Raw genomic sequence first — 71,658 nt, 5'->3', positions numbered from 1 at the left:
CTGGGGAATCAGAGGCGGGGAATCAGAGTTGGGGAATCAGAGGAGGGGAATCAGATATGGGGAAACAGAGGCCGGGAATCAGAGGCAGGGAAACAGAGGCGGGGAATCAGATATGGGAAATCAGAGGTGGGGAATTAGAGGTTGCGAATCAGAGGCGGGATATCAGAGGCGGGGAATCAGAGGCAGGGAATCGGATGTGCGGAATCAGAGATGGGGAATCAGAGGTGGGGATTCAGAGGTGGTGAATCAGAGAAGGGGAATCAGAGGCTGGAAATCAGAGGCAGGGAATCAGACGCAGGGAATCAGAGGCGGGGAATCATAGCTGGCGAATTAGAGGAGGGGAATCAGAGTTGGGGAATCAGAGGCGGGGAATCAGATATGGGGAAACAGAGGCGGGGAATCAGAGGCGGGGAAACAGAGGCGGGGAATCAGATATGGGGAATCAGAGGTGGGGAATCAGAGGCAGGGAATCAGATGTGCGGAATCAGAGATGGGGAATCAGAGGCAGGGAATCAGAATCAGAAGCAGGGAATCAGAGGCCGGGAATCAGAGGCCGGAATCAGATGCTGGGAATCAGAGGCCTGGAATCAGAGGCGGGGAATCAGAGGCAGGGAATCAGATGCGGGGAATCAGAGGCGGGGAACCAGAGCTGGGGAATCAGAGGCAGGGTATTAGAGTTGGGGAATCAGAGGCGGGGAATCAGAAATGGGGAAACAGAGGTGGGGAATCAGAGGCGGGGAAACAGAGGCAGGGAATCAGATATGGGGAATCAGAGGCGGGGAATCAGAGGTGGGGAATCATAGGCAGGGAATCGGATGTGCGGAATCAGAGATGGGGAATCAGAGGCCGGGAATCAGAGGTGGTGAATCAGATATGGGGAATCAGAGGCGGGGAATCAGAGGCAGGGAATCAGACGCGGGGAATCAGAGGTGGGCAATCAGAGGCGGGGAATCAGATATGGGGAAACAGAGGCGGGGAATCAGAGGCGGGAAAACAGAGGCGGGGAATTAGATATGGGGAATCAGAGGTGGGGAATCAGAGGTGGTGAATCAGTGATGGGGAATCACAGGCGGGGAATCAGAGGCAGGGAATAGAACGCGGGGAATCAGAGGCAGGGAATCAGAGCTGGGGAATCAGAGGCGGGGAATCATAGTTGGGAATCAGAGGCGGGGAATCAGATATGGGGAAACAGAGGCGGGGAATCAGAGGCGGGGAAACAGAGGCGGGGAATCAGATATGGGGAATCGGATGCAGGGAATCAGAGGCGGGGAATCAGAGCTGGGGAATCAGAGGCGGGGAATCAGAGTTGGGGCATCAGAGGTGGGGAATTAGATATAGGGAAACAGAGGCGGGGAATCAGATATGGGGAAACAGAGGCGGGGAATCAGAGGCGGGGAAACAGAGGCGGGGAATCAGATATGGGGAAATAGAGGCGGGGAATCAGATATGGGGAATCAGAGGTGTGGAATCAGAGGTTGGGAATCAGAGGCAGGGAATCAGAGGCGGGGAAACAGAGGCGGGGAATCAGATATGGGGAATCAGAGGTGGCGAATCAAAGGCGGTGAAACAGAGATGGGGAATCAGGGCAGGGAATCAGAGGCAGGGAATCAGAGCTGGGGAAATAGAGGCGGGGAATCAGATATGGGGAATCAGAGGTGGGGAATCAGGGGCGGGGAATCAGTGGCAGGGAATCAGAGCTGGGGAATCAGAGGTGGGGAATCAGAGCTGGGGAAACAGAGGCGGGGAATCAGATATGGGGAATCAGAGGCAGGGAATCAGACACAAGGAATCAGAGGTGGGGAATCAGAGATGGCGAATCAGAGGCGGGGAATCAGAGGCAGGGAATCGGACGCCGGGAATCAGAGGCGGGGAATCAGAGTTGGGGAATCAGAGGCGGGGAATCAGAGTTGGGGAATCAGAGGCGGGGAATCAGATATGGGGACATAGAGGCGGGGAATCAGATATGGGGAATCAGAGGTGTGGAATCAGAGTTTGGGAATCAGAGGCAGGGAATCAGAGGCGGGGAAACAGAGGCGGGGAATCAGATATGGGGAATCAGAGGTGGCGAATCAAAGGCGGTGAAACAGAGATGGGGAATCAGGGCAGGGAATCAGAGGCAGGGAATCAGAGCTGGGGAAACAGAGGCGGTGAATCAGATATGGGGAATCAGAGGTGGGGAATCAGGGGCGGGGAATCAGTGGCAGGGAATCAGAGCTGGGGGATCAGAGGTGGGGAATCAGAGCTGGGGAAACAGAGACGGGGAATCAGATATGGGGAATCAGAGGTGGGGAATCAGGGGCGGGGAATCAGTGGCAGGGAATCAGAGGCCGGGAATAAAAGGCGGGGAATCATAGCTGGGGAATCAGAGGCGGGGAATCAGAGTTGGGGAATCAGAGGAGGGGAATCAGATATGGGGAAACAGAGGCCGGGAATCAGAGGCAGGGAAACAGAGGCGGGGAATCAGATATGGGGAATCAGAGGTGGGGAATTAGTGGTTGCGAATCAGAGGCGGGGAATCAGAGGCTGGGAATCAGAGGCAGGGAATCGGATGTGCGGAATCAGAGATGGGGAATCAGAGGTGGGGATTCAGAGGTGGTGAATCAGAGAAGGGGAATAAGAGGCTGGGAATCAGAGGCAGGGAATCAGACGCAGGGAATCAGAGGCGGGGAATCATAGCTGGCGAATTAGAGGAGGGGAATCAGAGTTGGGGAATCAGAGGCGGGGAATCAGATATCGGGAAACAGAGGCGGGGAATCAGAGGCGGGGAAACAGAGGCGGGGAATCAGATATGGGGAATCAGAGGTGGGGAATCAGAGGCAGGGAATCAGATGTGCGGAATCAGAGATGGGGAATCAGAGGCAGGGAATCAGAATCAGAAGCAGGGAATCAGTGGCAGGGAATCAGAGGCCGGGAATAAAAGGCGGGGAATCAGAGGCAGGGAATCGGATGTGCGGAATCAGAGATGGGGAATCAGAGGTGGGGATTCAGAGGTGGTGAATCAGAGAAGGGGAATCAGAGGCTGGGAATCAGAGGCAGGGAATCAGATGCAGGGAATCAGAGGCGGGGAATCAAAGCTGGGGAATCAGAGGCGGGGAATCAGAGTTGGGGAATCAGAGGAGGGGAATCAGATATGGGGAAACAGAGGCCGGGAATCAGAGGCAGGGAAACAGAGGCGGGGAATCAGATATGGGAAATCAGAGGTGGGGAATTAGAGGTTGCGAATCAGAGGCGGGATATCAGAGGCGGGGAATCAGAGGCAGGGAATCGGATGTGCGGAATCAGATATGGGGAATCAGAGGTGGGGATTCAGAGGCAGGGAATCAGATGTGCGGAATCAGAGATGGGGAATCAGAGGCAGGGAATCTGAATCAGAAGCGGGGAATCAGAGGCCGGGAATCAGAGGCCGGGAATCAGATTCTGGGAATAAGAGGCCGGGAATCAGAGGTGGGGAATCAGAGTCCGGGAATCAGAGATGGGGATTCAGAGGCGGGGAATGAGATATGGAGAATCAGAGGCGGGGAATCAGAGGCGGGGAAACAGAGGTGGGGAATCAGATATGGAGAATCAGAGGTGGGGAATCAAAGGCGGTGAATCAGAGATGGGGAATCAGAGGCGGGGAATCAGAGGCAGGGAATCAGATGCGGGGATTCAGAGGCGGGGAATCAGAGCTTGCGAATCAGAGGCGAGGAATCAGAGGTGGGCAATCAGAGCCGGGGAATCAGATATGGGGAATCAGAGGCGGGGAATCAGAGGCGGGGAAACAGAGGCGGGGAATCAGATATGGGGAATCAGAGGTGGGGAATCAGAGGTTGTGAATCAGAGATGGGGAATCAAGGCGGGGAATCAGAGGGAGGGAATCAGACGCGGGGAATCAGAGGCGGGGTTTCAGAGCTGGGGAATCAGAGGCGGGGAATCAGAGTTGTGGAATCAGAGGCAGGGAATCAGATATGGGGAATCAGAGGCGGGGAATCAGAGGCGGGGAAACAGAGGCGGGGAATCAGATATGGGGAATCAGAGGTGGGGAATCAGGGGCAGGGAATCAGTGGCAGGGAATCAGAGGCGAGGAATCTGAGGCGGGGAATCAGAGGCAGGGAATCAGACACGGGGAATCAGAGGCGGGGAATCAGAGATGGCGAATCAGAGGCGGGGAATCAGAGGCAGGGAATCGGACGCCGGGAATCAGAGGCGGGGAATCAGAGTTGGGGAATCAGAGGCGGGGAATCAGAGTTGGTGAATCAGAGGCGGGGAATCAGATATGGGGAAATAGAGGCGGGGAATCAGATATGGGGAATCAGAGGTGTGGAATCAGAGGTTGGGAATCAGAGGCAGGGAATCAGAGGCGGGGAAACAGAGGCGGGGAATCAGATATGGGGAATCAGAGGTGGCGAATCAAAGGCGGTGAAACAGAGATGGGGAATCAGGGCAGGGAATCAGAGGCAGGGAATCAGAGCTGGGGAAACAGAGGCGGGGAATCAGATATGGGGAATCAAAGGTGGGGAATCAGGGGCGGGGAATCAGTGGCAGGGAATCAGAGCTGGGGAATCAGAGGTGGGGAATCAGAGCTGGGGAAACAGAGGCGGGGAATCAGATATGGGGAATCAGAGGCAGGGAATCCGACACGGGGAATCAGAGGCGGGGAATCAGAGTTGGGGAATCAGAGGCGGGGAATCAGAGTTGGGGAATCAGAGGCGGGGAATCAGATATGGGGACATAGAGGCGGGGAATCAGATATGGGGAATCAGATGTGTGGAATCAGAGGTTGGGAATCAGAGGCAGGGAATCAGAGGCGGGGAAACAGAGGCGGGGAATCAGATATGGGGAATCAGAGGTGGCGAATCAAAGGCGGTTAAACAGAGATGGGGAATCAGGGCAGGGAATCAGAGGCAGGGAATCAGAGCTGGGGAAACAGAGGCGGGGAATCAGATATGGGGAATCAGAGGTGGGGAATCAGGGGCGGGGAATCAGTGGCAGGGAATCAGAGCTGGGGGATCAGAGGTGGGGAATCAGAGCTGGGGAAACAGAGGCGGGGAATCAGATATCGGGAAACAGAGGCGGGGAATCAGAGGCGGGGAAACAGAGGCGGGGAATCAGATATGGGGAATCAGAGGTGGGGAATCAGAGGCAGGGAATCAGATGTGCGGAATCAGAGATGGGGAATCAGAGGCAGGGAATCAGAATCAGAAGCAGGGAATCAGTGGCAGGGAATCAGAGGCCGGGAATAAAAGGCGGGGAATCAGAGGCAGGGAATCGGATGTGCGGAATCAGAGATGGGGAATCAGAGGTGGGGATTCAGAGGTGGTGAATCAGAGAAGGGGAATCAGAGGTTGGGAATCAGAGGCAGGGAATCAGATGCAGGGAATCAGAGGCGGGGAATCATAGCTGGCGAATTAGAGGAGGGGAATCAGAGTTGGGGAATCAGAGGCGGGGAATCAGATATGGGGAAACAGAGGCGGGGAATCAGAGGTGGGGAAACAGAGGCGGGGAATCAGATATGGGGAATCAGAGGTGGGGAATCAGGGGCAGGGAATCAGTGGCAGGGAATCAGACGCGGGGAATCAGAGGCGGGGAATCAGAGGCAGGGAATCAGAGGCGGGGAATCAGAGGCAGGGAATCGGATGTGCGGAATCAGAGATGGGGAATCAGAGGTGGGGATTCAGAGGTGGTGAATCAGAGAAGGGGAATCAGAGGCTGGGAATCAGAGGCAGGGAATCGGACGCAGGGAATCAGAAGCGGGGAATCATAGCTGGCGAATTAGAGGAGGGGAATCAGAGTTGGGGAATCAGAGGCGGGGAATCATATATGGGGAATCAGAGGTGGGGAATCAGGGTAGGGAATCAGTGGCAGGGAATCAGAGGCGGGGAATCATAGCTGGCGAATTAGAGGAAGGGAATCAGAGTTGGGGAAACAGAGGCGGGGAATCAGATATGGGGAATCAGAGGTGGGGAATCAGGGGCAGGGAATCAGTGGCAGGGAATCAGACGCGGGGAATCAGAGACGGGGAATCAGATGCAGGGAATCAGACACGGGGAATCAGAGGCGGGGAATCAGAGATGGGGAATCAGAGGCGGGGAATCAGAGGCAGGGAATCAGAGGCCGGGAATCAGATGCTGGGAATAAGAGGCCGGGAATCAGAGGTGGGGAAACAGAGGCGGGGAATCAGATATGGGGAATCAGAGGTGGGGAATCAGAGGCGGGGAATCAGTGGCAGGGAATCAGAGGCCGGGAATAAAAGGCGGGGAATCAAAGCTGGGGAATCAGAGGCGGGGAATCAGAGTTGGGGAATCAGAGGAGGGGAATCAGATATGGGGAAACAGAGGCCGGGAATCAGAGGCAGGGAAACAGAGGCGGGGAATCAGATATGGGAAATCAGAGGTGGGGAATTAGAGGTTGCAAATCAGAGGCGGGATATCAGAGGCGGGGATTCAGAGGCAGGGAATCGGATGTGCGGAATCAGAGATGGGGAATCAGAGGTGTGGATTCAGAGGTGGTGAATCAGAGAAGGGGAATCAGAGGCTGGGAATCAGAGGCAGGGAATCAGACGCAGGGAATCAGAGGCGGGGAATCATAGCTTGCGAATTAGAGGAGGGGAATCAGAGTTGGGGAATCAGAGGCGGGGAATCAGATATGGGGAAACAGAGGCGGGGAATCAGAGGCGGGGAAACAGAGGCGGGGAATCAGATATGGGGAATCAGAGGTGGGGAATCAGAGGCAGGGAATCAGATGTGCGGAATCAGAGATGGGGAATCAGAGGCAGGGAATCAGAATCAGAAGCAGGGAATCAGAGGCCGGGAATCAGAGGCCGGAATCAGATGCTGGGAATCAGAGGCCTGGAATCAGAGGCGGGGAATCAGAGGCAGGGAATCAGATGCGGGGAATCAGAGGCGGGGAACCAGAGCTGGGGAATCAGAGGCAGGGTATTAGAGTTGGGGAATCAGAGGCGGGGAATCAGATATGGGGAAACAGAGGTGGGGAATCAGAGGCGGGGAAACAGAGGCAGGGAATCAGATATGGGGAATCAGAGGCGGGGAATCAGAGGTGGGGAATCATAGGCAGGGAATCGGATGTGCGGAATCAGAGATGGGGAATCAGAGGCCGGGAATCAGAGGTGGTGAATCAGATATGGGGAATCAGAGGCGGGGAATCAGAGGCAGGGAATCAGACGCGGGGAATCAGAGGTGGGCAATCAGAGGCGGGGAATCAGATATGGGGAAACAGAGGCGGGGAATCAGAGGCGGGAAAACAGAGGCGGGGAATTAGATATGGGGAATCAGAGGTGGGGAATCAGAGGTGGTGAATCAGTGATGGGGAATCACAGGCGGGGAATCAGAGGCAGGGAATAGAACGCGGGGAATCAGAGGCAGGGAATCAGAGCTGGGGAATCAGAGGCGGGGAATCATAGTTGGGAATCAGAGGCGGGGAATCAGATATGGGGAAACAGAGGCGGGGAATCAGAGGCGGGGAAACAGAGGCGGGGAATCAGATATGGGGAATCGGATGCAGGGAATCAGAGGCGGGGAATCAGAGCTGGGGAATCAGAGGCGGGGAATCAGAGTTGGGGCATCAGAGGTGGGGAATTAGATATAGGGAAACAGAGGCGGGGAATCAGATATGCGGAAACAGAGGCGGGGAATCAGAGGCGGGGAAACAGAGGCGGGGAATCAGATATGGGGAAATAGAGGCGGGGAATCAGATATGGGGAATCAGAGGTGTGGAATCAGAGGTTGGGAATCAGAGGCAGGGAATCAGAGGCGGGGAAACAGAGGCGGGGAATCAGATATGGGGAATCAGAGGTGGCGAATCAAAGGCGGTGAAACAGAGATGGGGAATCAGGGCAGGGAATCAGAGGCAGGGAATCAGAGCTGGGGAAACAGAGGCGGGTAATCAGATATGGGGAATAAGAGGTGGGGAATCAGGGCCGGGGAATCAGTGGCAGGGAATCAGAGCTGGGGAATCAGAGGTGGGGAATCAGAGCTGGGGAAACAGAGGCGGGGAATCAGATATGGGGAATCAGAGGCAGGGAATCAGACACGGGGAATCAGAGGCGGGGAATCAGAGATGGCGAATCAGAGGCGGGGAATCAGAGGCAGGGAATCGGACGCCGGGAATCAGAGGCGGGGAATCAGAGTTGGGGAATCAGAAGCGGGGAATCAGAGTTGGGGAATCAGAGGCGGGGAATCAGATATGGGGAAATAGAGGCGGGGAATCAGATATGGGGAATCAGAGGTGTGGAATCAGAGGTTGGGAATCAGAGGCAGGGAATCAGAGGCGGGGAAACAGAGGCGGGGAATCAGATATGGGGAATCAGAGGTGGCGAATCAAAGGCGGTGAAACAGAGATGGGGAATCAGGGCAGGGAATCAGAGGGAGGGAATCAGAGCTGGGGAAACAGAGGCGGGGAATCAGATATGGGGAATCAGAGGTGGGGAATCAGGGGCGGGGAATCAGTGGCAGGGAATCAGAGCTGGGGAATCAGAGGTGGGGAATCAGAGCTGGGGAAACAGAGGCGGGGAATCAGAGCTGGGGAAACAGAGGCGGGGAATCAGACACGGGGAATCAGAGGCGGGGAATCAGAGATGGCGAATCAGAGGCGGGGAATCAGAGGCAGGGAATCGGACGCCGGGAATCAGACGCGGGGAATCAGAGTTGGGGAATCAGAGGCGGGGAATCAGAGTTGGGGAATCAGAGGCGGGGAATCAGATATGGGGAATCAGAGGCTGGGAATCAGAGGGGGGAAACAGAGGCGGGGAATAAGATATGGGGAATTAGAGGTGGGGAATCAGGGGCGGGGAATCAGTTGCAGGGAATCAGAGGCGGGGAATCAGAGGCGGGGAATCAGAGGCAGGGAATCAGACGGGGAATCAGAGGTGGGGAATCAGAGATGGGGAATCAGAGGCGGGGAATCAGAGGCAGGGAATCAGACGCGGGGAATCAGAGGCGGGGAATAAGAGCTGGGGAATCAGAGGTGGGGAATCAGAGTCGGGGAATCAGAGGCAGGGAATCGGATGTGCGGAATCAGAAATGGGGAGTCAGATGTGGGGAATCAGAGGCGGTGAATCAGAGATGGGGAATCAGAGGCGGGGAATCAGAGGCAGGAAATCAGACACGGGGATTCAGAGGCTGGGAATCAGACGGGGGGAATCAAAGGCTGGGAATCAGAGCTGGTGAATCAGAGGCGGGGAATCAGAGTTGGGGATTCAGAGGCGGGGAATCAGATATGTGGAAACAGAGGAGGGGAATCAGAGGCGGGCAAACAGAGGCGGGGAATTAGATATGGGGAATCAGAGGTGGGGAATCAGAGGTGGTGAATAAGAGATGGGGAATCACAGGCGGGGAATCAGAGGCAGGGAATGGAACGCGGGGAATCAGAGGCAGGGAATCAGAGCTGGGGAATCAGAGGCGGGGAATCAGATATGGGGAAACAGAGGCGGGGAATCAGAGGCGGGGAAACAGAGGCGGGGAATCAGACATGGGGAATCGGATGCAGGGAATCAGAGGTGGGGAATCAGAGCTGGGGAATCAGAGGCGGGGAATCAGAGTTGGGGCATCAGAGGTGGGGAATTAGATATGGGGAAACAGAGGCGGGGAATCAGAGGCGGGGAAACAGAGGCGGGGAATCAGATATGGGGAATCAGAGGTGGGGAATCAGAGGCAGGGAATCAGATGTGCGGAATCAGAGATGGGGAATCAGAGGCAGGGAATCAGAATCAGAAGCGGGGAATCAGAGGCCGGGAATCAGAGGCCGGGAATCAAATGCTGGGAATAAGAGGCCGGGAATCAGAGGTGGGGAATCAGAGTCCGGGAATCAGAGATGGGGATTCAGAGGCGGGGAATGAGATATGGAGAATCAGAGGCGGGGAATCAGAGGCGGGGAAACAGTGGTGGGGAATCAGATATGGGGAATCAGAGGTGGTGAATCAAAGGCGGTGAATCAGAGATGGGGAATCAGAGGCGGGGAATCAGAGGCAGGGAATCAGATGCGGGGAATCAGACGCGGGGAATCAGAGGCGGGGATTCAGAGCTGGGGAATCAGAGGCGGGGAATCAGAGTTGGGGAATCAGAGGCAGGGAATCAGATATGGGGAATCAGAGGCGGGGAATCAGAGGCGGGGAAACAGAGGCGGGGAATCAGATATGGGGAATCAGAAGTGGGGAATCAGGGGCAGGGAATCAGTGGCAGGGAATCAGAGGCGGGGAATCAGAGGCGGGGAATCAGAGGCGGGGAATCAGAGGCAGGGAATCAGACGGGGAATCAGAGGTGGGGAATCAGAGATGGGGAATCAGAGGCGGGGAATCAGAGGCAGGGAATCAGACGCGGGGAATCAGAGGCGGGGAATAAGAGCTGGGGAATCAGAGGTGGGGAATCAGAGTCGGGGAATCAGAGGCAGGGAATCGGATGTGCGGAATCAGAAATGGGGAGTCAGATGTGGGGAATCAGAGGCGGTGAATCAGAGATGGGGAATCAGAGGCGGGGAATCAGAGGCGCGGAAACAGAGGCGGGGAATCAGATATGGGGAATCAGAGGTGGCGAATCAAAGGCGGTGAAACAGAGATGGGGAATCAGGGCAGGGAATCAGAGGCAGGGAATCAGAGCTGGGGAAACAGAGGCGGGGAATCAGATATGGGGAATCAGAGGTGGGGAATCCGGGGCGGGGAATCAGTGGCAGGGAATCAGAGCTGGGGAATCAGAGGTGGGGAATCAGAGCTGTGGAAACAGAGGCGGGGAATCAGATATGGGGAATCAGAGGTGGGGAATCAGCGGCGGGGAATCAGTGGAAGGGAATCAGAGGCCGGGAATAAAAGGCGGGGAATCAGAGCTGGGGAATCAGAGGCCGGGAATCAGAGGCAGGGAAACAGAGGCGGGGAATCAGATATGGGGAATCAGAGGTGGGGAATTAGAGGTTGCGAATCAGAGGCAGGGAATCAGAGGCGGGGAATCAGAGGCGGGGAATCAGAGGCAGGGAATCGGATGTGCGGAATCAGAGATGGGGAATCAGAGGCGGGGAATCAGAGGCAGGGAATCAGATGCGGGGAATCAGACGCGGGGAATCAGAGGCGGGGATTCAGAGCTGGGGAATCAGAGGCGGGGAATCAGAGTTGGGGAATCAGAGGCAGGGAATCAGATATGGGGAATCAGAGGCGGGGAATCAGAGGCGGGGAAACAGAGGCGGGGAATCAGATATGGGGAATCAGAAGTGGGGAATCAGGGGCAGGGAATCAGTGACAGGGAATCAGAGGCGGGGAATCAGAGGCGGGGAATCAGAGGCGGGGAATCAGAGGCAGGGAATCAGACGGGGAATCAGAGGTGGGGAATCAGAGATGGGGAATCAGAGGCGGGGAATCAGAGGCAGGGAATCAGACGCGGGGAATCAGAGGCGGGGAATAAGAGCTGGGGAATCAGAGGTGGGGAATCAGAGTCGGGGAATCAGAGGCAGGGAATCGGATGTGCGGAATCAGAAATGGGGAGTCAGATGTGGGGAATCAGAGGCGGTGAATCAGAGATGGGGAATCAGAGGCGGGGAATCAGAGGCGCGGAAACAGAGGCGGGGAATCAGATATGGGGAATCAGAGGTGGCGAATCAAAGGCGGTGAAACAGAGATGGGGAATCAGGGCAGGGAATCAGAGGCAGGGAATCAGAGCTGGGGAAACAGAGGCGGGGAATCAGATATGGGGAATCAGAGGTGGGGAATCAGGGGCGGGGAATCAGTGGCAGGGAATCAGAGCTGGGGAATCAGAGGTGGGGAATCAGAGCTGTGGAAACAGAGGCGGGGAATCAGATATGGGGAATCAGAGGTGGGGAATCAGCGGCGGGGAATCAGTGGAAGGGAATCAGAGGCCGGGAATAAAAGGCGGGGAATCAGAGCTGGGGAATCAGAGGCCGGGAATCAGAGGCAGGGAAACAGAGGCGGGGAATCAGATATGGGGAATCAGAGGTGGGGAATTAGAGGTTGCGAATCAGAGGCAGGGAATCAGAGGCGGGGAATCAGAGGCGGGGAATCAGAGGCAGGGAATCGGATGTGCGGAATCAGAGATGGGGAATCAGAGGTGGGGATTCAGAGGTGGTGAATCAGAGAAGGGGAATCAGAGGCAGGGAATCAGACGCAGGGAATCAGAGGCGGGGAATCATAGCTGGCGAATTAGAGGAGGGGAATCAAAGTTGGGGATTCAGAGGCGGGGAATAAGATATGGGGAAACAGAGGCGGGGAATCAGAGGCGGTGAAACAGAGGCGGGGAATCATAGGCGGGGAAACAGAGGCGGGGAATCATAGGCGGGGAATCAGAGATGGGGAATCAGAGGCGGGGAATCAGAGGCAGGGAATCGGATGCCGGAAATCAGAGGCGGGAAATCAGAGCTGGGGAATCAGATGCGGGGAATCAGAGTTGGGGAATCAGAGGCGGCGAAGCAGATATGGGGAAAATGAGGCGGGGAATCAGATATGGGGAATCAGAGGCGGGGAATCAGATATGGGGAATCAGAGGCTGGGAATCAGAGCGGGGGAAACAGAGGAGGGGAATAAGATATGGGGAATCAGAGGTGGGGAATCAGTGGTGGGGAATCAGTGGCAGGGAATCAGAGGCGGGGAATCAGAGGCGGGGATTCAGAGGCAGGGAATCAGACACGGGGAATCAGAGGTGGGGAATCAGAGATGGGGAATCAGAGGCGGGGAATCAGAGGCAGGGAATCAGACGTGGGGAATCAGAGGCGGGGAATCAGAGCTGGGGAATCAGAGGTGGGGAATCAGAGGCGGGGAATCAGAGGCAGGGAATCAGACATGGGGAATCAGAGGTGGGGAATCAGAGATGGGGAATCAGAGGCGGGGAATCAGAGGCAGGGAATCAGACGCGGGGAATCAGAGGCGGGGAATAAGAGCTGGGGAATCAGAGGTGGGGAATCAGAGTCGGGGAATCAGAGGCAGGATATCGGATGTGCGGAATCAGAAATGGGGAGTCAGAGGTGGGGAATCAGAGGCGGTGAATCAGAGATGGGGAATCAGAGGCGGGGAATCAGAGGCAGGGAATCGGATGTGCGGAATCAGAGATGGGGAATCAGACCTGGGGAATCAGAGGCGGGGAATCAGAGTTGGGGAATCAGAGGCGGCGAAGCAGATATGGGGAAATAGAGGCGGGGAATCAGATATGGGGAATCAGAGGCTGGGAATCAGAGGGGGGAAACAGAGGCGGGGAATAAGATATGGGGAATTAGAGGTGGGGAATCAGGGGCGGGGAATCAGTTGCAGGGAATCAGAGGCGGGGAATCAGAGGCGGGGAATCAGAGGCAGGGAATCAGACGGGGAATCAGAGGTGGGGAATCAGATGCTGGGAATAAGAGGCCGGGAATCAGAGGTGGGGAAACAGAGGCGGGGAATCAGATATGGGGAATCAGAGGTGGGGAATCAGAGGCGGGGAATCAGTGGCAGGGAATCAGAGGCCGGGAATAAAAGGCGGGGAATCAAAGCTGGGGAATCAGAGGCGGGGAATCAGAGTTGGGGAATCAGAGGAGGGGAATCAGATATGGGGAAACAGAGGCCGGGAATCAGAGGCAGGGAAACAGAGGCGGGGAATCAGATATGGGAAATCAGAGGTGGGGAATTAGAGGTTGCAAATCAGAGGCGGGATATCAGAGGCGGGGATTCAGAGGCAGGGAATCGGATGTGCGGAATCAGAGATGGGGAATCAGAGGTGTGGATTCAGAGGTGGTGAATCAGAGAAGGGGAATCAGAGGCTGGGAATCAGAGGCAGGGAATCAGACGCAGGGAATCAGAGGCGGGGAATCATAGCTTGCGAATTAGAGGAGGGGAATCAGAGTTGGGGAATCAGAGGCGGGGAATCAGATATGGGGAAACAGAGGCGGGGAATCAGAGGCGGGGAAACAGAGGCGGGGAATCAGATATGGGGAATCAGAGGTGGGGAATCAGAGGCAGGGAATCAGATGTGCGGAATCAGAGATGGGGAATCAGAGGCAGGGAATCAGAATCAGAAGCAGGGAATCAGAGGCCGGGAATCAGAGGCCGGAATCAGATGCTGGGAATCAGAGGCCTGGAATCAGAGGCGGGGAATCAGAGGCAGGGAATCAGATGCGGGGAATCAGAGGCGGGGAACCAGAGCTGGGGAATCAGAGGCAGGGTATTAGAGTTGGGGAATCAGAGGCGGGGAATCAGATATGGGGAAACAGAGGTGGGGAATCAGAGGCGGGGAAACAGAGGCAGGGAATCAGATATGGGGAATCAGAGGCGGGGAATCAGAGGTGGGGAATCATAGGCAGGGAATCGGATGTGCGGAATCAGAGATGGGGAATCAGAGGCCGGGAATCAGAGGTGGTGAATCAGATATGGGGAATCAGAGGCGGGGAATCAGAGGCAGGGAATCAGACGCGGGGAATCAGAGGTGGGCAATCAGAGGCGGGGAATCAGATATGGGGAAACAGAGGCGGGGAATCAGAGGCGGGAAAACAGAGGCGGGGAATTAGATATGGGGAATCAGAGGTGGGGAATCAGAGGTGGTGAATCAGTGATGGGGAATCACAGGCGGGGAATCAGAGGCAGGGAATAGAACGCGGGGAATCAGAGGCAGGGAATCAGAGCTGGGGAATCAGAGGCGGGGAATCATAGTTGGGAATCAGAGGCGGGGAATCAGATATGGGGAAACAGAGGCGGGGAATCAGAGGCGGGGAAACAGAGGCGGGGAATCAGATATGGGGAATCGGATGCAGGGAATCAGAGGCGGGGAATCAGAGCTGGGGAATCAGAGGCGGGGAATCAGAGTTGGGGCATCAGAGGTGGGGAATTAGATATAGGGAAACAGAGGCGGGGAATCAGATATGCGGAAACAGAGGCGGGGAATCAGAGGCGGGGAAACAGAGGCGGGGAATCAGATATGGGGAAATAGAGGCGGGGAATCAGATATGGGGAATCAGAGGTGTGGAATCAGAGGTTGGGAATCAGAGGCAGGGAATCAGAGGCGGGGAAACAGAGGCGGGGAATCAGATATGGGGAATCAGAGGTGGCGAATCAAAGGCGGTGAAACAGAGATGGGGAATCAGGGCAGGGAATCAGAGGCAGGGAATCAGAGCTGGGGAAACAGAGGCGGGTAATCAGATATGGGGAATAAGAGGTGGGGAATCAGGGCCGGGGAATCAGTGGCAGGGAATCAGAGCTGGGGAATCAGAGGTGGGGAATCAGAGCTGGGGAAACAGAGGCGGGGAATCAGATATGGGGAATCAGAGGCAGGGAATCAGACACGGGGAATCAGAGGCGGGGAATCAGAGATGGCGAATCAGAGGCGGGGAATCAGAGGCAGGGAATCGGACGCCGGGAATCAGAGGCGGGGAATCAGAGTTGGGGAATCAGAAGCGGGGAATCAGAGTTGGGGAATCAGAGGCGGGGAATCAGATATGGGGAAATAGAGGCGGGGAATCAGATATGGGGAATCAGAGGTGTGGAATCAGAGGTTGGGAATCAGAGGCAGGGAATCAGAGGCGGGGAAACAGAGGCGGGGAATCAGATATGGGGAATCAGAGGTGGCGAATCAAAGGCGGTGAAACAGAGATGGGGAATCAGGGCAGGGAATCAGAGGGAGGGAATCAGAGCTGGGGAAACAGAGGCGGGGAATCAGATATGGGGAATCAGAGGTGGGGAATCAGGGGCGGGGAATCAGTGGCAGGGAATCAGAGCTGGGGAATCAGAGGTGGGGAATCAGAGCTGGGGAAACAGAGGCGGGGAATCAGAGCTGGGGAAACAGAGGCGGGGAATCAGACACGGGGAATCAGAGGCGGGGAATCAGAGATGGCGAATCAGAGGCGGGGAATCAGAGGCAGGGAATCGGACGCCGGGAATCAGACGCGGGGAATCAGAGTTGGGGAATCAGAGGCGGGGAATCAGAGTTGGGGAATCAGAGGCGGGGAATCAGATATGGGGAATCAGAGGCTGGGAATCAGAGGGGGGAAACAGAGGCGGGGAATAAGATATGGGGAATTAGAGGTGGGGAATCAGGGGCGGGGAATCAGTTGCAGGGAATCAGAGGCGGGGAATCAGAGGCGGGGAATCAGAGGCAGGGAATCAGACGGGGAATCAGAGGTGGGGAATCAGAGATGGGGAATCAGAGGCGGGGAATCAGAGGCAGGGAATCAGACGCGGGGAATCAGAGGCGGGGAATAAGAGCTGGGGAATCAGAGGTGGGGAATCAGAGTCGGGGAATCAGAGGCAGGGAATCGGATGTGCGGAATCAGAAATGGGGAGTCAGATGTGGGGAATCAGAGGCGGTGAATCAGAGATGGGGAATCAGAGGCGGGGAATCAGAGGCAGGAAATCAGACACGGGGATTCAGAGGCTGGGAATCAGACGGGGGGAATCAAAGGCTGGGAATCAGAGCTGGTGAATCAGAGGCGGGGAATCAGAGTTGGGGATTCAGAGGCGGGGAATCAGATATGTGGAAACAGAGGAGGGGAATCAGAGGCGGGCAAACAGAGGCGGGGAATTAGATATGGGGAATCAGAGGTGGGGAATCAGAGGTGGTGAATAAGAGATGGGGAATCACAGGCGGGGAATCAGAGGCAGGGAATGGAACGCGGGGAATCAGAGGCAGGGAATCAGAGCTGGGGAATCAGAGGCGGGGAATCAGATATGGGGAAACAGAGGCGGGGAATCAGAGGCGGGGAAACAGAGGCGGGGAATCAGACATGGGGAATCGGATGCAGGGAATCAGAGGTGGGGAATCAGAGCTGGGGAATCAGAGGCGGGGAATCAGAGTTGGGGCATCAGAGGTGGGGAATTAGATATGGGGAAACAGAGGCGGGGAATCAGAGGCGGGGAAACAGAGGCGGGGAATCAGATATGGGGAATCAGAGGTGGGGAATCAGAGGCAGGGAATCAGATGTGCGGAATCAGAGATGGGGAATCAGAGGCAGGGAATCAGAATCAGAAGCGGGGAATCAGAGGCCGGGAATCAGAGGCCGGGAATCAAATGCTGGGAATAAGAGGCCGGGAATCAGAGGTGGGGAATCAGAGTCCGGGAATCAGAGATGGGGATTCAGAGGCGGGGAATGAGATATGGAGAATCAGAGGCGGGGAATCAGAGGCGGGGAAACAGTGGTGGGGAATCAGATATGGGGAATCAGAGGTGGTGAATCAAAGGCGGTGAATCAGAGATGGGGAATCAGAGGCGGGGAATCAGAGGCAGGGAATCAGATGCGGGGAATCAGACGCGGGGAATCAGAGGCGGGGATTCAGAGCTGGGGAATCAGAGGCGGGGAATCAGAGTTGGGGAATCAGAGGCAGGGAATCAGATATGGGGAATCAGAGGCGGGGAATCAGAGGCGGGGAAACAGAGGCGGGGAATCAGATATGGGGAATCAGAAGTGGGGAATCAGGGGCAGGGAATCAGTGGCAGGGAATCAGAGGCGGGGAATCAGAGGCGGGGAATCAGAGGCGGGGAATCAGAGGCAGGGAATCAGACGGGGAATCAGAGGTGGGGAATCAGAGATGGGGAATCAGAGGCGGGGAATCAGAGGCAGGGAATCAGACGCGGGGAATCAGAGGCGGGGAATAAGAGCTGGGGAATCAGAGGTGGGGAATCAGAGTCGGGGAATCAGAGGCAGGGAATCGGATGTGCGGAATCAGAAATGGGGAGTCAGATGTGGGGAATCAGAGGCGGTGAATCAGAGATGGGGAATCAGAGGCGGGGAATCAGAGGCGCGGAAACAGAGGCGGGGAATCAGATATGGGGAATCAGAGGTGGCGAATCAAAGGCGGTGAAACAGAGATGGGGAATCAGGGCAGGGAATCAGAGGCAGGGAATCAGAGCTGGGGAAACAGAGGCGGGGAATCAGATATGGGGAATCAGAGGTGGGGAATCCGGGGCGGGGAATCAGTGGCAGGGAATCAGAGCTGGGGAATCAGAGGTGGGGAATCAGAGCTGTGGAAACAGAGGCGGGGAATCAGATATGGGGAATCAGAGGTGGGGAATCAGCGGCGGGGAATCAGTGGAAGGGAATCAGAGGCCGGGAATAAAAGGCGGGGAATCAGAGCTGGGGAATCAGAGGCCGGGAATCAGAGGCAGGGAAACAGAGGCGGGGAATCAGATATGGGGAATCAGAGGTGGGGAATTAGAGGTTGCGAATCAGAGGCAGGGAATCAGAGGCGGGGAATCAGAGGCGGGGAATCAGAGGCAGGGAATCGGATGTGCGGAATCAGAGATGGGGAATCAGAGGCGGGGAATCAGAGGCAGGGAATCAGATGCGGGGAATCAGACGCGGGGAATCAGAGGCGGGGATTCAGAGCTGGGGAATCAGAGGCGGGGAATCAGAGTTGGGGAATCAGAGGCAGGGAATCAGATATGGGGAATCAGAGGCGGGGAATCAGAGGCGGGGAAACAGAGGCGGGGAATCAGATATGGGGAATCAGAAGTGGGGAATCAGGGGCAGGGAATCAGTGACAGGGAATCAGAGGCGGGGAATCAGAGGCGGGGAATCAGAGGCGGGGAATCAGAGGCAGGGAATCAGACGGGGAATCAGAGGTGGGGAATCAGAGATGGGGAATCAGAGGCGGGGAATCAGAGGCAGGGAATCAGACGCGGGGAATCAGAGGCGGGGAATAAGAGCTGGGGAATCAGAGGTGGGGAATCAGAGTCGGGGAATCAGAGGCAGGGAATCGGATGTGCGGAATCAGAAATGGGGAGTCAGATGTGGGGAATCAGAGGCGGTGAATCAGAGATGGGGAATCAGAGGCGGGGAATCAGAGGCGCGGAAACAGAGGCGGGGAATCAGATATGGGGAATCAGAGGTGGCGAATCAAAGGCGGTGAAACAGAGATGGGGAATCAGGGCAGGGAATCAGAGGCAGGGAATCAGAGCTGGGGAAACAGAGGCGGGGAATCAGATATGGGGAATCAGAGGTGGGGAATCAGGGGCGGGGAATCAGTGGCAGGGAATCAGAGCTGGGGAATCAGAGGTGGGGAATCAGAGCTGTGGAAACAGAGGCGGGGAATCAGATATGGGGAATCAGAGGTGGGGAATCAGCGGCGGGGAATCAGTGGAAGGGAATCAGAGGCCGGGAATAAAAGGCGGGGAATCAGAGCTGGGGAATCAGAGGCCGGGAATCAGAGGCAGGGAAACAGAGGCGGGGAATCAGATATGGGGAATCAGAGGTGGGGAATTAGAGGTTGCGAATCAGAGGCAGGGAATCAGAGGCGGGGAATCAGAGGCGGGGAATCAGAGGCAGGGAATCGGATGTGCGGAATCAGAGATGGGGAATCAGAGGTGGGGATTCAGAGGTGGTGAATCAGAGAAGGGGAATCAGAGGCAGGGAATCAGACGCAGGGAATCAGAGGCGGGGAATCATAGCTGGCGAATTAGAGGAGGGGAATCAAAGTTGGGGATTCAGAGGCGGGGAATAAGATATGGGGAAACAGAGGCGGGGAATCAGAGGCGGTGAAACAGAGGCGGGGAATCATAGGCGGGGAAACAGAGGCGGGGAATCATAGGCGGGGAATCAGAGATGGGGAATCAGAGGCGGGGAATCAGAGGCAGGGAATCGGATGCCGGAAATCAGAGGCGGGAAATCAGAGCTGGGGAATCAGATGCGGGGAATCAGAGTTGGGGAATCAGAGGCGGCGAAGCAGATATGGGGAAAATGAGGCGGGGAATCAGATATGGGGAATCAGAGGCGGGGAATCAGATATGGGGAATCAGAGGCTGGGAATCAGAGCGGGGGAAACAGAGGAGGGGAATAAGATATGGGGAATCAGAGGTGGGGAATCAGTGGTGGGGAATCAGTGGCAGGGAATCAGAGGCGGGGAATCAGAGGCGGGGATTCAGAGGCAGGGAATCAGACACGGGGAATCAGAGGTGGGGAATCAGAGATGGGGAATCAGAGGCGGGGAATCAGAGGCAGGGAATCAGACGTGGGGAATCAGAGGCGGGGAATCAGAGCTGGGGAATCAGAGGTGGGGAATCAGAGGCGGGGAATCAGAGGCAGGGAATCAGACATGGGGAATCAGAGGTGGGGAATCAGAGATGGGGAATCAGAGGCGGGGAATCAGAGGCAGGGAATCAGACGCGGGGAATCAGAGGCGGGGAATAAGAGCTGGGGAATCAGAGGTGGGGAATCAGAGTCGGGGAATCAGAGGCAGGATATCGGATGTGCGGAATCAGAAATGGGGAGTCAGAGGTGGGGAATCAGAGGCGGTGAATCAGAGATGGGGAATCAGAGGCGGGGAATCAGAGGCAGGGAATCGGATGTGCGGAATCAGAGATGGGGAATCAGACCTGGGGAATCAGAGGCGGGGAATCAGAGTTGGGGAATCAGAGGCGGCGAAGCAGATATGGGGAAATAGAGGCGGGGAATCAGATATGGGGAATCAGAGGCTGGGAATCAGAGGGGGGAAACAGAGGCGGGGAATAAGATATGGGGAATTAGAGGTGGGGAATCAGGGGCGGGGAATCAGTTGCAGGGAATCAGAGGCGGGGAATCAGAGGCGGGGAATCAGAGGCAGGGAATCAGACGGGGAATCAGAGGTGGGGAATCAGAGATGGGGAATCAGAGGCGGGGAATCAGAGGCAGGGAATCAGACGCGGGGAATCAGAGGCGGGGAATAAGAGCTGGGGAATCAGAGGTGGGGAATCAGAGTCGGGGAATCAGAGGCAGGGAATCGGATGTGCGGAATCAGAAATGGGGAGTCAGATGTGGGGAATCAGAGGCGGTGAATCAGAGATGGGGAATCAGAGGCGGGGAATCAGAGGCAGGAAATCAGACACGGGGATTCAGAGGCTGGGAATCAGACGGGGGGAATCAAAGGCGGGGAATCAGAGCTGGTGAATCAGAGGCGGGGAATCAGAGTTGGGGATTCAGAGGCGGGGAATCAGATATGTGGAAACAGAGGAGGGGAATCAGAGGCGGGCAAACAGAGGCGGGGAATTAGATATGGGGAATCAGAGGTGGGGAATCAGAGGTGGTGAATAAGAGATGGGGAATCACAGGCGGGGAATCAGAGGCAGGGAATGGAACGCGGGGAATCAGAGGCAGGGAATCAGAGCTGGGGAATCAGAGGCGGGGAATCAGATATGGGGAAACAGAGGCGGGGAATCAGAGGCAGGGAATCGGATGTGCGGAATCAGAGATGGGGAATCAGAGGTGGGGATTCAGAGGTGGTGAATCAGAGAAGGGGAATCAGAGGCAGGGAATCAGACGCAGGGAATCAGAGGCGGGGAATCATAGCTGGCGAATTAGAGGAGGGGAATCAAAGTTGGGGATTCAGAGGCGGGGAATAAGATATGGGGAAACAGAGGCGGGGAATCAGAGGCGGTGAAACAGAGGCGGGGAATCATAGGCGGGGAAACAGAGGCGGGGAATCATAGGCGGGGAATCAGAGATGGGGAATCAGAGGCGGGGAATCAGAGGCAGGGAATCGGATGCCGGAAATCAGAGGCGGGAAATCAGAGCTGGGGAATCAGATGCGGGGAATCAGAGTTGGGGATTCAGAGGCGGGGAATGAGATATGGAGAATCAGAGGCGGGGAATCAGAGGCGGGGAAACAGTGGTGGGGAATCAGATATGGGGAATCAGAGGTGGTGAATCAAAGGCGGTGAATCAGAGATGGGGAATCAGAGGCGGGGAATCAGAGGCAGGGAATCAGATGCGGGGAATCAGACGCGGGGAATCAGAGGCGGGGATTCAGAGCTGGGGAATCAGAGGTGGGGAATCAGAGTTGGGGAATCAGAGGCAGGGAATCAGATATGGGGAATCAGAGGCGGGGAATCAGAGGCGGGGAAACAGAGGCGGGGAATCAGATATGGGGAATCAGAAGTGGGGAATCAGGGGCAGGGAATCAGTGGCAGGGAATCAGACGCGGGGAATCAGAGTCGGGGAATCAGAGGCAGGGAATCAGACACGGGGAATCAGAGGCGGGGAATCAGAGGCGGGGAATCAGAGGCAGGGAATCAGACGGGGAATCAGAGGTGGGGAATCAGAGATGGGGAATCAGAGGCGGGGAATCAGAGGCAGGGAATCAGACGCGGGGAATCAGAGGCGGGGAATAAGAGCTGGGGAATCAGAGGTGGGGAATCAGAGTCGGGGAATCAGAGGCAGGGAATCGGATGTGCGGAATCAGAAATGGGGAGTCAGATGTGGGGAATCAGAGGCGGTGAATCAGAGATGGGGAATCAGAGGCGGGGAATCAGAGGCGGCGAAACAGAGGCGGGGAATCAGATATGGGGAATCAGAGGTGGCGAATCAAAGGTGGTGAAACAGAGATGGGGAATCAGGGCAGGGAATCAGAGGCAGGGAATCAGAGCTGGGGAAACAGAGGCGGGGAATCAGATATGGGGAATCAGAGGTGGGGAATCAGGGGCGGGGAATCAGTGGCAGGGAATCAGAGCTGGGGAATCAGAGGTGGGGAATCAGAGCTGTGGAAACAGAGGCGGGGAATCAGATATGGGGAATCAGAGGTGGGGAATCAGCGGCGGGGAATCAGTGGAAGGGAATCAGAGGCCGGGAATAAAAGGCGGGGAATCAGAGCTGGGGAATCAGAGGCCGGGAATCAGAGGCAGGGAAACAGAGGCGGGGAATCAGATATGGGGAATCAGAGGTGGGGAATTAGAGGTTGCGAATCAGAGGCAGGGAATCAGAGGCGGGGAATCAGAGGCGGGGAATCAGAGGCAGGGAATCGGATGTGCGGAATCAGAGATGGGGAATCAGAGGTGGGGATTCAGAGGTGGTGAATCAGAGAAGGGGAATCAGAGGCAGGGAATCAGACGCAGGGAATCAGAGGCGGGGAATCATAGCTGGCGAATTAGAGGAGGGGAATCAAAGTTGGGGATTCAGAGGTGGGGAATAAGATATGGGGAAACAGAGGCGGGGAATCAGAGGCGGTGAAACAGAGGCGGGGAATCATAGGCGGGGAATCAGAGATGGGGAATCAGAGGCGGGGAATCAGAGGCAGGGAATCGGATGCCGGAAATCAGAGGCGGGAAATCAGAGCTGGGGAATCAGAGGCGGGGAATCAGAGTTGGGGAATCAGAGGCGGCGAAGCAGATATGGGGAAAATGAGGCTGGGAATCAGATATGGGGAATCAGAGGCGGGGAATCAGATATGGGGAATCAGAGGCTGGGAATCAGAGCGGGGGAGACAGAGGCGGGGAATAAGATATGGGGAATCAGAGGTGGGGAATCAGTGGTGGGGAATCAGTGGCAGGGAATCAGAGGCGGGGAATCAGAGGCGGGGATTCAGAGGCAGGGAATCAGACAAGGGGAATCAGAGGTGGGGAATCAGAGATGGGGAATCAGAGGCGGGGAATCAGAGGCAGGGAATCAGACGCGGGGTATCAGAGGCGGGGAATCAGAGCTGGGGAATCAGAGGTGGGGAATCAGAGTCGGGGAATCAGAGGCAGGGAATCGGATGTGCGGAATCAGAGATGGGGAATCAGAGGTGGGGAATCAGAGGCGGTGAATCAGAGATGGGGAATCAGAGGCGGGGAATCAGAGGCAGGAAATCAGACACGGGGATTCAGAGGCTGGGAATAAGACGGGGGGAATCAAAGGCGGGGAATCAGAGCTGGTGAATCAGAGGCAGTGAATCAGAGTTGGGGATTCAGAGGCGGGGAATCAGATATGGGGAAACAGAGGCGGGGAATCAGAGGCGGGCAAACAGAGGCGGGGAATTAGATATGGGGAATCAGAGGTGGGGAATCAGAGGTGGTGAATCGGAGATGGGGAATCACAGGCGGGGAATCAGAGGCAGGGAATAGAACGCGGGGAATCAGAGGCAGGGAATCAGAGCTGGGGAATCAGAGGCGGGGAATCAGATATGGGGAAACAGAGGCGGGGAATCAGAGGCGGGGAAACAGAGGCAGGGAATCAGACATGGGGAATCGGATGCGGGGAATCAGAGGTGGGGAATCAGAGCTGGGGAATCAGAGGCGGGGAATCAGAGTTGGGGCATCAGAGGTGGGGAATTAGATATGGGGAAACAGAGGCGGGGAATCAGAGGCGGGGAAACAGAGGCGGGGAATCAGATATGGGGAATCAGAGGTGGGGAATCAGAGGCAGGGAATCAGATGTGCGGAATCAGAGATGGGGATTCAGAGGCAGGGAATCAGAATCAGAAGCGGGGAATTAGAGGCCGGGAATCAGAGGCCGGGAATCAGATGCTGGGAATAAGAGGCCGGGAATCAGAGGTGGGGAATCAGAGTTCGGGAATCAGAGATGGGGATTCAGAGGCGGGGAATGAGATATGGAGAATCAGAGGCGGGGAATCAGAGGCGGGGAAACAGAGGTGGGGAATCAGATATGGGGAATCAGAGGTGGCGAATCAATGGCGGTGAATCAGAGATGGGGAAACAGAGGCGGGGAATCAGAGGCGTGGAAACAGAGGTGGGGAATCACATATGGGGAATCAGAGGCGGGGAAACAGAGACAGGGAATCAGATATGGGGAATCAGAGGTGGGGAATCAGAGGTGGGGAATCATAGGCAGGGAATCGGATGTGCGGATTCAGAGATGGGGAATCAGAGGCCGGGAATCAGAGGTGGTGAACCAGAGATGGGGAATCAGAGGCGGTGAATCAGAGGCAGGGAATCAGACGCGGGGAATCAGAGGTGGGCAATCAGAGGCGGGGAATCAGATATGGGGAATCAGAGGCGGGGAATCAGAGGCGGGGAAACAGAGGCGGGGAATCAGATATGGGGAATCAGAGGTGGGGCATCAGAGGTTGTGAATCACAGATGGGGAATCAGAGGCGGGGAATCAGAGGCAGGGAATCAGACGCGAGGAGTCAGAGGCGGGGATTCAGAGCTGGGGAATCAGAGGCGGGGAATCAGAGTTGGGGAATCAGAGGCGGGGAATCAGATATGGGGAATCAGAGACAGGGAATCAGAGGCAGGAAAACAGAGGCGGGGAATCAGATATGGGGAATCAGAGGTGGGGAATCAGGGGCAGGGAATCAGTGGCAGGGAATCAGACGCGGGGAATCAGAGTCGGGGAATCAGAGGCAGGGAATCAGACACGGGGAATCAGAGGCGGGGAATCAGAGATGGGGAATCAGAGGTGGGGAATCAGAGGCAGGGAATCGGATGCCGGGAATCAGAGGCGGGAAATCAGAGCTGGGGAATCAGAGGCGGGGAATCAGAGTTGGGGAATCAGAGGCGGCGAAGCAGATATGGGGAAATAGAGGCGGGGAATCAGATATGGGGAATCAGAGGTGGGGAATCAGGGGCGGGGAATCAGTGGCAGGGAATCAGAGGCGGGGAATCAGAGGCGGGGAATCAGAGGCAGGGAATCAGACACGGGGAATCAGAGGTGGGGAATCAGAGATGGGGAATCAGAGGCGGGGAATCAGAGGCAGGGAATCAGACGCGGGGAATCAGAGGCGGGGAATCAGAGCTGGGGAATCAGAGGCGGGGAATCAGAGGCAGGGAATCAGACGCGGGGAATCAGAGGCGGGGAATCAGAGCTGGGGAATCAGAGGTGGGGAATCAGAGTCGGGGAATCAGAGGCAGGGAATCGGATGTGCGGAATCAGAAATGGGGAATCAGAGGTGGGGAATCAGAGGCGGTGAATCAGAGATGGGGAATCAGAGGCGGGGAATCTGAGGCAGGAAATCAGACACGGGGTTCAGAGGCTGGGAATCAGACGGGGGGAATCAAAGGCGGGGAATCAGAGCTGGTGAATCAGAGGCAGGGAATCAGAGTTGGGGATTCAGAGGCGGGGAATAAGATATGGGGAAACAGAGGCGGGGAATCAGACGCGGGCAAAAAGAGGCGGGGAATTAGATATGGGGAATCAGAGGTGGGGAATCAGAGGTGGTGAATCAGAGATGGGGAATCACAGGCGAGGAATCAGAGGCAGGGAATAGAACGCGGGGAATCAGAGGCAGGGAATCAGAGCTGGGGAATCAGAGGCGGGGAATCAGATATGGGGAAACAGAGGTGGGGAATCAGAGGCGGGTAAACAGAGGCGGGGAATCTGATATGGGGAATCGGATGCGGGGAATCAGAGGCGGGGAATCAGAGCTGGGGAATCAGAGGCGGTGAATCAGTGTTGGGGAATCAGAGGTGGGGAATTAGATATGGGGAAACAGAGGCGGGGAATCAGAGGCGGGGAAACAGAGGCGTGGAATCAGATGTGCGGAATCAGAGATGGGGAATCAGAGGCAGGGAATCAGATGTGCGGAATCAGAGATGGGGAATCAGAGGTGGGGAATGAGATGGGGAATAAGAGGCCGGGAATCAGAGGTGGGGAATCAGAGGTGGGGAATCAGAGCTGTGGAAACAGAGGCGGGGAATCAGATATGGGGAATCAGAGGTGGGGAATCAGCGGCGGTGAATCAGTGGAAGGGAATCAGAGGCCGGGAATAAAAGGCGGGGAATCAGAGCTGGGGAATCAGAGGCCGGGAATCAGAGGCAGGGAAACAGAGGGGGGGAATCAGATATGGGGAATCAGAGGTGGGGAATTAGAGGTTGCGAATCAGAGGCAGGGAATCAGAGGCGGGGAATCAGAGGCGGGGAATCAGAGGCAGGGAATCGGATGTGCGGAATCAGAGATGGGGAATCAGAGGTGGGGATTCAGAGGTGGTGAATCAGAGAAGGGGAATCAGAGGCAGGGAATCAGACGCAGGGAATCAGAGGCGGGGAATCATAGCTGGCGAATTAGAGGAGGGGAATCAAAGTTGGGGATTCAGAGGCGGGGAATAAGATATGGGGAAACAGAGGCGGGGAATCAGAGGCGGTGAAACAGAGGCGGGGAATCATAGGCGGGGAATCAGAGATGGGGAATCAGAGGCGGGGAATCAGAGGCAGGGAATCGGATGCCTGAAATCAGAGGCGGGAAATCAGAGCTGGGGAATCAGAGGCGGGGAATCAGAGTTGGGGAATCAGAGGCGGCGAAGCAGATATGGGGAAAATGAGGCGGGGAATCAGATATGGGGAATCAGAGGCGGGGAATCAGATATGGGGAATCAGAGGCTGGGAATCAGAGCGGGGGAGACAGAGGCGGGGAATAAGATATGGGGAATCAGAGGTGGGGAATCAGTGGTGGGGAATCAGTGGCAGGGAATCAGAGGCGGGGAATCAGAGGCGGGGATTCAGAGGCAGGGAATCAGACACGGGGAATCAGAGGTGGTGAATCAAAGGCGGTGAATCAGAGATGGGGAATCAGAGGCGGGGAATCAGAGGCAGGGAATCAGATGCGGGGAATCAGACGCGGGGAATCAGAGGCGGGGATTCAGAGCTGGGGAATCAGAGGTGGGGAATCAGAGTTGGGGAATCAGAGGCAGGGAATCAGATATGGGGAATCAGAGGCGGGGAAACAGAGGCGGGGAATCAGATATGGGGAATCAGAAGTGGGGAATCAGGGGCAGGGAATCAGTGGCAGGGAATCAGACGCGGGGAATCAGAGTCGGGGAATCAGAGGCAGGGAATCAGACACGGGGAATCAGAGGCGGGGAATCAGAGGCGGGGAATCAGAGGCAGGGAATCAGACGGGGAATCAGAGGTGGGGAATCAGAGATGGGGAATCAGAGGCGGGGAATCAGAGGCAGGGAATCAGACGCGGGGAATCAGAGGCGGGGAATAAGAGCTGGGGAATCAGAGGTGGGGAATCAGAGTCGGGGAATCAGAGGCAGGGAATCGGATGTGCGGAATCAGAAATGGGGAGTCAGATGTGGGGAATCAGAGGCGGTGAATCAGAGATGGGGAATCAGAGGCGGGGAATCAGAGGCGGGGAAACAGAGGCGGGGAATCAGTGGCAGGGAATCAGAGGCGGGGAATCAGAGGCGGGGATTCAGAGGCAGGGAATCAGACAAGGGGAATCAGAGGTGGGGAATCAGAGATGGGGAATCAGAGGCGGGGAATCAGAGGCAGGGAATCAGACGCGGGGTATCAGAGGCGGGGAATCAGAGCTGGGGAATCAGAGGTGGGGAATCAGAGTCGGGGAATCAGAGGCAGGGAATCGGATGTGCGGAATCAGAGATGGGGAATCAGAGGTGGGGAATCAGAGGCGGTGAATCAGAGATGGGGAATCAGAGGCGGGGAATCAGAGGCAGGAAATCAGACACGGGGATTCAGAGGCTGGGAATAAGACGGGGGGAATCAAAGGCGGGGAATCAGAGCTGGTGAATCAGAGGCAGTGAATCAGAGTTGGGGATTCAGAGGCGGGGAATCAGATATGGGGAAACAGAAGCGGGGAATCAGAGGCGGGCAAACAGAGGCGGGGAATTAGATATGGGGAATCAGAGGTGGGGAATCAGAGGTGGTGAATCGGAGATGGGGAATCACAGGCGGGGAATCAGAGGCAGGGAATAGAACGCGGGGAATCAGAGGCAGGGAATCAGAGCTGGGGAATCAGAGGCGGGGAATCAGATATGGGGAAACAGAGGCGGGGAATCAGAGGCGGGGAAACAGAGGCAGGGAATCAGACATGGGGAATCGGATGCGGGGAATCAGAGGTGGGGAATCAGAGCTGGGGAATCAGAGGCGGGGAATCAGAGTTGGGGCATCAGAGGTGGGGAATTAGATATGGGGAAACAGAGGCGGGGAATCAGAGGCGGGGAAACAGAGGCGGGGAATCAGATATGGGGAATCAGAGGTGGGGAATCAGAGGCAGGGAATCAGATGTGCGGAATCAGAGATGGGGATTCAGAGGCAGGGAATCAGAATCAGAAGCGGGGAATTAGAGGCCGGGAATCAGAGGCCGGGAATCAGATGCTGGGAATAAGAGGCCGGGAATCAGAGGTGGGGAATCAGAGTTCGGGAATCAGAGATGGGGATTCAGAGGCGGGGAATGAGATATGGAGAATCAGAGGCGGGGAATCAGAGGCGGGGAAACAGAGGTGGGGAATCAGATATGGGGAATCAGAGGTGGCGAATCAATGGCGGTGAATCAGAGATGGGGAAACAGAGGCGGGGAATCAGAGGCGTGGAAACAGAGGTGGGGAATCACATATGGGGAATCAGAGGCGGGGAAACAGAGACAGGGAATCAGATATGGGGAATCAGAGGTGGGGAATCAGAGGTGGGGAATCATAGGCAGGGAATCGGATGTGCGGATTCAGAGATGGGGAATCAGAGGCCGGGAATCAGAGGTGGTGAACCAGAGATGGGGAATCAGAGGCGGTGAATCAGAGGCAGGGAATCAGATGCGGGGAATCAGAGGTGGGCAATCAGAGGCGGGGAATCAGATATGGGGAATCAGAGGCGGGGAATCAGAGGCGGGGAAACAGAGGCGGGGAATCAGATATGGGGAATCAGAGGTGGGGCATCAGAGGTTGTGAATCACAGATGGGGAATCAGAGGCGGGGAATCAGAGGCAGGGAATCAGACGCGAGGAGTCAGAGGCGGGGATTCAGAGCTGGGGAATCAGAGGCGGGGAATCAGAGTTGGGGAATCAGAGGCGGGGAATCAGATATGGGGAATCAGAGACAGGGAATCAGAGGCAGGAAAACAGAGGCGGGGAATCAGATATGGGGAATCAGAGGTGGGGAATCAGGGGCAGGGAATCAGTGGCAGGGAATCAGACGCGGGGAATCAGAGTCGGGGAATCAGAGGCAGGGAATCAGACACGGGGAATCAGAGGCGGGGAATCAGAGATGGGGAATCAGAGGTGGGGAATCAGAGGCAGGGAATCGGATGCCGGGAATCAGAGGCGGGAAATCAGAGCTGGGGAATCAGAGGCGGGGAATCAGAGTTGGGGAATCAGAGGCGGCGAAGCAGATATGGGGAAATAGAGGCGGGGAATCAGATATGGGGAATCAGAGGTGGGGAATCAGGGGCGGGGAATCAGTGGCAGGGAATCAGAGGCGGGGAATCAGAGGCGGGGAATCAGAGGCAGGGAATCAGACACGGGGAATCAGAGGTGGGGAATCAGAGATGGGGAATCAGAGGCGGGGAATCAGAGGCAGGGAATCAGACGCGGGGAATCAGAGGCGGGGAATCAGAGCTGGGGAATCAGAGGCGGGGAATCAGAGGCAGGGAATCAGACGCGGGGAATCAGAGGCGGGGAATCAGAGCTGGGGAATCAGAGGTGGGGAATCAGAGTCGGGGAATCAGAGGCAGGGAATCGGATGTGCGGAATCAGAAATGGGGAATCAGAGGTGGGGAATCAGAGGCGGTGAATCAGAGATGGGGAATCAGAGGCGGGGAATCTGAGGCAGGAAATCAGACACGGGGTTCAGAGGCTGGGAATCAGACGGGGGGAATCAAAGGCGGGGAATCAGAGCTGGTGAATCAGAGGCAGGGAATCAGAGTTGGGGATTCAGAGGCGGGGAATAAGATATGGGGAAACAGAGGCGGGGAATCAGACGCGGGCAAAAAGAGGCGGGGAATTAGATATGGGGAATCAGAGGTGGGGAATCAGAGGTGGTGAATCAGAGATGGGGAATCACAGGCGAGGAATCAGAGGCAGGGAATAGAACGCGGGGAATCAGAGGCAGGGAATCAGAGCTGGGGAATCAGAGGCGGGGAATCAGATATGGGGAAACAGAGGCGGGGAATCAGAGGCGGGTAAACAGAGGCGGGGAATCTGATATGGGGAATCGGATGCGGGGAATCAGAGGCGGGGAATCAGAGCTGGGGAATCAGAGGCGGTGAATCAGTGTTGGGGAATCAGAGGTGGGGAATTAGATATGGGGAAACAGAGGCGGGGAATCAGAGGCGGGGAAACAGAGGCGGGGAATCAGATGTGCGGAATCAGAGATGGGGAATCAGAGGCAGGGAATCAGATGTGCGGAATCAGAGATGGGGAATCAGAGGTGGGGAATGAGATGGGGAATAAGAGGCCGGGAATCAGAGGTGGGGAATCAGAGGTGGGGAATCAGAGCTGTGGAAACAGAGGCGGGGAATCAGATATGGGGAATCAGAGGTGGGGAATCAGCGGCGGGGAATCAGTGGAAGGGAATCAGAGGCCGGGAATAAAAGGCGGGGAATCAGAGCTGGGGAATCAGAGGCCGGGAATCAGAGGCAGGGAAACAGAGGGGGGGAATCAGATATGGGGAATCAGAGGTGGGGAATTAGAGGTTGCGAATCAGAGGCAGGGAATCAGAGGCGGGGAATCAGAGGCGGGGAATCAGAGGCAGGGAATCGGATGTGCGGAATCAGAGATGGGGAATCAGAGGTGGGGATTCAGAGGTGGTGAATCAGAGAAGGGGAATCAGAGGCAGGGAATCAGACGCAGGGAATCAGAGGCGGGGAATCATAGCTGGCGAATTAGAGGAGGGGAATCAAAGTTGGGGATTCAGAGGCGGGGAATAAGATATGGGGAAACAGAGGCGGGGAATCAGAGGCGGTGAAACAGAGGCGGGGAATCATAGGCGGGGAATCAGAGATGGGGAATCAGAGGCGGGGAATCAGAGGCAGGGAATCGGATGCCTGAAATCAGAGGCGGGAAATCAGAGCTGGGGAATCAGAGGCGGGGAATCAGAGTTGGGGAATCAGAGGCGGCGAAGCAGATATGGGGAAAATGAGGCGGGGAATCAGATATGGGGAATCAGAGGCGGGGAATCAGATATGGGGAATCAGAGGCTGGGAATCAGAGCGGGGGAGACAGAGGCGGGGAATAAGATATGGGGAATCAGAGGTGGGGAATCAGTGGTGGGGAATCAGTGGCAGGGAATCAGAGGCGGGGAATCAGAGGCGGGGATTCAGAGGCAGGGAATCAGACACGGGGAATCAGAGGTGGTGAATCAAAGGCGGTGAATCAGAGATGGGGAATCAGAGGCGGGGAATCAGAGGCAGGGAATCAGATGCGGGGAATCAGACGCGGGGAATCAGAGGCGGGGATTCAGAGCTGGGGAATCAGAGGTGGGGAATCAGAGTTGGGGAATCAGAGGCAGGGAATCAGATATGGGGAATCAGAGGCGGGGAAACAGAGGCGGGGAATCAGATATGGGGAATCAGAAGTGGGGAATCAGGGGCAGGGAATCAGTGGCAGGGAATCAGACGCGGGGAATCAGAGTCGGGGAATCAGAGGCAGGGAATCAGACACGGGGAATCAGAGGCGGGGAATCAGAGGCGGGGAATCAGAGGCAGGGAATCAGACGGGGAATCAGAGGTGGGGAATCAGAGATGGGGAATCAGAGGCGGGGAATCAGAGGCAGGGAATCAGACGCGGGGAATCAGAGGCGGGGAATAAGAGCTGGGGAATCAGAGGTGGGGAATCAGAGTCGGGGAATCAGAGGCAGGGAATCGGATGTGCGGAATCAGAAATGGGGAGTCAGATGTGGGGAATCAGAGGCGGTGAATCAGAGATGGGGAATCAGAGGCGGGGAATCAGAGGCGGGGAAACAGAGGCGGGGAATCAGATATGGGGAATCAGAGGTGGCGAATCAAAGGCGGTGAAACAGAGATGGGGAATCAGGGCAGGGAATCAGAGGCAGGGAATCAGAGCTGGGGAAACAGAGGCGGGGAATCAGATATGGGGAATCAGAGGTGGGGAATCAGGGGCGGGGAATAAGAGGCCAGGAATCAGAGGTGGGGAATCAGAGGTGGGGAATCAGAGCTGTGGAAACAGAGGCGGGGAATCAGATATGGGGAATCAGAGGTGGGGAATCAGCGGCGGGGAATCAGTGGAAGGGAATCAGAGGCCGGGAATAAAAGGCGGGGAATCAGAGCTGGGGAATCAGAGGCCGGGAATCAGAGGCAGGGAAACAGAGGCGGGGAATCAGATATGGGGAATCAGAGGTGGGGAATTAGAGGTTGCGAATCAGAGGCAGGGAATCAGAGGCGGGGAATCAGAGGCGGGGAATCAGAGGCAGGGAATCGGATGTGCGGAATCAGAGATGGGGAATCAGAGGTGGGGATTCAGAGGTGGTGAATCAGAGAAGGGGAATCAGAGGCAGGGAATCAGACGTGCGGAATCAGAGATGGGGAATCAGAGGTGGGGAATCAGAGGCGGTGAATCAGAGATGGGGAATCAGAGGCGGGGAATCAGAGGCAGGAAATCAGACACGGGGATTCAGAGGCTGGGAATAAGACGGGGGGAATCAAAGGCGGGGAATCAGAGCTGGTGAATCAGAGGCAGTGAATCAGAGTTGGGGATTCAGAGGCGGGGAATCAGATATGGGGAAACAGAGGCGGGGAATCAGAGGCGGGCAAACAGAGGCGGGGAATTAGATATGGGGAATCAGAGGTGGGGAATCAGAGGTGGTGAATCGGAGATGGGGAATCACAGGCGGGGAATCAGAGGCAGGGAATAGAACGCGGGGAATCAGAGGCAGGGAATCAGAGCTGGGGAATCAGAGGCGGGGAATCAGATATGGGGAAACAGAGGCGGGGAATCAGAGGCGGGGAAACAGAGGCAGGGAATCAGACATGGGGAATCGGATGCGGGGAATCAGAGGTGGGGAATCAGAGCTGGGGAATCAGAGGCGGGGAATCAGAGTTGGGGCATCAGAGGTGGGGAATTAGATATGGGGAAACAGAGGCGGGGAATCAGAGGCGGGGAAACAGAGGCGGGGAATCAGATATGGGGAATCAGAGGTGGGGAATCAGAGGCAGGGAATCAGATGTGCGGAATCAGAGATGGGGATTCAGAGGCAGGGAATCAGAATCAGAAGCGGGGAATTAGAGGCCGGGAATCAGACGCAGGGAATCAGAGGCGGGGAATCATAGCTGGCGAATTAGAGGAGGGGAATCAAAGTTGGGGATTCAGAGGCGGGGAATAAGATATGGGGAAACAGAGGCGGGGAATCAGAGGCGGTGAAACAGAGGCGGGGAATCAGATATGGGGAATCAGAAGTGGGGAATCAGGGGCAGGGAATCAGTGGCAGGGAATCAGACGCGGGGAATCAGAGTCGGGGAATCAGAGGCAGGGAATCAGACACGGGGAATCAGAGGCGGGGAATCAGAGGCGGGGAATCAGAGGCAGGGAATCAGACGGGGAATCAGAGGTGGGGAATCAGAGATGGGGAATCAGAGGCGGGGAATCAGAGGCAGGGAATCAGACGCGGGGAATCAGAGGCGGGGAATATGAGCTGGGGAATCAGAGGTGGGGAATCAGAGTCGGGGAATCAGAGGCAGGGAATCGGATGTGCGGAATCAGAAATGGGGAGTCAGATGTGGGGAATCAGAGGCGGTGAATCAGAGATGGGGAATCAGAGGCGGGGAATCAGAGGCGGGGAAACAGAGGCGGGGAATCAGATATGGGGAATCAGAGGTGGCGAATCAAAGGCGGTGAAACAGAGATGGGGAATCAGGGCAGGGAATCAGAGGCAGGGAATCAGAGCTGGGGAAACAGAGGCGGGGAATCAGATATGGGGAATCAGAGGTGGGGAATCAGGGGCGGGGAATCAGTGGCAGGGAATCAGAGCTGGGGAATCAGAGGTGGGGAATCAGAGCTGTGGAAACAGAGGCGGGGAATCAGATATGGGGAATCAGAGGTGGGGAATCAGCGGCGGGGAATCAGTGGAAGGGAATCAGAGGCCGGGAATAAAAGGCGGGGAATCAGAGCTGGGGAATCAGAGGCCGGGAATCAGAGGCAGGGAAACAGAGGCGGGGAATCAGATATGGGGAATCAGAGGTGGGGAATTAGAGGTTGCGAATCAGAGGCAGGGAATCAGAGGCGGGGAATCAGTGGCGGGGAATCAGAGGCAGGGAATCGGATGTGCGGAATCAGAGATGGGGAATCAGAGGTGGGGATTCAGAGGTGGTGAATCAGAGAAGGGGAATCAGAGGCAGGGAATCAGACGCAGGGAATCAGAGGCGGGGAATCATAGCTGGCGAATTAGAGGAGGGGAATCAAAGTTGGGGATTCAGAGGCGGGGAATAAGATATGGGGAAACAGAGGCGGGGAATCAGAGGCGGTGAAACAGAGGCGGGGAATCATAGGCGGGGAATCAGAGATGGGGAATCAGAGGCGGGGAATCAGAGGCAGGGAATCGGATGCCGGAAATCAGAGGCGGGAAATCAGAGCTGGGGAATCAGAGGCGGGGAATCAGAGTTGGGGAATCAGAGGCGGCGAAGCAGATATGGGGAAAATGAGGCGGGGAATCAGATATGGGGAATCAGAGGCGGGGAATCAGATATGGGGAATCAGAGGCTGGGAATCAGAGCGGGGGAGACAGAGGCGGGGAATAAGATATGGGGAATCAGAGGTGGGGAATCAGTGGTGGGGAATCAGTGGCAGGGAATCAGCGGCGGGGAATCAGAGGCGGGGATTCAGAGGCAGGGAATCAGACACGGGGAATCAGAGGTGGGGAATCAGAGATGGGGAATCAGAGGCGGGGAATCAGAGGCAGGGAATCAGACGCGGGGAATCAGAGGCGGGGAATCAGAGCTGGGGAATCAGAGGTGGGGAATCAGAGTCGGGGAATCAGAGGCGGTGAATCAGTGTTGGGGAATCAGAGGTGGGGAATTAGATATGGGGAAACAGAGGCGGGGAATCAGAGGCGGGGAATCAGAGGCGGGGAAACAGAGGCGGGGAATCAGAGGTGGGGAATCAGAGATGGGGAATCAGAGGCAGGGAATCAGATGTGCGGAATCAGAGATGGGGAATCAGAGGTGGGGAATGAGATGGGGAATAAGAGGCCGGGAATCAGAGGTGGGGAATCAGAGTCCGGGAATCAGAGATGGGGATTCAGAGGCGGGGAATGAGATATGGAGAATCAGAGGCGGGGAATCAGAGGCGGGGAAACAGAGGTGGGGATTCAGATATGGGGAATCAGAGGTGGCGAATCAGAGGCAGGGAATCAGATGCGGGGATTCAGAGGCGGGGAATCAGAGCTGGCGAATCAGAGGCGGGGAATCAGAGGTGGGCAATCAGAGCCGGGGAATCAGATATGGGGAATCAGAGGCGGGGAATCAGAGGCGGGGAAATAGAGGCGGGGAATCAGATATGGGGAATCAGAGGCAGGGAATCAGATATGGGGAATCAGAGGCTGGGAATCAGAGGGGGGGAAACAGAGGCGGGGAATAAGATATGGGGAATCAGAGGTGGGGAATCAGGGGCGGGGAATCAGTTGCAGGGAATCAGAGGCGGGGAATCAGAGGCGGGGAATCAGAGGCAGGGAATCAGACACGGGGAATCAGAGGTGGGGAATCAGAGATGGGGAATAAGAGGCGGGGAATCAGAGGCAGGGAATCAGACGCGGGGAATCAGAGGCGGGGAATAAGAGCTGGGGAATCAGAGGTGGGGAATCAGAGTCGTGGAATCAGAGGCAGGGAATCGGATGTGCGGAATCAGAAATGGGGAGTCAGAGGTGGGGAATCAGAGGCGGTGAATCAGAGATGGGGAATCAGAGGCGGGGAATCAGAGGCAGGAAATCAGACACGGGGATTCAGAGGCTGGGAATCAGACGGGGGGAATCAAAGGCGGGGAATCAGAGCTGGGGAATCAGAGGTGGGGAATCAGAGTCGGGGAATCAGAGGCGGTGAATCAGTGTTGGGGAATCAGAGGTGGGGAATTAGATATGGGGAAACAGAGGCGGGGAATCAGAGGCGGGGAATCAGAGGCGGGGAAACAGAGGCGGGGAATCAGAGGTGGGGAATCAGAGATGGGGAATCAGAGGCAGGGAATCAGATGTGCGGAATCAGAGATGGGGAATCAGAGGTGGGGAATGAGATGGGGAATAAGAGGCCGGGAATCAGAGGTGGGGAATCAGAGTCCGGGAATCAGAGATGGGGATTCAGAGGCGGGGAATGAGATATGGAGAATCAGAGGCGGGGAATCAGAGGCGGGGAAACAGAGGTGGGGATTCAGATATGGGGAATCAGAGGTGGCGAATCAGAGGCAGGGAATCAGATGCGGGGATTCAGAGGCGGGGAATCAGAGCTGGCGAATCAGAGGCGGGGAATCAGAGGTGGGCAATCAGAGCCGGGGAATCAGATATGGGGAATCAGAGGCGGGGAATCAGAGGCGGGGAAATAGAGGCGGGGAATCAGATATGGGGAATCAGAGGCAGGGAATCAGATATGGGGAATCAGAGGCTGGGAATCAGAGGGGGGGAAACAGAGGTGGGGAATAAGATATGGGGAATCAGAGGTGGGGAATCAGGGGCGGGGAATCAGTTGCAGGGAATCAGAGGCGGGGAATCAGAGGCGGGGAATCAGAGGCAGGGAATCAGATACGGGGAATCAGAGGTGGGGAATCAGAGATGGGGAATAAGAGGCGGGGAATCAGAGGCAGGGAATCAGACGCGGGGAATCAGAGGCGGGGAATAAGAGCTGGGGAATCAGAGGTGGGGAATCAGAGTCGTGGAATCAGAGGCAGGGAATCGGATGTGCGGAATCAGAAATGGGGAGTCAGAGGTGGGGAATCAGAGGCGGTGAATCAGAGATGGGGAATCAGAGGCGGGGAATCAGAGGCAGGAAATCAGACACGGGGATTCAGAGGCTGGGAATCAGACGGGGGAATCAAAGGCGGGGAATCAGAGCTGGTGAATCAGAGGCAGGGAATCAGAGTTGGGGATTCAGAGGCGGGCAATCAGATATGTGGAAACAGAGGAGGGGAATCAGAGGCGGGCAAACAGAGGCGGGGAATTAGATATGGGGAATCAGAGGTGGGGAATCAGAGGTGGTGAATCAGAGATGGGGAATCACAGGCGGGGAATCAGAGGCAGGGAATGGAACGCGGGGAATCAGAGGCAGGGAATCAGAGCTGGGGAATCAGAGGCGGGGAATCAGATATGGGGAAACAGAGGCGGTGAATCAGAGGCGGGGAAACAGAGGCGGGGAATCAGACATGGGGAATCGGATGCAGGGAATCAGAGGTGGGGAATCAGAGCTGGGGAATCAGAGGCGGGGAATCAGAGTTGGGGCATCAGAGGTGGGGAATTAGATATGGGGAAACAGAGGCGGGGAATCAGAGGCGGGGAAACAGAGGCGGGGAATCAGATATGGGGAATCAGAGGTGGGGACTCAGAGGCAGGGAATCAGATGTGCGGAATCAGAGATGGGGAATCAGAGGCAGGGAATCAGAATCAGAAGCGGGGAATCAGAGGCTGGGAATCAGAGGACGGGAATCAAATGCTGGGAATAAGAGGCCGGGAATCAGAGGTGGGGAATCAGAGTCCGGGAATCAGAGATGAGGATTCAGAGGCGGGGAATGAGATATGGAGAATCAGAGGCGGGGAATCAGAGGCGGGGAAATAGAGGTGTGGAATCAGAAATGGGGAATCAGAGGTGGCGAATCAAAGGCGGTGATTTAGAGATGGGGAATCAGAGGCGGGGAATCAGAGGCAGGGAATCAGATGCGGGGAATCAGAGGCGGGGAATCAGAGCTGGCGAATCAGAGGCGGGGAATCAGAGGTGGGCAATCAGAGCCGGGGAATCAGATATGGGGAATCAGAGGCGGGGAATCAGAGGCGGGGAAACAGAGGCGGGGAATCAGATATGGGGAATCAGAGGTGGGGAATCAGAGGTTGTAAATCAGAGATGGGGAATCAAGGCGGGGAATCAGAGGCAGGGAATCAGACGCGGGGAATCAGAGGCGGGGATTCAGAGCTGGGGAATCAGAGGCGGGGAATCAGAGTTGGGGAATCAGAGGCAGGGAATCAGATATGGGGAACCAGAGGCGGGGAATCAGATATGGGGAATCAGAGGTGGCGAATCAAAGGCGGTGAAACAGAGATGGGGAATCAGGGCAGGGAATCAGAGGCAGGGAATCAGAGCTGGGGAAACAGAGGCGGGGAATCAGATATGGGGAATCAGAGGTGGGGAATCAGGGGCGGGGAATCAGTGGCAGGGAATCAGAGCTGGGGAATCAGAGGTGGGGAATCAGAGCTGTGGAAACAGAGGCGGGGAATCAGATATGGGGAATCAGAGGTGGGGAATCAGCGGCGGGGAATCAGTGGAAGGGAATCAGAGGCCGGGAATAAAAGGCGGGGAATCAGAGCTGGGGAATCAGAGGCCGGGAATCAGAGGCAGGGAAACAGAGGCGGGGAATCAGATATGGGGAATCAGAGGTGGGGAATTAGAGGTTGCGAATCAGAGGCAGGGAATCAGAGGCGGGGAATCAGAGGCGGGGAATCAGAGGCAGGGAATCGGATGTGCGGAATCAGAGATGGGGAATCAGAGGTGGGGATTCAGAGGTGGTGAATCAGAGAAGGGGAATCAGAGGCAGGGAATCAGACGCAGGGAATCAGAGGCGGGGAATCATAGCTGGCGAATTAGAGGAGGGGAATCAAAGTTGGGGATTCAGAGGCGGGGAATAAGATATGGGGAAACAGAGGCGGGGAATCAGAGGCGGTGAAACAGAGGCGGGGAATCATAGGCGGGGAATCAGAGATGGGGAATCAGAGGCGGGGAATCAGAGGCAGGGAATCGGATGCCGGAAATCAGAGGCGGGAAATCAGAGCTGGGGAATCAGAGGCGGGGAATCAGAGTTGGGGAATCAGAGGCGGCGAAGCAGATATGGGGAAAATGAGGCGGGGAATCAGATATGGGGAATCAGAGGCGGGGAATCAGATATGGGGAATCAGAGGCTGGGAATCAGAGCGGGGGAGACAGAGGCGGGGAATAAGATATGGGGAATCAGAGGTGGGGAATCAGTGGTGGGGAATCAGTGGCAGGGAATCAGAGGCGGGGAATCAGAGGCGGGGATTCAGAGGCAGGGAATCAGACACGGGGAATCAGAGGTGGGGAATCAGAGATGGGGAATCAGAGGCGGGGAATCAGAGGCAGGGAATCAGACGCGGGGAATCAGAGGCGGGGAATCAGAGCTGGGGAATCAGAGGTGGGGAATCAGAGTCGGGGAATCAGAGGCGGTGAATCAGTGTTGGGGAATCAGAGGTGGGGAATTAGATATGGGGAAACAGAGGCGGGGAATCAGAGGCGGGGAATCAGAGGCGGGGAAACAGAGGCGGGGAATCAGAGGTGGGGAATCAGAGATGGGGAATCAGAGGCAGGGAATCAGATGTGCGGAATCAGAGATGGGGAATCAGAGGTGGGGAATGAGATGGGGAATAAGAGGCCGGGAATCAGAGGTGGGGAATCAGAGTCCGGGAATCAGAGATGGGGATTCAGAGGCGGGGAATGAGATATGGAGAATCAGAGGCGGGGAATCAGAGGCGGGGAAACAGAGGTGGGGATTCAGATATGGGGAATCAGAGGTGGCGAATCAGAGGCAGGGAATCAGATGCGGGGATTCAGAGGCGGGGAATCAGAGCTGGCGAATCAGAGGCGGGGAATCAGAGGTGGGCAATCAGAGCCGGGGAATCAGATATGGGGAATCAGAGGCGGGGAATCAGAGGCGGGGAAATAGAGGCGGGGAATCAGATATGGGGAATCAGAGGCAGGGAATCAGATATGGGGAATCAGAGGCTGGGAATCAGAGGGGGGGAAACAAAGGCAGGGAATAAGATATGGGGAATCAGAGGTGGGGAATCAGGGGCGGGGAATCAGTTGCAGGGAATCAGAGGCGGGGAATCAGAGGCGGGGAATCAGAGGCAGGGAATCAGACACGGGGAATCAGAGGTGGGGAATCAGAGATGGGGAATAAGAGGCGGGGAATCAGAGGCAGGGAATCAGACGCGGGGAATCAGAGGCGGGGAATAAGAGCTGGGGAATCAGAGGTGGGGAATCAGAGTCGTGGAATCAGAGGCAGGGAATCGGATGTGCGGAATCAGAAATGGGGAGTCAGAGGTGGGGAATCAGAGGCGGTGAATCAGAGATGGGGAATCAGAGGCGGGGAATCAGAGGCAGGAAATCAGACACGGGGATTCAGAGGCTGGGAATCAGATGGGGGGAATCAAAGGCGGGGAATCAGAGCTGGTGAATCAGAGGCAGGGAATCAGAGTTGGGGATTCAGAGGCGGGCAATCAGATATGTGGAAACAGAGGAGGGGAATCAGAGGCGGGCAAACAGAGGCGGGGAATTAGATATGGGGAATCAGAGGTGGGGAATCAGAGGTGGTGAATCAGAGATGGGGAATCACAGGCGGGGAATCAGAGGCAGGGAATGGAACGCGGGGAATCAGAGGCAGGGAATCAGAGCTGGGGAATCAGAGGCGGGGAATCAGATATGGGGAAACAGAGGCGGTGAATCAGAGGCGGGGAAACAGAGGCGGGGAATCAGACATGGGGAATCGGATGCAGGGAATCAGAGGTGGGGAATCAGAGCTGGGGAATCAGAGGCAGGGAATCAGATGCGGGGAATCAGAGGCGGGGAATCAGAGCTGGCGAATCAGAGGCGGGGAATCAGAGGTGGGCAATCAGAGCCGGGGAATCAGATATGGGGAATCAGAGGCGGGGAATCAGAGGCGGGGAAACAGAGGCGGGGAATCAGATATGGGGAATCAGAGGTGGGGAATCAGAGGTTGTAAATCAGAGATGGGGAATCAAGGCGGGGAATCAGAGGCAGGGAATCAGACGCGGGGAATCAGAGGCGGGGATTCAGAGCTGGGGAATCAGAGGCGGGGAATCAGAGTTGGGGAATCAGAGGCAGGGAATCAGATATGGGGAACCAGAGGCGGGGAATCAGATATGGGGAATCAGAGGTGGCGAATCAAAGGCGGTGAAACAGAGATGGGGAATCAGGGCAGGGAATCAGAGGCAGGGAATCAGAGCTGGGGAAACAGAGGCGGGGAATCAGATATGGGGAATCAGAGGTGGGGAATCAGGGGCGGGGAATCAGTGGCAGGGAATCAGAGCTGGGGAATCAGAGGTGGGGAATCAGAGCTGTGGAAACAGAGGCGGGGAATCAGATATGGGGAATCAGAGGTGGGGAATCAGCGGCGGGGAATCAGTGGAAGGGAATCAGAGGCCGGGAATAAAAGGCGGGGAATCAGAGCTGGGGAATCAGAGGCCGGGAATCAGAGGCAGGGAAACAGAGGCGGGGAATCAGATATGGGGAATCAGAGGTGGGGAATTAGAGGTTGCGAATCAGAGGCAGGGAATCAGAGGCGGGGAATCAGAGGCGGGGAATCAGAGGCAGGGAATCGGATGTGCGGAATCAGAGATGGGGAATCAGAGGTGGGGATTCAGAGGTGGTGAATCAGAGAAGGGGAATCAGAGGCAGGGAATCAGACGCAGGGAATCAGAGGCGGGGAATCATAGCTGGCGAATTAGAGGAGGGGAATCAAAGTTGGGGATTCAGAGGCGGGGAATAAGATATGGGGAAACAGAGGCGGGGAATCAGAGGCGGTGAAACAGAGGCGGGGAATCATAGGCGGGGAATCAGAGATGGGGAATCAGAGGCGGGGAATCAGAGGCAGGGAATCGGATGCCGGAAATCAGAGGCGGGAAATCAGAGCTGGGGAATCAGAGGCGGGGAATCAGAGTTGGGGAATCAGAGGCGGCGAAGCAGATATGGGGAAAATGAGGCGGGGAATCAGATATGGGGAATCAGAGGCGGGGAATCAGATATGGGGAATCAGAGGCTGGGAATCAGAGCGGGGGAGACAGAGGCGGGGAATAAGATATGGGGAATCAGAGGTGGGGAATCAGTGGTGGGGAATCAGTGGCAGGGAATCAGAGGCGGGGAATCAGAGGCGGGGATTCAGAGGCAGGGAATCAGACACGGGGAATCAGAGGTGGGGAATCAGAGATGGGGAATCAGAGGCGGGGAATCAGAGGCAGGGAATCAGACGCGGGGAATCAGAGGCGGGGAATCAGAGCTGGGGAATCAGAGGTGGGGAATCAGAGTCGGGGAATCAGAGGCGGTGAATCAGTGTTGGGGAATCAGAGGTGGGGAATTAGATATGGGGAAACAGAGGCGGGGAATCAGAGGCGGGGAATCAGAGGCGGGGAAACAGAGGCGGGGAATCAGAGGTGGGGAATCAGAGATGGGGAATCAGAGGCAGGGAATCAGATGTGCGGAATCAGAGATGGGGAATCAGAGGTGGGGAATGAGATGGGGAATAAGAGGCCGGGAATCAGAGGTGGGGAATCAGAGTCCGGGAATCAGAGATGGGGATTCAGAGGCGGGGAATGAGATATGGAGAATCAGAGGCGGGGAATCAGAGGCGGGGAAACAGAGGTGGGGATTCAGATATGGGGAATCAGAGGTGGCGAATCAGAGGCAGGGAATCAGATGCGGGGATTCAGAGGCGGGGAATCAGAGCTGGCGAATCAGAGGCGGGGAATCAGAGGTGGGCAATCAGAGCCGGGGAATCAGATATGGGGAATCAGAGGCGGGGAATCAGAGGCGGGGAAATAGAGGCGGGGAATCAGATATGGGGAATCAGAGGCAGGGAATCAGATATGGGGAATCAGAGGCTGGGAATCAGAGGGGGGGAAACAAAGGCAGGGAATAAGATATGGGGAATCAGAGGTGGGGAATCAGGGGCGGGGAATCAGTTGCAGGGAATCAGAGGCGGGGAATCAGAGGCGGGGAATCAGAGGCAGGGAATCAGACACGGGGAATCAGAGGTGGGGAATCAGAGATGGGGAATAACAGGCGGGGAATCAGAGGCAGGGAATCAGACGCGGGGAATCAGAGGCGGGGAATAAGAGCTGGGGAATCAGAGGTGGGGAATCAGAGTCGTGGAATCAGAGGCAGGGAATCGGATGTGCGGAATCAGAAATGGGGAGTCAGAGGTGGGGAATCAGAGGCGGTGAATCAGAGATGGGGAATCAGAGGCGGGGAATCAGAGGCAGGAAATCAGACACGGGGATTCAGAGGCTGGGAATCAGATGGGGGGAATCAAAGGCGGGGAATCAGAGCTGGTGAATCAGAGGCAGGGAATCAGAGTTGGGGATTCAGAGGCGGGCAATCAGATATGTGGAAACAGAGGAGGGGAATCAGAGGCGGGCAAACAGAGGCGGGGAATTAGATATGGGGAATCAGAGGTGGGGAATCAGAGGTGGTGAATCAGAGATGGGGAATCACAGGCGGGGAATCAGAGGCAGGGAATGGAACGCGGGGAATCAGAGGCAGGGAATCAGAGCTGGGGAATCAGAGGCGGGGAATCAGATATGGGGAAACAGAGGCGGTGAATCAGAGGCGGGGAAACAGAGGCGGGGAATCAGACATGGGGAATCGGATGCAGGGAATCAGAGGTGGGGAATCAGAGCTGGGGAATCAGAGGCGGGGAATCAGAGTTGGGGCATCAGAGGTGGGGAATTAGATATGGGGAAACAGAGGCGGGGAATCAGAGGCGGGGAAACAGAGGCGGGGAATCAGATATGGGGAATCAGAGGTGGGGACTCAGAGGCAGGGAATCAGATGTGCGGAATCAGAGATGGGGAATCAGAGGCAGGGAATCAGAATCAGAAGCGGGGAATCAGAGGCTGGGAATCAGAGGCCGGGAATCAAATGCTGGGAATAAGAGGCCGGGAATCAGAGGTGGGGAATCAGAGTCCGGGAATCAGAGATGAGGATTCAGAGGCGGGGAATGAGATATGGAGAATCAGAGGCGGGGAATCAGAGGCGGGGAAATAGAGGTGTGGAATCAGATATGGGGAATCAGAGGTGGCGAATCAAAGGCGGTGATTTAGAGATGGGGAATCAGAGGCGGGGAATCAGAGGCAGGGAATCAGATGCGGGGAATCAGAGGCGGGGAATCAGAGCTGGCGAATCAGAGGCGGGGAATCAGAGGTGGGCAATCAGAGCCGGGGAATCAGATATGGGGAATCAGAGGTTGTAAATCAGAGATGGGGAATCAAGGCGGGGAATCAGAGGCAGGGAATCAGACGCGGGGAATCAGAGGCGGGGATTCAGAGCTGGGGAATCAGAGGCGGGGAATCAGAGTTGGGGAATCAGAGGCAGGGAATCAGATATGGGGAACCAGAGGCGGGGAATCAGAGGCGGGGAAACAGAGGCGGGGAATCAGATATGGGGAATCAGAAGTGGGGAATCAGGGGCAGGGAATCAGTGGCATGGAATCAGAGGCGGGGAATCAGAGGCGGGGAATCAGAGGCAGGGAATCAGACACGGGGAATCAGAGGCGGGGAATCAGAGATGGGGAATCAGAGGCGGGGAATCAGAGGCAGGGAATCGGACGCCGGGAATCAGAGGCGGGGAATCAGAGCTGGGGAATCAGAGGCGGGGAATCAGAGTTGGGGAATCAGAGGCGGGGAATCAGATATGGGGAAATAGAGGCGGGGAATCAGATATGGGGAATGAGAGGTGTGGAATCAGAGGTTGGGAATCAGAGGCAGGGAATCAGAGGCGGGGAAACAGAGGCGGGGAATCAGATATGGGGAATCAGAGGTGGCGAATCAAAGGCGGTGAAACAGAGATGGGGAATCAGGGCAGGGAATCAGAGGCAGGGAATCAGAGCTGGGGAAACAGAGGCGGGGAATCAGATATGGGGAATCAAAGGTGGGGAATCAGGGGCGGGGAATCAGTGGCAGGGAATCAGAGCTGGGGGATCAGAGGTGGGGAATCAGATATGGGGAATCAGAGGTGGGGTATCAGGGGCGGGGAATCAGTGGCAGGGAATCAGAGGCCGGGAATAAAAGGCGGGGAATCAGAGCTGGGGAATCAGAGGCCGGGAATCAGAGGCAGGGAAACAGAGGCGGGGAATCAGATATGGGGAATCAGAGGTGGGGAATTAGAGGCTGCGAATAAGAGGCAGGGAATCAGAGGCGGGGAATCAGAGGCGGGGAATCAGAGGCAGGGAATCGGATGTGCGGAATCAGAGATGGGGAATCAGAGGTGGGGATTCAGAGGTGGTGAATCAGAGAAGGGGAATCAGAGGCAGGGAATCAGACGCAGGGAATCAGAGGCGTGGAATCATAGCTGGTGAATTAGAGGAGGGGAATTAAAGTTGGGGAATCAGAGGCGGGGAATCAGATATGGGGATTCTGAGGCAGGGAATCAGAATCAGAAGCCGGGAATTAGAGTCCGGGAATCAGAGGCCGGGAATCAGATGCTGGGAATAAGAGGCCGGGAATCAGAGGTGGGGAATCAGAGTTCGGGAATCAGAGATGGGGATTCAGAGGCGGGGAATGAGATATGGAGAATCAGAGGCGGGGAATCAGAGGCGGGGAAACAGAGGTGGGGAATCAGATATGGGGAATCAGAGGTGGCGAATCAAAGGCGGTGAATCAGAGGTGGGGAAACAGAGGCGGGGAATCAGAGGCGTGGAAACAGAGGTGGGGAATCACATATGGGGAATCAGAGGCGGGGAAACAGAGACAGGGAATCAGATATGGGGAATCAGAGGCGGGGAATCAGAGGTGGGGTATCATAGGCAGGGAATCGGATGTGCGGATTCAGAGATGGGGAATCAGAGGCCGGGAATCAGAGGTGGTGAACCAGAGATGGGGAATCAGAGGCGGTGAATCAGAGGCAGGGAATCAGACGCGGGGAATCAGAGGTGGGCAATCAGAGGCGGGGAATCAGATATGTGGAATCAGAGGCGGGGAATCAGAGGCGGGGAAACAGAGGCGGGGAATCAGATATGGGGAATCAGAGGTGGGGCATCAGAGGTTGTGAATCACAGATGGGGAATCAGAGGCGGGGAATCAGAGGCAGGGAATCAGACGCGAGGAGTCAGAGGCGGGGATTCAGAGCTGGGGAATCAGAGGCGGGGAATCAGAGTTGGGGAATCAGAGGCGGGGAATCAGATATGGGGAATCAGAGGCAGGGAATCAGAGGCAGGAAAACAGAGGCGGGGAATCAGATATGGGGAATCAGAGGTGGGGAATCAGGGGCAGGGAATCAGTGGCAGGGAATCAGACGCGGGGAATCAGAGTCGGGGAATCAGAGGCAGGGAATCAGACACGGGGAATCAGAGGCGGGGAATCAGAGATGGGGAATCAGAGGTGGGGAATCAGAGGCAGGGAATCGGATGCCGGGAATCAGAGGCGGGAAATCAGAGCTGGGGAATCAGAGGCGGGGAATCAGAGTTGGGGAATCAGAGGCGGCGAAGCAGACATGGGGAAATAGAGGCGGGGAATCAGATATGGGGAATCAGAGGTGGGGAATCAGGGGCGGGGTAATCAGTGGCAGGGAATCAGAGGCGGGGAATCAGAGGCGGGGAATCAGAGGCAGGGAATCAGACACGGGGAATCAGAGGTGGGGAATCAGAGATGGGGAATCAGAGGCGGGGAATCAGAGGCAGGGAATCAGACGCGGGGATTCAGAGGCGGGGAATCAGAGCTGGGGAATCAGAGGCGGGGAATCAGAGGCAGGGAATCAGACGCGGGGTATCAGAGGCGGGGAATCAGAGCTGGGGAATTAGAGGTGGGGAATCAGAGTCGGGGAATCAGAGGCAGGGAATCGGATGTGCGGAATCAGAAATGGGGAACCAGAGGTGGGGAATCAGAGGCGGTGAATCAGAAATGGGGAATCAGAGGCGGGGAATCTGAGGCAGGAAATCAGACACGGGGATTCAGAGGCTGGGAATCAGACGGGGGGAATCAAAGGCGGGGAATCAGAGCTGGTGAATCAGAGGCAGGGAATCAGAGTTGGGGATTCAGAGGCGGGGAATAAGATATGGGGAAACAGAGGCGGGGAATCAGACGCGGGCAAACAGAGGCGGGGAATTAGATATGGGGAATCAGAGGTGGGAAATCAGAGGTGGTGAATCAGAGATGGGGAATCACAGGCGGGGAATCAGAGGCAGGGAATAGAACGCGGGGAATCAGAGGCAGGGAATCAGAGCTGGGGAATCAGAGGCGGGGAATCAGATATGGGGAAACAGAGGCGGGGAATCAGAGGCGGGGAAACAGAGGCGGGGAATCAGACATGGGGAATCGGATGCGGGGAATCAGAGGCGGGGAATCAGAGCTGGGGAATCAGAGGCGGGGAATCAGAGTTGGGGCATCAGAGGTGGGGAATTAGATATGGGGAAACAGAGGCGGGGAATCAGAGGCGGGGAAACAGAGGTGGGGAATCAGATGTGCGGAATCAGAGATGGGGAATCAGAGGCAGGGAATCAGATGTGCGGAATCAGAGATGGGGAATCAGAGGCAGGGTATCAGAATCAGAAGCGGGGAATCAGAGGCCGGGAATCAGAGGCCGGGAATCAGATGCTGGGAATAAGAGGCCGGGAATCAGAGGTGGGGAATCAGAGTCCGGGAATCAGAGGTGGGGATTCAGAGGCGGGGAATGAGATATGGAGAATCAGAGGCGGGGAATCAGAGGCGGGGAAACAGAGGTGGGGATTCAGATATGGGGAATCAGAGGTGGCGAATCAGAGGCAGGGAATCAGATGCGGGGATTCAGAGGCGGGGAATCAGAGCTGGCGAATCAGAGGCGGGGAATCAGAGGTGGGCAATCAGAGCCGGGGAATCAGATATGGGGAATCAGAGGCGGGGAATCAGAGGCGGGGAAATAGAGGCGGGGAATCAGATATGGGGAATCAGAGGCAGGGAATCAGATATGGGGAATCAGAGGCTGGGAATCAGAGGGGGGGAAACAGAGGCGGGGAATAAGATATGGGGAATCAGAGGTGGGGAATCAGGGGCGGGGAATCAGTTGCAGGGAATCAGAGGCGGGGAATCAGAGGCGGGGAATCAGAGGCAGGGAATCAGACACGGGGAATCAGAGGTGGGGAATCAGAGATGGGGAATCAGAGGCGGGGAATCAGAGGCAGGGAATCAGACGCGGGGAATCAGAGGCGGGGAATAAGAGCTGGGGAATCAGAGGTGGGGAATCAGAGTCGTGGAATCAGAGGCAGGGAATCGGATGTGCGGAATCAGAAATGGGGAGTCAGAGGTGGGGAATCAGAGGCGGTGAATCAGAGATGGGGAATCAGAGGCGGGGAATCAGAGGCAGGAAATCAGACACGGGGATTCAGAGGCTGGGAATCAGACGGGGGGAATCAAAGGTGGGGAATCAGAGCTGGTGAATCAGAGGCAGGGAATCAGAGTTGGGGATTCAGAGGCGGGCAATCAGATATGTGGAAACAGAGGAGGGGAATCAGAAGCGGGCAAACAGAGGCGGGGAATTGGATATGGGGAATCAGAGGTGGGGAATCAGAGGTGGAGAATCAGAGATGGGGAATCAGAGGCGGGGAATCAGAGTTGGGGCATCAGAGGTGGGGAATTAGATATGGGGAAACAGAGGCGGGGAATCAGAGGCGGGGAAACAGAGGCGGGGAATCAGATGTGCGGAATCAGAGATGGGGAATCAGAGGCAGGGAATCAGATGTGCGGAATCAGAGATGGGGAATCAGAGGCAGGGTATCAGAATCAGAAGCGGGGAATCAGAGGCCGGGAATCAGAGGCCGGGAATCAGATGCTGGGAATAAGAGGCCGGGAATCAGAGGTGGGGAATCAGAGTCCGGGAATCAGAGATGGGGATTCAGAGGCGGGGAATGAGATATGGAGAATCAGAGGCGGGGAATCAGAGGCGGGGAAACAGAGGTGGGGATTCAGATATGGGGAATCAGAGGTGGCGAATCAGAGGCAGGGAATCAGATGCGGGGATTCAGAGGCGGGGAATCAGAGCTGGCGAATCAGAGGCGGGGAATCAGAGGTGGGCAATCAGAGCCGGGGAATCAGATATGGGGAATCAGAGGCGGGGAATCAGAGGCGGGGAAATAGAGGCGGGGAATCAGATATGGGGAATCAGAGGCAGGGAATCAGATATGGGGAATCAGAGGCTGGGAATCAGAGGGGGGGAAACAGAGGCGGGGAATAAGATATGGGGAATCAGAGGTGGGGAATCAGGGGCGGGGAATCAGTTGCAGGGAATCAGAGGCGGGGAATCAGAGGCGGGGAATCAGAGGCAGGGAATCAGACACGGGGAATCAGAGGTGGGGAATCAGAGATGGGGAATCAGAGGCGGGGAATCAGAGGCAGGGAATCAGACGCGGGGAATCAGAGGCGGGGAATAAGAGCTGGGGAATCAGAGGTGGGGAATCAGAGTCGTGGAATCAGAGGCAGGGAATCGGATGTGCGGAATCAGAAATGGGGAGTCAGAGGTGGGGAATCAGAGGCGGTGAATCAGAGATGGGGAATCAGAGGCGGGGAATCAGAGGCAGGAAATCAGACACGGGGATTCAGAGGCTGGGAATCAGACGGGGGGAATCAAAGGCGGGGAATCAGAGCTGGTGAATCAGAGGCAGGGAATCAGAGTTGGGGATTCAGAGGCGGGCAATCAGATATGTGGAAACAGAGGAGGGGAATCAGAGGCGGGCAAACAGAGGCGGGGAATTAGATGTGGGGAATCAGAGGTGGGGAATCAGAGGTGGTGAATCAGAGATTGGGAATCACAGGCGGGGAATCAGAGGCAGGGAATGGAACGCGGGGAATCAGAGGCAGGGAATCAGAGCTGGGGAATCAGAGGCGGGGAATCAGATATGGGGAAACAGCGGTGAATCAGAGGCGGGGAAACAGAGGCGGGGAATCAGACATGGGGAATCGGATGCAGGGAATCAGAGGTGGGGAATCAGAGCTGGGGAATCAGAGGCGGGGAATCAGAGTTGGGGCATCAGAGGAGGGGAATTAGATATGGGGAAACAGAGGCGGAGAATCAGAGGCATGGAAACAGGCGGGGAATCAGATATGGGGAATCAGAGGTGGGGACTCAGAGGCAGGGAATCAGATGTGCGGAATCAGAGATGGGGAATCAGAGGCAGGGAATCAGAATCAGAAGCGGGGAATCAGAGGCTGGGAATCAGAGGCCGGGAATCAAATGCTGGGAATAAGAGGCCGGGAATCAGAGGTGGGGAATCAGAGTCCGGGAATCAGAGATGAGGATTCAGAGGCGGGGAATGAGATATGGAGAATCAGAGGCGGGGAATCAGAGGCGGGGAAACAGAGGTGTGGAATCAGATATGGGGAATCAGAGGTGGCGAATTAAAGGCGGTGATTTAGAGATGGGGAATCAGAGGCGGGGAATCAGAGGCAGGGAATCAGATGCGGGGAATCAGAGGCGGGGAATCAGAGCTGGCGAATCAGAGGCGGGGAATCAGAGGTGGGCAATCAGAGCCGGGGAATCAGATATGGGGAATCAGAGGCGGGGAATCAGAGGCGGGGAAACAGAGGCGGGGAATCAGATATGGGGAATCAGAGGTGGGGAATCAGAGGTTGTAAATCAGAGATGGGGAATCAAGGCGGGGAATCAGAGGCAGGGAATCAGACGCGGGGAATCAGAGGCGGGGATTCAGAGCTGGGGAATCAGAGGCGGGGAATCAGAGTTGGGGAATCAGAGGCAGGGAATCAGATATGGGGAACCAGAGGCGGGGAATCAGAGGCGGGGAAACAGAGGCGGGGAATCAGATATGGGGAATCAGAAGTGGGGAATCAGGGGCAGGGAATCAGTGGCAGGGAATCAGAGGCGGGGAATCAGAGGCGGGGAATCAGAGGCAGGGAATCAGACACGGGGAATCAGAGGCGGGGAATCAGAGATGGGGAATCAGAGGTGGGGAATCAGAGGCAGGGTATCGGACGCCGGGAATCAGAGGCGGGGAATCAGAGCTGGGGAATCAGAGGCGGGGAATCAGAGTTGGGGAATCAGAGGCGGGGAATCAGATATGGGGAAATAGAGGCGGGGAATCAGATATGGGGAATGAGAGGTGTGGAATCAGAGGTTGGGAATCAGAGGCCGGGAATCAGAGATGGGGATTCAGAGGCGGGGAATGAGATATGGAGAATCAGAGGCGGGGAATCAGAGGCGGGGAAACAGAGGTGGGGAATCAGATATGGGGAATCAGAGGTGGCGAATCAAAGGCGGTGAATCAGAGATGGGGAAACAGAGGCGGGGAATCAGAGGCGTGGAAACAGAGGTGGGGAATCACATAATGGGAATCAGAGGCGGGGAAACAGAGACAGGGAATCAGATATGGGGAATCAGAGGCGGGGAATCAGAGGTGGGGAATCATAGGCAGGGAATCGGATGTGCGGATTCAGAGATGGGGAATCAGAGGCCGGGAATCAGAGGTGGTGAACCAGAGATGGGGAATCTGAGGCGGTGAATCAGATGCAGGGAATCGGACGCGGGGAATCAGAGGTGGGCAATCAGAGGCGGGGAATCAGATATGGGGAATCAGAGGCGGTGAATCAGAGGCGGGGAAACAGAGGCGGGGAATCAGATATGGGGAATCAGAGGTGGGGCATCAGAGGTTGTGAATCACAGATGGGGAATCAGAGGCGGGGAATCAGAGGCAGGGAATCAGACGCGAGGAGTCAGAGGCGGGGATTCAGAGCTGGGGAATCAGAGGCGGGGAATCAGAGTTGGGGAATCAGAGGCGGGGAATCAGATATGGGGAATCAGAGGCAGGGAATCAGAGGCAGGAAAACAGAGGCGGGGAATCAGATATGGGGAATCAGAGGTGGGGAATCAGGGGCAGGGAATCAGTGGCAGGGAATCAGGCGCGGGGAATCAGAGTCGGGGAATCAGAGGCAGGGAATCAGACACGGGGAATCAGAGGCGGGGAATCAGAGATGGGGAATCAGAGGTGGGGAATCAGAGGCAGGGAATCGGATGCCGGGAATCAGAGGCGGGAAATCAGAGCTGGGGAATCAGAGGCGGGGAATCAGAGTTGGGGAATCAGAGGCGGCGAAGCAGATATGGGGAAATAGAGGCGGGGAATCAGATATGGGGAATCAGAGGTGGGGAATCAGGGGCGGGGAATCAGTGGCAGGGAATCAGAGGCGGGGAATCAGAGGCGGGGAATCAGAGGCAGGGAATCAGACACGGGGAATCAGAGGTGGGGAATCAGAGATGGGGAATCAGAGGCGGGGAATCAGAGGCAGGGAATCAGACGCGGGGAATCAGAGGTGGGGAATCAGAGCTGGGGAATCAGAGGCGGGGAATCAGAGGCAGGGAATCAGACGCGGGGAATCAGAGGCGGGGAATCAGAGCTGGGGAATCAGATGTGGGGAATCAGAGTCGGGGAATCAGAGGCAGGGAATCGGATGTGCGGAATCAGAAATGGGGAATCAGAGGTGGGGAATCAGAGGCGGTGAATCAGAGATGGGGAATCAGAGGCGGGGAATCTGAGGCAGGAAATCAGACACGGGGATTCAGAGGCTGGGAATCAGACGGGGGGAATCAAAGGCGGGGAATCAGAGCTGGTGAATCAGAGGCAGGGAATCAGAGTTGGGGATTCAGAGGCGGGGAATAAGATATGGGGAAACAGAGGCGGGGAATCAGACGCGGGCAAACAGAGGCGGGGAATTAGATATGGGGAATCAGAGGTGGGGAATCAGAGGTGGTGAATCAGAGATGGGGAATCACAGGCGGGGAATCAGAGGCAGGGAATAGAACGCGGGGAATCAGAGGCAGGGAATCAGAGCTGGGGAATCAGAGGCGGGGAATCAGATATGGGGAAACAGAGGCGGGGAATCAGAGGCGGGGAAACAGAGGCGGGGAATCAGACATGGGGAATCGGATGCGGGGAATCAGAGGCGGGGAATCAGAGCTGGGGAATCAGAGGCGGGGAATCAGAGTTGGGGCATCAGAGGTGGGGAATTAGATATGGGGAAACAGAGGCGGGGAATCAGAGGCGGGGAAACAGAGGCGGGGAATCAGATGTGCGGAATCAGAGATGGGGAATCAGAGGCAGGGAATCAGAGTTGGGGAATCAGAGGCGGGGAATCAGATATGGGGAATCAGAGGCAGGGAATCAGAGGCAGGAAAACAGAGGCGGGGAATCAGATATGGGGAATCAGAGGTGGGGAATAAGGGGCAGGGAATCAGTGGCAGGGAATCAGGCGCGGGGAATCAGAGTCGGGGAATCAGAGGCAGGGAATCAGACACGGGGAATCAGAGGCAGGGAATCAGAGATGGGGAATCAGAGGTGGGGAATCAGAGGCAGGGAATCGGATGCCGGGAATCAGAGGCGGGAAATCAGAGCTGGCGAATCAGAGGCGGGGAATCAGAGTTGGGGAATCAGAGGCGGCGAAGCAGATATGGGGAAATAGAGGCGGGGAATCAGATATGGGGAATCAGAGGTGGGGAATCAGGGGCGGGGAATCAGTGGCAGGGAATCAGAGGCGGGGAATCAGAGGCGGGGAATCAGAGGCAGGGAATCAGACACGGGGAATCAGAGGCGGGGAATAAGATATGGGGAAACAGAGGCGGGGAATCAGACGCGGGCAAACAGAGGCGGGGAATTAGATATGGGGAATCAGAGGTGGGGAATCAGAGGTGGTGAATCAGAGATGGGGAATCACAGGCGGGGAATCAGAGGCAGGGAATAGAACGCGGGGAATCAGAGGCAGGGAATCAGAGCTGGGGAATCAGAGGCGGGGAATCAGATATGGGGAAACAGAGGCGGGGAATCAGAGGCGGGGAAACAGAGGCGGGGATTCAGACATGGGGAATCGGATGCGGGGAATCAGAGGCGGGGAATCAGAGCTGGGGAATTAGATATGGGGAAACAGAGGCGGGGAATCAGAGGCGGGGAAACAGAGGCGGGGAATCAGATGTGCGGAATCAGAGATGGGGAATCAGAGGCAGGGAATCAGATGTGCGGAATCAGAGATGGGGAATCAGAGGCAGGGTATCAGAATCAGAAGCGGGGAATCAGAGGCCGGGAATCAGAGGCCGGGAATCAGATGCTGGGAATAAGAGGCCGGGAATCAGAGGTGGGGAATCAGAGTCCGGGAATCAGAGATGGGGATTCAGAGGCGGGGAATGAGATATGGAGAATCAGAGGCGGGGAATCAGAGGCGGGGAAACAGAGGTGGGGATTCAGATATGGGGAATCAGAGGTGGCGAATCAGAGGCAGGGAATCAGATGCGGGGATTCAGAGCCGGGGAATCAGATATGGGGAATCAGAGGCGGGGAATCAGAGGCGGGGAAATAGAGGCGGGGAATCAGATATGGGGAATCAGTGGCAGGGAATCAGATATGGGGAATCAGAGGCTGGGAATCAGAGGGGGGGAAACAGAGGCGGGGAATAAGATATGGGGAATCAGAGGTGGGGAATCAGGGGCGGGGAATCAGTTGCAGGGAATCAGAGGCGGGGAATCAGAGGCGGGGAATCAGAGGCAGGGAATCAGACACGGGGAATCAGAGGTGGGGAATCAGAGATGGGGAATCAGAGGCGGGGAATCAGAGGCAGGGAATCAGACGCGGGGAATCAGAGGCGGGGAATAAGAGCTGGGGAATCAGAGGTGGGGAATCAGAGTCGTGGAATCAGAGGCAGGGAATCGGATGTGTGGAATCAGAAATGGGGAGTCAGAGGTGGGGAATCAGAGGCGGTGAATCAGAGATGGGGAATCAGAGGCGGGGAATCAGAGGCAGGAAATCAGACACGGGGATTCAGAGGCTGGGAATCAGACGGGGGGAATCAAAGGCGGGGAATCAGAGCTGGTGAATCAGAGGCAGGGAATCAGAGTTGGGGATTCAGAGGCGGGCAATCAGATATGTGGAAACAGAGGAGGGGAATCAGAGGCGGGCAAACAGAGGCGGGGAATTAGATATGGGGAATCAGAGGTGGGGAATCAGAGGTGGTGAATCAGAGATGGGGAATCAGAGGCGGGGAATCAGAGTTGGGGCATCAGAGGTGGGGAATTAGATATGGGGAAACAGAGGCGGGGAATCAGAGGCGGGGAAACAGAGGCGGGGAATCAGATGTGCGGAATCAGAGATGGGGAATCAGAGGCAGGGAATCAGATGTGCGGAATCAGAGATGGGGAATCAGAGGCAGGGTATCAGAATCAGAAGCGGGGAATCAGAGGCCGGGAATCAGAGGCCGGGAATCAGATGCTGGGAATAAGAGGCCGGGAATCAGAGGTGGGGAATCAGAGTCCGGGAATCAGAGATGGGGATTCAGAGGCGGGGAATGAGATATGGAGAATCAGAGGCGGGGAATCAGAGGCGGGGAAACAGAGGTGGGGATTCAGATATGGGGAATCAGAGGTGGCGAATCAGAGGCAGGGAATCAGATGCGGGGATTCAGAGGCGGGGAATCAGAGCTGGCGAATCAGAGGCGGGGAATCAGAGGTGCGCAATCAGAGCCGGGGAATCAGATATGGGGAATCAGAGGCGGGGAATCAGAGGCGGGGAAATAGAGGCGGGGAATCAGATATGGGGAATCAGAGGCGGGGAATCAGAGGCGGGGAAATAGAGGCGGGGAATCAGATATGGGGAATCAGAGGCAGGGAATCAGATATGGGGAATCAGAGGCGGGGAATCAGAGTTGGGGAATCAGAGGCGGCGAAGCAGATATGGGGAAATAGAGGCGGGGAATCAGATATGGGGAATCTGAGGTGGGGAATCAGGGGCGGGGAATCAGTGGCAGGGAATCAGAGGCGGGGAATCAGAGGCGGGGAATCAGAGGCAGGGAATCAGACACGGGGAATCAGAGGTGGGGAATCAGAGATGGGGAATCAGACGCGGGGAATCAGAGGCAGGGAATCAGACGCGGGGAATCAGAGGCGGGGAATCAGAGCTGGGGAATCAGAGGCGGGGAATCAGAGGCAGGGAATCAGACGCGGGGAATCAGAGGCGGGGAATCAGAGCTGGGGAATCAGAGGTGGGGAATCAGAGTCGGGGAATCAGAGGCAGGGAATCGGATGTGCGGAATCAGAAATGGGGAATCAGAGGTGGGGAATCAGAGGCGGTGAATCAGAGATGGGGAATCAGAGGCGGGGAATCTGAGGCAGGAAATCAGACACGGGGATTCAGAGGCTGGGAATCAGACGGGGGGAATCAAAGGCGGGGAATCAGAGCTGGTGAATCAGAGGCAGGGAATCAGAGTTGGGGATTCAGAGGCGGGGAATAAGATATGGGGAAACAGAGGCGGGGAATCAGACGCGGGCAAACAGAGGCGGGGAATTAGATATGGGGAATCAGAGGTGGGGAATCAGAGGTGGTGAATCAGAGATGGGGAATCACAGGCGGGGAATCAGAGGCAGGGAATAGAACGCGGGGAATCAGAGGCAGGGAATCAGAGCTGGGGAATCAGAGGCGGGGAATCAGATATGGGGAAACAGAGGCGGGGAATCAGAGGCGGGGAAACAGAGGCGGGGAATCAGACATGGGGAATCGGATGCGGGGAATCAGAGGCGGGGAATCAGAGCTGGGGAATCAGAGGCGGAGAATCAGAGTTGGGGCATCAGAGGTGGGGAATTAGATATGGGGAAACAGAGGCGGGGAATCAGAGGCGGGGAAACAGAGGCGGGGAATCAGATGTGCGGAATCAGAGATGGGGAATCAGAGGCAGGGAATCAGAGTTGGGGAATCAGAGGCGGGGAATCAGATATGGGGAATCAGAGGCAGGGAATCAGAGGCAGGAAAACAGAGGCGGGGAATCAGATATGGGGAATCAGAGGTGGGGAATCAGGGGCAGGGAATCAGTGGCAGGGAATCAGGCGCGGGGAATCAGAGTCGGGGAATCAGAGGCAGGGAATCAGACACGGGGAATCAGAGGCAGGGAATCAGAGATGGGGAATCAGAGGTGGGGAATCAGAGGCAGGGAATCGGATGCCGGGAATCAGAGGCGGGAAATCAGAGCTGGGGAATCAGAGGCGGGGAATCAGAGTTGGGGAATCAGAGGCGGCGAAGCAGATATGGGGAAATAGAGGCGGGGAATCAGATATGGGGAATCAGAGGTGGGGAATCAGGGGCGGGGAATCAGTGGCAGGGAATCAGAGGCGGGGAATCAGAGACGGGGAATCAGAGGCAGGGAATCAGACACGGGGAATCAGAGGCGGGGAATAAGATATGGGGAAACAGAGGTGGGGAATCAGAAGCGGGCAAACAGAGGCGGGGAATTAGATATGGGGAATCAGAGGTGGGGAATCAGAGGTGGTGAATCAGAGATGGGGAATCACAGGCGGGGAATCAGAGGCAGGGAATAGAACGCGGGGAATCAGAGGCAGGGAATCAGAGCTGGGGAATCAGAGGCGGGGAATCAGAGATGGGGAAACAGAGGCGGGGAATCAGAGGCGGGGAAACAGAGGCGGGGAATCAGACATGGGGAATCGGATGCGGGGAATCAGAGGCGGGGAATCAGAGCTGGGGAATCAGAGGCGGGGAATCAGAGTTGGGGCATCAGAGGTGGGGAATTAGATATGGGGAAACAGAGGCGGGGAATCAGAGGCGGGGAAACAGAGGCGGGGAATCAGATGTGCGGAATCAGAGATGGGGAATCAGAGGCAGGGAATCAGATGTGCGGAATCAGAGATGGGGAATCAGAGGCAGGGTATCAGAATCAGAAGCGGGGAATCAGAGGCCGGGAATCAGAGGCCGGGAATCAGATGCTGGGAATAAGAGGCCGGGAATCAGAGGTGGGGAATCAGAGTCCGGGAATCAGAGATGGGGATTCAGAGGCGGGGAATGAGATATGGAGAATCAGAGGCGGGAAATCAGAGGCGGGGAAACAGAGGTGGGGATTCAGATATGGGGAATCAGAGGTGGCGAATCAGAGGCAGGGAATCAGATGCGGGGATTCAGAGCCGGGGAATCAGATATGGGGAATCAGAGGAGGGGAATCAGAGGCGGGGAAATAGAGGCGGGGAATCAGATATGGGGAATCAGAGGCAGGGAATCAGATATGGGGAATCAGAGGCTGGGAATCAGAGGGGGGGAAACAGAGGCGGGGAATAAGATATGGGGAATCAGAGGTGGGGAATCAGGGGCGGGGAATCAGTTGCAGGGAATCAGAGGCGGGGAATCAGAGGCGGGGAATCAGAGGCAGGGAATCAGACACGGGGAATCAGAGGTGGGGAATCAGAGATGGGGAATCAGAGGCGGGGAATCAAAGGCAGGGAATCAGACGCGGGGAATCAGAGGCGGGGAATAAGAGTGGGGAATCAGAGGTGGGGAATCAGAGTCGTGGAATCAGAGGCAGGGAATCGGATGTGCGGAATCAGAAATGGGGAGTCAGAGGTGGGGAATCAGAGGCGGTGAATCAGAGATGGGGAATCAGAGGCGGGGAATCAGAGGCAGGAAATCAGACACGGGGATTCAGAGGCTGGGAATCAGACGGGGGGAATCAAAGGCGGGGAATCAGAGCTGGTGAATCAGAGGCAGGGAATCAGAGTTGGGGATTCAGAGGCGGGCAATCAGATATGTGGAAACAGAGGAGGGGAATCAGAGGCGGGCAAACAGAGGCGGGGAATTAGATATGGGGAATCAGAGGTGGGGAATCAGAGGTGGTGAATCAGAGATGGGGAATCAGAGGCGGGGAATCAGAGTTGGGGCATCAGAGGTGGGGAATTAGATATGGGGAAACAGAGGCGGGGAATCAGAGGCGGGGAAACAGAGGCGGGGAATCAGATGTGCGGAATCAGAGATGGGGAATCAGAGGCAGGGAATCAGATGTGCGGAATCAGAGATGGGGAATCAGAGGCAGGGTATCAGAATCAGAAGCGGGGAATCAGAGGCCGGGAATCAGAGGCCGGGAATCAGATGCTGGGAATAAGAGGCCGGGAATCAGAGGTGGGGAATCAGAGTCCGGGAATCAGAGATGGGGATTCAGATATGGGGAATCAGAGGTGGCGAATCAGAGGCAGGGAATCAGAGGCAGGGAATCAGACACGGGGAATCAGAGGCGGGGAATCAGAGGTGCGCAATCAGAGCCGGGGAATCAGATATGGGGAATCAGAGGCGGGGAATCAGAGGCGGGGAAATAGAGGCGGGGAATCAGATATGGGGAATCAGAGGCAGGGAATCAGATATGGGGAATCAGAGGCTGGGAATCAGAGGGGGGGAAACAGAGGCGGGGAATAAGATATGGGGAATCAGAGGTGGGGAATCAGGGGCGGGGAATCAGTTGCAGGGAATCAGAGGCGGGGAATCAGAGGCGGGGAATCAGAGGCAGGGAATCAGACACGGGGAATCAGAGGTGGGGAATCAGAGATGGGGAATCAGAGGCGGGGAATCAGAGGCAGGGAATCAGACGCGGGGAATCAGAGGCGGGGAATAAGAGCTGGGGAATCAGAGGTGGGGAATCAGAGTCGTGGAATCAAAGGCAGGGAATCGGATGTGCGGAATCAGAAATGGGGAGTCAGAGGATAGGGAATCAGAGGCGGTGAATCAGAGATGGGGAATCAGAGGCGGGGAATCAGAGGCAGGAAATCAGACACGGGGATTCAGAGGCTGGGAATCAGACGGGGGGAATCAAAGGCGGGGAATCTGAGCTGGTGAATCAGAGGCAGGGAATCAGAGTTGGGGATTCAGAGGCGGGCAATCAGATATGTGGAAACAGAGGAGGGGAATCAGAGGCGGGCAAACAGAGGCGGGGAATTAGATATGGGGAATCAGAGGTGGGGAATCAGAGGTGGTGAATCAGAGATGGGGAATCACAGGCGGGGAATCAGAGGCAGGGAATGGAACGCGGGGAATCAGAGGCAGGGAATCAGAGCTGGGGAATCAGAGGCGGGGAATCAGATATGGGGAAACAGCGGTGAATCAGAGGCGGGGAAACAGAGGCGGGGAATCAGACATGGGGAATCGGATGCAGGGAATCAGAGGTGGGGAATCAGAGCTGGGGAATCAGAGGCGGGGAATCAGAGTTGGGGCATCAGAGGTGGGGAATTAGATATGGGGAAACAGAGGCGGAGAATCAGAGGCGGGGAAACAGAGGCGGGGAATCAGATATGGGGAATCAGAGGTGGGGACTCAGAGGCAGGGAATCAGATGTGCGGAATCAGAGATGGGGAATCAGAGGCAGGGAATCAGAATCAGAAGCGGGGAATCAGAGGCTGGGAATCAGAGGCCGGGAATCAAATGCTGGGAATAAGAGGCCGGGAATCAGAGGTGGGGAATCAGAGTCCGGGAATCAGAGATGAGGATTCAGAGGCGGGGAATGAGATATGGAGAATCAGAGGCGGGAAATCAGAGGCGGGAAAACAGAGGTGTGGAATCAGATATGGGGAATCAGAGGTGGCGAATCAAAGGCGGTGATTTAGAGATGGGGAATCAGAGGCGGGGAATCAGAGGCAGGGAATCAGATGCGGGGAATCAGAGGCGGGGAATCAGAGCTGGCGAATCAGAGGCGGGGAATCAGAGGTGGGCAATCAGAGCCGGGGAATCAGATATGGGGAATCAGAGGCGGGGAATCAGAGGCGGGGAAACAGAGGCGGGGAATCAGATATGGGGAATCAGAGGTGGGGAATCAGAGGTTGTAAATCAGAGATGGGGAATCAAGGCGGGGAATCAGAGGCAGGGAATCAGACGCGGGGAATCAGAGGCGGGGATTCAGAGCTGGGGAATCAGAGGCGGGGAATCAGAGTTGGGGAATCAGAGGCAGGGAATCAGATATGGGGAACCAGAGGCGGGGAATCAGAGGCGGGGAAACAGAGGCGGGGAATCAGATATGGGGAATCAGAAGTGGGGAATCAGGGGCAGGGAATCAGTGGCAGGGAATCAGAGGCGGGGAATCAGAGGCGGGGAATCAGAGGCAGGGAATCAGACACGGGGAATCAGAGGCGGGGAATCAGAGATGGGGAATCAGAGGTGGGGAATCAGAGGCAGGGAATCGGACGCCGGGAATCAGAGGCGGGGAATCAGAGCTGGGGAATCAGAGGCGGGGAATCAGAGTTGGGGAATCAGAGGCGGGGAATCAGATATGGGGAAATAGAGGCGGGGAATCAGATATGGGGAATGAGAGGTGTGGAATCAGAGGTTGGGAATCAGAGGCCGGGAATCAGAGATGGGGATTCAGAGGCGGGGAATGAGATATGGAGAATCAGAGGCGGGGAATCAGAGGCGGGGAAACAGAGGTGGGGAATCAGATATGGGGAATCAGAGGTGGCGAATCAAAGGCGGTGAATCAGAGATGGGGAAACAGAGGCGGGGAATCAGAGGTGTGGAAACAGAGGTGGGGAATCACATATGGGGAATCAGAGGCGGGGAAACAGAGACAGGGAATCAGATATGGGGAATCAGAGGCGGGGAATCAGAGGTGGGGAATCATAGGCAGGGAATCGGATGTGCGGATTCAGAGATGGGGAATCAGAGGCCGGGAATCAGAGGTGGTGAACCAGAGATGGGGAATCAGAGGCGGTGAATCAGAGGCAGGGAATCAGACGCGGGGAATCAGAGGTGGGCAATCAGAGGCGGAGAATCAGATATGGGGAATCAGAGGCGGGGAATCAGAGGCGGGGAAACAGAGGCGGGGAATCAGATATGGGGAATCAGAGGTGGGGCATCAGAGGTTGTGAATCACAGATGGGGAATCAGAGGCGGGGAATCAGAGGCAGGGAATCAGACGCGAGGAGTCAGAGGCGGGGATTCAGAGCTGGGGAATCAGAGGTGGGGAATCAGAGTTGGGGAATCAGAGGCGGGGAATCAGATATGGGGAATCAGAGGCAGGGAATCAGAGGCAGGAAAACAGAGGCGGGGAATCAGATATGGGGAATCAGAGGTGGGGAATCAGGGGCAGGGAATCAGTGGCAGGGAATCAGGCGCGGGGAATCAGAGTCGGGGAATCAGAGGCAGGGAATCAGACACGGGGAATCAGAGGCGGGGAATCAGAGATGGGGAATCAGAGGTGGGGAATCAGAGGCAGGGAATCGGATGCCGGGAATCAGAGGCGGGAAATCAGAGCTGGGGAATCAGAGGCGGGGAATCAGAGTTGGGGAATCAGAGGCGGCGAAGCAGATATGGGGAAATAGAGGCGGGGAATCAGATATGGGGAATCAGAGGTGGGGAATCAGGGGCGGGGAATCAGTGGCAGGGAATCAGAGGCGGGGAATCAGAGGCGGGGAATCAGACGGGGGGAATCAAAGGCGGAGAATCAGAGCTGGTGAATCAGAGGCAGGGAATCAGAGTTGGGGATTCAGAGGCGGGCAATCAGATATGTGGAAACAGAGGAGGGGAATCAGAGGCGGGCAAACAGAGGCGGGGAATTAGATATGGGGAATCAGAGGTGGGGAATCAGAGGTGGTGAATCAGAGATGGGGAATCACAGGCGGGGAATCAGAGGCAGGGAATGGAACGCGGGGAATCAGAGGCAGGGAATCAGAGCTGGGGAATCAGAGGCGGGGAATCCGATATGGGGAAACAGCGGTGAATCAGAGGCGGGGAAACAGAGGCGGGGAATCAGACATGGGGAATCGGATGCAGGGAATCAGAGGTGGGGAATCAGAGCTGGGGAATCAGAGGCGGGGAATCAGAGTTGGGGCATCAGAGGTGGGGAATTAGATATGGGGAAACAGAGGCGGAGAATCAGAGGCGGGGAAACAGAGGCGGGGAATCAGATATGGGGAATCAGAGGTGGGGACTCAGAGGCAGGGAATCAGATGTGCGGAATCAGAGATGGGGAATCAGAGGCAGGGAATCAGAATCAGAAGCGGGGAATCAGAGGCTGGGAATCAGAGGCCGGGAATCAAATGCTGGGAATAAGAGGCCGGGAATCAGAGGTGGGGAATCAGAGTCCGGGAATCAGAGATGAGGATTCAGAGGCGGGGAATGAGATATGGAGAATCAGAGGCGGGGAATCAGAGGCGGGGAAACAGAGGTGTGGAATCAGATATGGGGAATCAGAGGTGGCGAATCAAAGGCGGTGATTTAGAGATGGGGAATCAGAGGCGGGGAATCAGAGGCAGGGAATCAGATGCGGGGAATCAGAGGCGGGGAATCAGAGCTGGCGAATCAGAGGCGGGGAATCAGAGGTGGGCAATCAGAGCCGGGGAATCAGATATGGGGAATCAGAGGCGGGGAATCAGAGGCGGGGAAACAGAGGCGGGGAATAAGATATGGGGAATCAGAGGTGGGGAATCAGAGGTTGTAAATCAGAGATGGGGAATCAAGGCGGGGAATCAGAGGCAGGGAATCAGACGCGGGGAATCAGAGGCGGGGATTCAGAGCTGGGGAATCAGAGGCGGGGAATCAGAGTTGGGGAATCAGAGGCAGGGAATCAGATATGGGGAACCAGAGGCGGGGAATCAGAGGCGGGGAAACAGAGGCGGGGAATCAGATATGGGGAATCAGAAGTGGGGAATCAGGGGCAGGGAATCAGTGGCAGGGAATCAGAGGCGGGGAATCAGAGGCGGGGAATCAGAGGCAGGGAATCAGACACGGGGAATCAGAGGCGGGGAATCATAGATGGGGAATCAGAGGTGGGGAATCAGAGGCAGGGAATCGGACGCCGGGAATCAGAGGCGGGGAATCAGAGCTGGGGAATCAGAGGCGGGGAATCAGAGTTGTGGAATCAGAGGCGGGGAATCAGATATGGGGAAATAGAGGCGGTGAATCAGATATGGGGAATGAGAGGTGTGGAATCAGAGGTTGGGAATCAGAGGCCGGGAATCAGAGATGGGGATTCAGAGGCGGGGAATGAGATATGGAGAATCAGAGGCGGGGAATCAGAGGCTCGGAAACAGAGGTGGGGAATCAGATATGGGGAATCAGAGGTGGCGAATCAAAGGCGGTGAATCAGAGATGGGGAAACAGAGGCGGGGAATCAGAGGCGTGGAAACAGAGGTGGGGAATCACATATGGGGAATCAGAGGCGGGGAAACAGAGACAGGGAATCAGATATGGGGAATCAGAGGCGGGGAATCAGAGGTGGGGAATCATAGGCAGGGAATCGGATGTGCGGATTCAGAGATGGGGAATCAGAGGCCGGGAATCAGAGGTGGTGAACCAGAGATGGGGAATCAGAGGCGGTGAATCAGAGGCAGGGAATCAGACGCGGGGAATCAGAGGTGGGCAATCAGAGGCAGGGAATCAGATATGGGGAATCAGAGGCGGGGAATCAGAGGCGGGGAAACAGAGGCGGGGAATCAGATATGGGGAATCAGAGGTGGGGCATCAGAGGTTGTGAATCACAGATGGGGAATCAGAGGCGGGGAATCAGAGGCAGGGAATCAGACGCGAGGAGTCAGAGGCGGGGATTCAGAGCTGGGGAATCAGAGGCGGGGAATCAGAGTTGGGGAATCAGAGGCGGGGAATCAGATATGGGGAATCAGAGGCAGGGAATCAGAGGCAGGAAAACAGAGGCGGGGAATCAGATATGGGGAATCAGAGGTGGGGAATCAGGGGCAGGGAATCAGTGGCAGGGAATCAGGCGCGGGGAATCAGAGTCGGGGAATCAGAGGCAGGGAATCAGACACGGGGAATCAGAGGCGGGGAATCAGAGATGGGGAATCAGAGGTGGGGAATCAGAGGCAGGGAATCGGATGCCGGGAATCAGAGGCGGGAAATCAGAGCTGGGGAATCAGAGGCGGGGAATCAGAGTTGGGGAATCAGAGGCGGCGAAGCAGATATGGGGAAATAGAGGCGGGGAATCAGATATGGGGAATCAGAGGTGGGGAATCAGGGGCGGGGAATCAGTGGCAGGGAATCAGAGGCGGGGAATCAGAGGCGGGGAATCAGAGGCAGGGAATCAGACACGGGGAATCAGAGGTGGGGAATCAGAGATGGGGAATCAGAGGCGGGGAATCAGAGGCAGGGAATCAGACGCGGGGAATCAGAGGCGGGGAATCAGAGCTGGGGAATCAGAGGCGGGGAATCAGAGGCAGGGAATCAGACGCGGGGAATCAGAGGCGGGGAATCAGAGCTGGGGAATCAGAGGTGGGGAATCAGAGTCGGGGAATCAGAGGCAGGGAATCGGATGTGCGGAATCAGAAATGGGGAATCAGAGGTGGGGAATCAGAGGCGGTGAATCAGAGATGGGGAATCAGAGGCGGGGAATCTGAGGCAGGAAATCAGACACGGGGATTCAGAGGCTGGGAATCAGACGGGGGGAATCAAAGGCGGGGAATCAGAGCTGGTGAATCAGAGGCAGGGAATCAGAGTTGGGGATTCAGAGGCGGGGAATAAGATATGGGGAAACAGAGGCGGGGAATCAGACGCGGGCAAACAGAGGCGGGGAATTAGATATGGGGAATCAGAGGTGGGGAATCAGAGGTGGTGAATCAGAGATGGGGTATCACAGGCGGGGAATCAGAGGCAGGGAATAGAACGCGGGGAATCAGAGGCAGGGAATCAGAGCTGGGGAATCAGAGGCGGGGAATCAGATATGGGGAAACAGAGGCGGGGAATCAGAGGCGGGGAAACAGAGGCGGGGAATCAGACATGGGGAATCGGATGCGGGGAATCAGAGGCGGGGAATCAGAGCTGGGGAATCAGAGGCGGGGAATCAGAGTTGGGGCATCAGAGGTGGGGAATTAGATATGGGGAAACAGAGGCGGGGAATCAGAGGCGGGGAAACAGAGGCGGGGAATCAGATGTGCGGAATCAGAGATGGGGAATCAGAGGCAGGGAATCAGATGTGCGGAATCAGAGATGGGGAATCAGAGGCAGGGTATCAGAATCAGAAGCGGGGAATCAGAGGCCGAGAATCAGAGGCCGGGAATCAGATGCTGGGAATAAGAGGCCGGGAATCAGAGGTGGGGAATCAGAGTCCGGGAATAAGAGATGGGGATTCAGAGGCGGGGAATGAGATATGGAGAATCAGAGGCGGGGAATCAGAGGCGGGGAAACAGAGGTGGGGATTCAGATATGGGGAATCAGAGGTGGCGAATCAGAGGCAGGGAATCAGATGCGGGGATTCAGAGGCGGGGAATCAGAGCTGGCGAATCAGAGGCGGGGAATCAGATATGGGGAATCAGAGGCGGGGAATCAGAGGCGGGGAAATAGAGGCGGGGAATCAGATATGGGGAATCAGAGGCAGGGAATCAGATATGGGGAATCAGAGGCTGGGAATCAGAGGGGGGGAAACAGAGGCGGGGAATAAGATATGGGGAATCAGAGGTGGGGAATCAGGGGCGGGGAATCAGTTGCAGGGAATCAGAGGCGGGGAATCAGAGGCGGTGAATCAGAGGCAGGGAATCAGACACGGGGAATCAGAGGTGGGGAATCAGAGATGGGGAATCAGAGGCGGTGAATCAGAGGCAGGGAATCAGACGCGGGGAATCAGAGGCGGGGAATAAGAGCTGGGGAATCAGAGGTGGGGAATCAGAGTCGTGGAATCAGAGGCAGGGAATCGGATGTGCGGAATCAGAAATGGGGAGTCAGAGGTGGGGAATCAGAGGCGGTGAATCAGAGATGGGGAATCAGAGGCGGGGAATCAGAGGCAGGAAATCAGACACGGGGATTCAGAGGCTGGGAATCAGACGGGGGGAATCAAAGGCGGGGAATCAGAGCTGGTGAATCAGAGGCAGGGAATCAGAGTTGGGGATTCAGAGGCGGGCAATCAGATATGTGGAAACAGAGGAGGGGAATCAGAGGCGGGCAAACAGAGGCGGGGAATTAGATATGGGGAATCAGATATGGGGAAACAGCGGTGAATCAGAGGCGGGGAAACAGAGGCGGGGAATCAGACATGGGGAATCGGATGCAGGGAATCAGAGGTGGGGAATCAGAGCTGGGGAATCAGAGGCGGGGAATCAGAGTTGGGGCATCAGAGGTGGGGAATTAGATATGGGGAAACAGAGGCGGGGAATCAGAGGCGGGGAAACAGAGGCGGGGATTCAGATATGGGGAATCAGAGGTGGGGAATCAGAGGCAGGGAATCAGATGTGCGGAATCAGAGATGGGGAATCAGAGGCAGGGAATCAGAATCAGAAGCGGGGAATTAGAGGCCGGGAATCAGAGGCCGGGAATCGGATGCTGGGAATAAGAGGCCGGGAATCAGAGGTGGAGAATCAGAGTCCGGGAATCAGAGATGGGGATTCAGAGGCGGGGAATGAGATATGGAGAATCAGAGGCGGGGAATCAGAGGCGGGGAAACAGAGGTGTGGAATCAGATATGGGGAATCAGAGGTGGCGAATCAAAGGCGGTGATTTAGAGATTGGGAATCAGAGGCGGGGAATCAGAGGCAGGGAATCAGATGCGGGGAATCAGAGGCGGGGAATCAGAGCTGGCGAATCAGAGGCGGGGAATCAGAGGTGGTGAACCAGAGATGGGGAATCAGAGGCGGTGAATCAGAGGAAGGGAATCAGACGCGGGGAATCAGAGGTGGGCAATCAGAGGCGGGGAATCAGATATGGGGAATCAGAGGCGGGGAATCAGAGGCGGGGAAACAGAGGCGGGGAATCAGATATGGGGAATCAGAGGTGGGGCATCAGAGGTTGTGAATCACAGATGGGGAATCAGAGGCGGGGAATCAGAGGCAGGGAATCAGACGCGAGGAGTCAGAGGCGGGGATTCAGAGCTGGGGAATCAGAGGCGGGGAATCAGAGTTGGGGAATCAGAGGCGGGGAATCAGATATGGGGAATCAGAGGCAGGGAATCAGAGGCAGGAAAACAGAGGCGGGGAATCAGATATGGGGAATCAGAGGTGGGGAATCAGGGGCAGGGAATCAGTGGCAGGGAATCAGACGCGGGGAATCAGAGTCGGGGAATCAGAGGCAGGGAATCAGACACGGGGAATCAGAGGCGGGAAATCAGAGCTGGGGAATCAGAGGCGGGGAATCAGAGTTGGGGAATCAGAGGCGGCGAAGCAGATATGGGGAAATAGAGGCGGGGAATCAGATATGGGGAATCAGAGGTGGGGAATCAGGGGCGGGAAATCAGTGGCAGGGAATCAGAGGCGGGGAATCAGAGGCGGGGAATCAGAGGCAGGGAATCAGACACGGGGAATCAGAGGTGGGGAATCAGAGATGGGGAATCAGAGGCGGGGAATCAGAGGCAGGGAATCAGACGCGGGGAATCAGAGGCGGGGAATCAGAGCTGGGGAATCAGAGGCAGGGAATCAGAGGCAGGGAATCAGACGCGGGGTATCAGAGGCGGGGAATCAGAGCTGGGGAATCAGAGGTGGGGAATCAGAGTCGGGGAATCAGAGGCAGGGAATCGGATGTGCGGAATCAGAAATGGGGAATCAGAGGTGGGGAATCAGAGGCGGTGAATCAGAGATGGGGAATCAGAGGCGGGGAATCTGAGGCAGGAAATCAGACACGGGGATTCAGAGGCTGGGAATCAGACAGGGGGAATCAAAGGCGGGGAATCAGAGCTGGTGAATCAGAGGCAGGGAATCAGAGTTGGGGATTCAGAGGCTGGGAATAAGATATGGGGAAACAGAGGCGGGGAATCAGACGCGGGCAAACAGAGGCGGGGAATTAGATATGGGGAATCAGAGGTGGGGAATCAGAGGTGGTGAATCAGAGATGGGGAATCACAGGCGGGGTATCAGAGGCAGGGAATAGAACGCGGGGAATCAGAGGCAGGGAATCAGAGCTGGGGAATCAGAGGCGGGGAATCAGATATGGGGAAACAGAGGCGGGGAATCAGAGGCGGGGAAACAGAGGCGGGGAATCAGACATGGGGAATCGGATGCGGGGAATCAGAGGCGGGGAATAAGAGCTGGGGAATCAGAGGCTGGGAATTAGAGTTGGGGCATCAGAGGTGGGGAATTAGATATGGGGAAACAGAGGCGGGGAATCAGAGGCGAGGAAACAGAGGCGGGGAATCAGATGTGCGGAATCAGAGATGGGGAATCAGAGGCAGGGAATCAGATGTGCGGAATCAGAGATGGGGAATCAGAGGCAGGGTATCAGAATCAGAAGCGGGGAATCAGAGGCCGGGAATCAGAGGCCGGGAATCAGATGCTGGGAATCAGAGGCCGGGAATCAGAGGTGGGGAATCAGAGTCCGGGAATCAGAGATGGGGATTCAGAGGCGGGGAATGAGATATGGAGAATCAGAGGCGGGGAATCAGAGGCGGGGAAACAGAGGTGGGGATTCAGATATGGGGAATCAGATATGGGGAATCAGAGGCAGGGAATCAGATATGGGGAATCAGAGGCTGGGAATCAGAGGGGGGGAAACAGAGGCGGGGAATAAGATATGGGGAATCAGAGGTGGGGAATCAGGGGCGGGGAATCAGTTGCAGGGAATCAGAGGCGGGGAATCAGAGGCGGGGAATCAGAGGCAGGGAATCAGACACGGGGAATCAGAGGTGGGGAATCAGAGATGGGGAATCAGAGGCGGGGAATCAGAGGCAGGGAATCAGACGCGGGGAATCAGAGGCGGGGAATAAGAGCTGGGGAATCAGAGGTGGGGAATCAGAGTCGTGGAATCAGTGGCAGGGAATCGGATGTGCGGAATCAGAAATGGGGAGTCAGAGGAGGGGAATCAGAGGCGGTGAATCAGAGGCGGTGAATCAGAGATGGGGAATCAGAGGCTGGGAATCAGAGGCAGGAAATCAGACACGGGGATTCAGAGGCTGGGAATCAGACGGGGGGAATCAAAGGCGGGGAATCAGAGCTGGTGAATCAGAGGCAGGGAATCAGAGTTGGGGATTCAGAGGCGGGCAATCAGATATGTGGAAACAGAGGAGGGGAATCAGAGGCGGGCAAACAGAGGCGGGGAATTAGATATGGGGAATCAGAGGTGGGGAATCAGAGGTGGTGAATCAGAGATGGGGAATCACAGGCGGGGAATCAGAGGCAGGGAATGGAATGCGGGGAATCAGAGGCAGGGAATCAGAGCTGGGGAATCAGAGGCAGGGAATCAGATATGGGGAAACAGCGGTGAATCAGAGGCGGGGAAACAGAGGCGGGGAATCAGACATGGGGAATCGGATGCAGGGAATCAGAGGTGGGGAATCAGAGCTGGGGAATCAGAGGCGGGGAATCAGAGTTGGGGCATCAGAGGTGGGGAATTAGATATGGGGAAACAGAGGCGGGGAATCAGAGGCGGGGAAACAGAGGCGGGGAATCAGATATGGGGAATCAGAGGTGGGGACTCAGAGGCAGGGAATCAGATGTGCAGAATCAGAGATGGGGAATCAGAGGCAGGGAATCAGAATCAGAAGCGGGGAATCAGAGGCTGGGAATCGGAGGCCGGGAATCAAATGCTGGGAATAAGAGGCCGGGAATCAGAGGTGGGGAATCAGAGTCCGGGAATCAGAGATGAGGATTCAGAGGCGGGGAATGAGATATGGAGAATCAGAGGCGGGGAATCAGAGGCGGGGAAACAGAGGTGTGGAATCAGATATGGGGAATCAGAGGTGGCGAATCAAAGGCGGTGATTTAGAGATGGGGAATCAGAGGCGGGGAATCAGAGGCAGGGAATCAGATGCGGGGAATCAGAGGCGGGGAATCAGAGCTGGCGAATCAGAGGCGGGGAATCAGAGGTGGGCAATCAGAGCCGGGGAATCAGATATGGGGAATCAGAGGCGGGGAATCAGAGGCGGGGAAACAGAGGCGGGGAATCAGATATGGGGAATCAGAGGTGGGGAATCAGAGGTTGTAAATCAGAGATGGGGAATCAAGGCGGGGAATCAGAGGCAGGGAATCAGACGCGGGGAATCAGAGGCGGGGATTCAGAGCTGGGGAATCAGAGGCGGGGAATCAGAGTTGGGGAATCAGAGGCAGGGAATCAGATATCGGGAACCAGAGGCGGGGAATCAGAGGCGGGGAAACAGAGGCGGGGAATCAGATATGGGGAATCAGAAGTGGGGAATCAGGGGCAGGGAATCAGTGGCAGGGAATCAGAGGCGGGGAATCAGAGGTGGGGAATCAGAGGCAGGGAATCAGACACGGGGAATCAGAGGCGGGGAATCAGAGATGGGGAATCAGAGGTGGGGAATCAGAGGCAGGGAATCGGACGCCGGGAATCAGAGGCGGGGAATCAGAGCTGGGGAATCAGAGGCGGGGAATCAGAGTTGGGGAATCAGAGGCGGGGAATCAGATATGGGGAAATAGAGGCGGGGAATCAGATATGGGGAATGAGAGGTGTGGAATCAGAGGTTGGGAATCAGAGGCCGGGAATCAGAGATGGGGATTCAGAGGCGGGGAATGAGATATGGAGAATCAGAGGCGGGGAATCAGAGGCGGGGAAACAGAGGTGGGGAATCAGATATGGGGAATCAGAGGTGGCGAATCAAAGGCGGTGAATCAGAGATGGGGAAACAGAGGCGGGGAATCAGAGGCGTGGAAACAGAGGTGGGGAATCACATATGGGGAATCAGAGGCGGGGAAACAGAGACAGGGATTCAGATATGGGGAATCAGAGGCGGGGAATCAGAGGTGGGGAATCATAGGCAGGGAATCGGATGTGCGG

Source organism: Narcine bancroftii, chromosome 4 (genome assembly GCF_036971445.1).
Source record: "Narcine bancroftii isolate sNarBan1 chromosome 4, sNarBan1.hap1, whole genome shotgun sequence".
NCBI classification, from domain to species: Eukaryota; Metazoa; Chordata; class Chondrichthyes; order Torpediniformes; family Narcinidae; genus Narcine; species Narcine bancroftii.
This window is presented reverse-complemented; position numbering follows the sequence as displayed.